Below are 72089 nucleotides of genomic sequence, written 5' to 3' on the forward strand. Positions count from 1 at the left end.
TGGCACTAGATGCACTTACAATCTCCCCCTTTTTGGTGATTGATGACAAACTATTTGAAGTTTTCAACGGGGAATATAATCTGTGAAATTGTAAAGGATAAGGAATTGTATTCATAAGTTGCAAGGGTTCCCCCTGAAGATGTGCATATAAGTAATTTGCTTTTGGAATGCAAATGCACATGGCAGGTTGTACTTGTGGAGATCCACTTCAACTTATGATGACAATCCACTATGCATGTGGAAGTATATGAAGATAATGACAATGCATAATGGAAAATGGACGTCTGCAGAATGATCTAAGTGCGGAATTTATCGTCGCACATGCGGAATTTATCATCGCAAAACAAAGTGGCAGATAAGTAGCAGACGACCATCGAGTATAAGTGTTGCAACTCAAAGAACTAAATGTAGCAAAACGAGAGTTGTAAGCACGAAGAAAAATATAAAGCACCCGCCCATATGGACCCGCTTGAAGACTATCAACCTCATATGCTTCTCCCCCTTTTGTTAGTAAGGACCAAAAAGGTTTGAAGACATAGAGTATCTACTCGTTCCCATGCGGAGTAGGTGAAGTAGGAGGGTCGTTGGTGGTGTTTGGTAGTGCTGAAGAGCTTGGAGCAGAGTTGACGCGTGCTGAAGGAGGTGGTGGTGAAGTAGCATCATCTTCATCCTCGATAACTCTGGCAGTCACTGTTGCAGCAGATGAAGAGAACTCAGAGTCTTCAAGGGATGGAGTTCCTAGCAGCACAGCTCTTCGAGGAGGTGTGGAGTCAAACTTGAATCGTCAGTGAAGCCATCCTCTTGGAGATCATCTTCAGAACACATCATCGTTAGCCCTTTCCATGTGCGGCGACAGGTTTCATGGGCAACGAAAGCATTCTTGGTGGCAAGATTGCGAATGCGATTAACTTCCACCAAGAGGCTTTTCATCTGACGCTTCAGCCAGTCATGATGCCTATCCTGTTTCTGATGAAGAGCCACAGGAAGCTCTCGGTCGTTGAGAACACGACTGCGCTTCTTGGGTCTTGGAGCAGTTGTACTATCAGTGGCTTCAGTAGACGCAGGGTGTGGTGCACGTGTAGTGCCAGCCAAAGGATACACCCGAGTGACTGCTTCAACTCCTTCAATGTTCTTTGAGAAACTCTGATGCTCTGCATTCTAAAGACTTAGAGGTTCCTTTGCAGGCTCAGGATAGATGGCTTCAGTAGAGATATCCACACCAGGCAGAAAAATCCTATGATTGCGAGAAGATGGCTGATATGAGATATCGGAGTGAAGTTTAATTAGCCGCATTACCCATGGGGCTTAGAACTTTAAGCCAAACAGATCAGATCCTGATGCAGCAAGTTGGCGGATGAATAAGTCATGTGCATTGAAGCATTTTCCATGAAGAATATAGAAGACCAAAGTCTTCATTGCACCCTCAAGCTTGGCATTTGGAGAGTGCCCTTTGATGGGCCAGAGAGTTCGCCTGATGATGTGATAGATGGTTCTTGGCAGATACTCAAGGTCTTCAACGAAGAACTCTGTTGGATAAGCAACATCTTGGGGCAATGGCTTCATCATGCTGAGCATCTGACTCATATCAGGTTCCGGCCTCTTAAAGATGCTCTCAATAGCTTCACTATGCAGCTGACAGCCATGCTCGTAGAGATCGCCAGGAGTGGGCAAACCAGTGAGCTCAATGATGTCAAATGCATTGGCTTCGTGATGAACGTTCCCGGTCATCCACTCCAGGACCCAAGTCTTCGGATCTCTGTTGTACCCGCGGATATGAAGTGTGGCATAGAATTGGAGCAGCAGCTCTTCATTCCAATGCTCTTGGTCAGTAACGAACGGCAGCGGTCCAACTTCCTTGAAGCAATCCAAAGCTTCTTCCAGACAGGGCAGACCAGCGATGGCTTCAATGTCAAGGCGCTTGTGTGGGAAAATGCGACCTTGGTTGTAAAGAATGCATGAGTAATAGCTTCGCTGAGGATAGCTCCAGAACCGATCAGATGATATCCTTTCCCTTGAGTAGGGGTTCCTGGAGCTATCGAAGAATGTGTTGTCTGCCCTGAAGCCATTGATATTGAAGGAGCCAGGTGCTGATGCAGGACCTGGGAACCTTGGCAATATTGGGATTGGCTTCTGTACCTGAGGCCTGTGCTCAACATGATAGTCGAACTGGGGACCGGCAGCAGACTCAGGAACATAAGTGACAGGATTAGTGGCTTCCCTATCTTCTTCTTCCGTTGGGGAGGGCTCCACATTAGCTTCATTGGTGGTTGTGGCAGCCGCAAGATTTTCATCCTCCACTTGACGAGCTGGAGGGTCGGTCACAAGCACGTTCTCCTTGAGAACTGCTTCTTGGTGGGACAGGGGAGTGGGAACTCGTGGGACTTCTTCTTCCGCGGCTGATGCAGCCGGATTGTCTTCAGCAGAGACTTGAGGCCTTGGACCTTTGCGAAGCCTGCGCAACGCGGGCGACGCCTGTGGGGTTGGAGTGGGCTGGGCCTCATAGTCTTCTTCCTCTTGTGGGTGATCTTCCCATGAAGCATCCTGTGCAATTGGCGTCAGTGGAGGACCAATGCTGATGAGTTCGCTGTTCTGAGGAAGGACTGCACCATCTTCTACATTGTCATAAGCCTCTGTGGAAGCAGGCTCATGGATAGTCAGTTGGCGTTCAGCTTCAGGATAGACCATAGAAATGGGTTCAACTATCAAGGGCTTTGTGGGAGCAGCCCGATCTTTCTTGGTCTTCCTCTTCTTCTTGGAGGGGGCAGTTGGAGAGGCTTCAGAATGTTTCCTCTTCCTGGCTTCAGCCTCAGCAGTCCTTGTCTTCTTGAGATCTGAAGCGGTTGACCGGCTTTTTGGCTTCAAGCCAGTCAGTCTAGTTGGGAAGACAATCGGAACTGCTTCCTGCCTTGGTGCTTCCGGTTCAGCCGTAGAAGGCTTTTTCTTCTTCTTTGCGGCCATCCTAGGGTCAATGCCAGGATGCCCAAGGGACTTGCGCTTCTCAGCCTCATTATAGGCTTGCACACATCTGTCAGCCAGAGTCTTCATGCGCTCACGCGAACCCTGAGCTTCTGCACGTTTCTTCAGAAAGGCTTCCTTGAGCTCGTGCATCATGATCTTGAAGTTCTTCACTTCTTGCACACTAAGCTTGGCCATATGCTTCTTGAACTGAGCCTTTTCATAGTCAATATTTTGCTTCAGTTCAACAATGCGCTGGGCAATAGCTAGCTCTGAAGCAATTGCGCCTTGGAAGGCGACACTGAGGCCAATGGGTAGCTGCAGATCTTCAAAGCTGATGTTTGGCGTGTCGAACCACTCGTCAATGAAGTTGTGTATGATGGTTACATCAAAGAGAGGCAGATCATTGAAGATTTCTGCTTCTTCTTTGCTCTTGATGAGTTGCTCAAGAGCGTCATCTGCAAGATCTTCATCACTTGATAGATCAACGTCGTCATTGCGCAGAATGGCAGCAGCAGTTAGCTCTTGGCCGGTGTGTGGCAGAGGCATCTTGGCCTTCTGGGGCTTGGAGATGCGAGATAAGTCTTCGGACTGCACACTGTCTTCAGGAGGTGCAGTTGCCAGTGGCTTTGCCCGTGCTATTTTTGGTGAAGGGGTAGGCTTTAAAGCTTTAGCCTTCTTCAGCTTCTTTGTCTTCAGCGCTGCAGGCGCTTCATCTGATTCAGCTGCAGCTGCAGGCTCATTCACTGCAGTCCCTTGAACTAATATGCGGGTGATGAGGCCTTCAAGGTTGTAGAATGGACCGATGACATTGGGTTCTGCATCACGTGTGCCATCTGCCCTTGGTGCTGAGGGACCAGGGTTGAAGTCTAACCCCAAAGTCTTCTTGTTCTGCTTCGCTGAGTTCTGGGCAAACTGGAAGTTGCGCTTGAACAGATTGTCGTCACGACACCATAGTAGTGACGATGGGTGTGCATCAGCAGGCTGTGGCCCACGGACCATGCAGGGATAGAAGCCATGTTCAATGGCTTCATCTCTGGACCTGGGCAGAAGATTCTTGTATATGATGTCTCCCCACGGTCTCTTGATGGCATTTTTCTCAGCATATTCCTGGGTTACAAATCGGTATTTGAACCATTGTTCTGCCCAATATCTTCGAATCCATTGGATTCGGGTCTTGCGCTGATTGTAATCCTCTTCAGGATCTGTCTTGTACATTTCTGAGAGTTCATCTGGCAGATCTCTGGATGTTCCGCCACGACGCTGTCTGCCACCCTTCCTTGCTGCTTTCTCTGAAGCCATAAACTTTAACTTGAAAGGCTTCAACACGTTCAAAGGCTTCAAAGGTTTTCTCTTGCTGGACCAACAGGAACTGGCTTCGGGAGAATTTATGTGATGCTGTAAGAATTCTGCAAATGAATGCAGACTATGAGAACCAAAGGATTCTCCCATGGACATGTACCTGTGACAGCATTAAGGTGCGAGGGAAGGGGAAGAGGTCATATGCATTCTCAGAAGATTTTGAAGATAAATCAGTTTAGAAGACATTGACCTCATCATGCGAAGACATTCACTCATAGATAAGGAGTTGGTTCCAGATTTGTACGAATCCGCAGATCAGTACAAGTGAGGAATCTATCTACTTTGTGAAGCACAAGTGAATATACTAGGCATGTTATGAGATGCAGTATGAGAGAGATCTAACTTGTGTGAATAGAAACTGCTTGTGGTAGAAAGTGACATATCCATAGGATCAACGGTGCTGTAAAAAGGAAGTTTTATTTACCACACTAAGAACTACTAGATGGAGTGGAAGATGAGGCCGAGCAGTTCGATCTTCCATGCCCTAACTTGGCGACGGAGGACACCTACGGCGACGGCGGAGAGGACGATGTCCGCGGTCGGCGTGAAGACGGCGTAGGAGAGGTTGCGGCAACGAAGCGCTTCGTCGCCGGCGTCGTCGAGGGCTAGCGGTGGCGCTAGGGTTCGTGTGAGAGTGGAAGAAGAGATAATGACCGCTGTGAAGTGTGTATTTATAGGTACATGGGCGGCACTGTGCTATTACACAGGTGCCCCTGGCGATTCACATCTGAGGAACACGTGGCCATTATGCGGAATTTTGGGGTTTGTTCCACGTCCCACGCACGCCTTGATTGTCGGGTGGTCGTTCCTACTTCTCCGGGTTTCATGTGGAGGAATGAGCATTGAAAACGGACTTAATGGTTGTCTCTATATCTTCTGTTGACAAGGACGCAGAGAAGACATTCGACAGTTTCAATAGAATGCATATGATTTGGAGAGATAGAATTTGAGATAGAAAGCATAGAGAGGTTAGGGTCCGATCACATTCACTTAGTTCAAAAGATTCAACAATGAAGACATAGCTATAAGTGAATGCTGTAGAGGACAGAACACTAATATATATATATATAATCAACATAGTGAAGATAATCATGAAGATATGTTGAGATCGAAGCCAAACCAAATGTGAAGACATTGCAAGGTAACGCCATGAGTAAAACACTTCAAAATAGAACATTTGGTGGTGGCGTTACCCACCGTATAGGAAGTATTAGACCTAGACACGGCACACAATTATCGCGGCGCTCCGAAGTCAAATTCCACATTAATGTATTCACACTTAGAATGTATGTCTTCATTGATTGAAGATATACTTTACCTCATGTGTTGCACATCTAAGTCATCAATATGCATAAGGGTTAGGATGTGTGCCTGATCACAGGACATTTGAGGATTCCAGGATATTTAGCTCACACTGTAATTTGCAAAATCTCTTCTCATCCAAGGGCTTGGTGAAGATATCTGCCAATTGCTCTTCAGTGTTGACGTGTATGATATCAATATCTTCCTTCACAACATGATCTCTGAGAAAGTGATGACGAATCTCAATGTGCTTTGTCTTCGAGTGCTGAACTGTGTTGTTGGCAATCTTGATGGCGCTTTCGTTGTCGCAGTAAAGTGGCACTTGTTTCAGATGAATGCCATAGTCCTTGAGTGTTTGCTTCATCCATAGAAGCTGACTGCAGCAAGATCCAGCAGCAATGTACTCAGATTCAGCAGTGGAGAGAGATACACAGTTCCGCTTCTTTGAAGACCAACATACAAGTGATCGTCCCAGAAAGTGACATGTGCCTGAAGTAGACTTGCGATCAACTTTGTCACCAGCATAATCAGCATCCGAGAATCCAACCAGATCAAACTCTGAGCCCTTTGGATACCATAATCCTAGAGTTGGGGTGTGACCCAAATATCGAAGAATTCGCTTCACAGCTAAGTGATGCGACTCTGGTGCCGCTTGAAATCGAGCACACATGCAAACACTAAGCATAATATCTGGCCTAGATGCACATAGATAAAGTAAAGAACCAATCATGGAGCGGTATACCTTTTGATCGAACTCTTTACCATTGTCGTCGGGACCCAGATGATGTTTGGCTGGCATAGGTGTTGTGAAGCCTTTGCAGTCTTGCATACCAAACTTCTTCAGGCAATCCTTGAGATACTTCTCTTGAGATATGAAGATGCCGTTGCGTTGTTGTCGTATTTGAAGACCGAGGAAGAACTTCAGCTCTCCCATCATGGACATTTGATATTGCTCTTGCATCATATATCCAAACTCTTCATTGTACTTCTGATTGGTGCAGCCGAAGATAATGTCATCAACATATATTTGGCACACAAACAGTTCACCATCATATGTCTTCGTGAAGAGAGTGGGGTCTAGGGAACCAGGTATGAAGCCTTTGCTCTTCAGGAAGTATTTGAGTGTGTCATACCAGGCCCGAGGGGCTTGTTTGAGGCCATACAGTGCCTTGTTGAGCTTGTATACCATGTCAGGATGTTTTGGATTTTCAAAGCCAGGCGGTTGTGCAACATACACTTCTTCTTCAATCTTGCCATTGAGAAAAGCACTCTTCACATCCATTTGATATAGAAGTATGTTGTGATGATTTGCATAGGCCAGCAGTATGCGTATGGCTTCAAGTCTAGCCACAGGAGCAAATGTTTCATCGAAGTCAATGCCTTCCACTTGAGTATATCCTTGAGCAACGAGACGAGCTTTGTTTCTGACAACTTGACCATGCTCATCTTGCTTGTTGCGGTATATCCATTTGGTGCCTATTATATTGTGCTTCCGTGGATCAGGACGCTTAACTAGTTCCCATACATTATTCAGCTCAAACTGTTGAAGCTCTTCATGCATAGCTTGAATCCATTCAGGTTCCATGAAGGCTTCTTCAACTTTCTTGGGTTCTGTTATTGAGACGAATGCGAAGTGCCCACAGAAATTTGCTAGCTGAGTTGCCCTTGAACGAGTGAGTGGACCGGGTGCATTGATGCTATCAATTATTCTTTCAATCTGCACTTCATTGGCAACACGAGGATGTACAGGGCGAAGACTTTGCTCTTGCTAATCATTGTCGTTGTTAGAAGGAATGTCTTCAGGCTGAGCATTGTCTTCATATTGATCAGGTGCTGAGATGATAAGTTCTTCTTCAGGATGAGCTTCAGAAGGTATAATTTCTCCAGTTCCCATTAGCTTGATTGATTCACTGGATGGAACTTCATCTAGCACATTTGGCAGTTGCTCTCTTTGTGAACCATTGGTCTCATCGAACCGCACATCCACTGTTTCAACCACTTTGTAATGAAAGAGATTGAAGACTCTGTAGGAGTGCGAATCCTTTCCATATCCAAGCATAAAACCCTCATGTGCTTTTGGTGCAAACTTTGAGGTGTGATGTGGGTCCTTGATCCAGCACCTTGCGCCAAATACTCTGAAGTAACTGACATTTGGCTTCTTGCCAGTAAGGAGCTCATAAGATGTCTTGTTCAGAAGCTTGTGAAGATAAATACGATTGATTGTATGGCATGCAGTATCAATGGCTTCAGGCCAGAATTTTCTTGGGGTCTTGTATTCATCTAGCATCGTTCTGGCCATCTCAATGAGTGTTCTGTTCTTGCGTTCGACGACGCCATTCTGCTGTGGCGTGTACGGGGCTGAGAATTCATGTGTGATGCCCAAGGTATCAAGATATGTATCAAGGCCAGTGTTCTTGAATTCAGTGCCATTGTCACTTCTGATGTGCTTTATCTTGGCGCCATAATTGTTCATAGCTCGATTGGCGAAGCGTCTGAAGACATCCTGCACTTCAGTCTTGTAAAGGATTATGTGCACCCAAGTGTATCTAGAGTAATCATCAACAATAACGAAGCCATAGAGGCATGCAGTAGTAGTAAGAGTTGAGTAATGAGTGGGACCGAAAAGATCCATGTGAAGCAGTTCGAAGGGTCGAGTAGTGGTCATGATTGTCTTCGAGGGATGTTTGGCCCTCGTCATCTTCCCTGCCTCACAGGCACCGCATAAGTGATCTTTCTTGAACTTGATGCCCTCGATGCCTATGACATGCTTCTTCTCTGCCAGGGTGTGGAGGTTCCTCATGCCAGCATGCCCAAGCCTCCGATGCCAGAGCCAGCATTCTGAAGCTTTTGCTAGAAGACATACGGCAAGCTGTGGTCCTGCTGAGAAATCTACCACATACAAATCATCTTTTCGATACCCTTCAAACACTAGAGACTTGTCAGATTCCATTAGTACAAGGCAACGATATTTTGCAAATATTACGATCATGTTCAAATCGCAAAGCATTGAGACAGACATTAAGTTGAAGCCAAGGGATTCAACAAGCATGACTTTATCCATGTGTTGATCCCTTGAGATTGCAACTCTACCTAGACCCAATACCTTACTTTTACCAGTGTCAGCAAATGTGATGTGGCTCTTGTCGGATGGACGTAAGGTTGAGTCCATAAGAAGACTTCTTTTGCCAGTCATGTGATTCATACACCCACTATCAATAATCCATTCTGAAGACGCTGGTGTCGTACCCTACAGTGCAGTTAGGGGGATAGGCTTCACCAAGAGCATTGTGAAGCAAAAACATTTGGCGAACCAATGGGTTGTGAAAGCTTAGATCCAGATTAGGACTAATAGGGAGAGTAGCAAGCGATTCAGGAACGAAGTACATAGTAAGACCATTCGGGCATTTGATCTTGCGCCCTACAAGATGTTTAAGGTCCCCAGCAATGGCGTCAGACGATTTTGGTTTTCTGCTAGAGACCTTTCCCTGCAAAAGAGAGTTAAGCTTTCTTAGCCACCCACATCTTCAAGGGTGGCTGAGAAGCAATAAGTCTAAGTGCAGCATCTGAGAATTTTGGCTTTGGAGCCCTAGCAAACAGTCTTGCAGGCGGACAATAGTACTCATAAGAATAGGCAGAATAGTTCTTGGTCTTATGAACATGGCGGTTTGATGAACCACTCTCATATTCATATGTCTGAGTATGGTTTCCCTGCAAAACATTTGCGTTGGTGCGACTTAGGTGAGTCCTCTGTCTGTATGAAGCCTTTGGACCGTATGAAGCCTTTGGTCTGAGGTTTGTCTTCTTCACGTGAGGTGTCATGATGACATTCACAGGAAGATTCTCCAGACACCTTTTCGGAACCCAGATATTCTGCATAGGCGGTCCATTCCTGCAGTTAGTACCAATGTACCTAGCAAACACTTCACCATTCTGATTCTTAAACAGTATATAGTTTGCATCAAAGGATTCATCAATGATAATGGGGTTAGCACAAGTGAAGCCAGATAGATTGGATGGGTCTGCTAAAGGTTCCTTTGCAGCAACGCACATGGTTTTGGGGTACTGCTCAGGTTTCCAACAAGAGCCATCAGCATTCATTTTCCTTACGAACCCAACACCCTCTTTCCTCGGGTTTCGGTTCAGTATCTGCTTTTTGAGGACATCACAAAGTGTCTGATGCCCTTTACAAGCAATGTCTTCAACCTAGCATTCTCATCAGCAATAGCAGTGGTATCCTCAGCAGAGGGGTTAGTTACCACATCAACAGTTGAAGATATTGCAACAGTAGTAGCAGTAGAACATTCAGCAACAGAAGTAGCATTGTCACGCTCAATGCATTTAATACATGGTGGTTCAAATCCTTCCTGAGCGGGACTGATCTGTTTAGCGCGAAGTGACTCGTTTTCCTTTTGAAGATCTTCATGAACCGCTCTCAATTTCTCAAGATCTTGCTTCCTTTGAAGATAATCATAGGAAAGCTTTTCGTGAGTTGTTGAGAGAGTTTCATGACGACTTTCAAGTTCCTGATACTTAACGTGAAGATTTTTGTGTCTTCAATTAAGGATTCAGATCGAGTCATTTCAGCACCTAACAGATCATCAATTCTGTCTAGCAGTTTTTGAATATGTTCCATAGCTTTCTGTTGTTCAGTTGCAATTTTAGCAAGTGTTTTGTAGCTGGGCTTTGAGTCACAATCAGAGTCATCATCACTAGATGTTTGATAGTGAGTAGTGCGTGTGTTTACCTTGGCACCGCGTGCCATGAAGCAGTAGGTAGAAGCGGAGTAGTCCTTGTCATTTGCATCGGTGTCGGTGACGAGGTCATTGTCTTCAGTATTGAAGATGGACTTGGCAACGTATGCTGTAGCCAGACTTGCGACGCCTGAATTGGACTCCTCCTCAGACTCCACCTCTGCCTCCTCAGAAGCGGACTCCTCCTCTGAATCCATTTCCTTGCCAACAAACGCACGTGCCTTGCCAGATGAGCTCTTCTTGTGTGATGAAGACTTTGAGGAAGACTTGGACGAAGACTTTGAGTATTTCTTCTTCTTCTTGTCGTCAGAGTCATATTCCTTGCTCTTCTTCTTCTTTTTGTTCTCATTGTCCCACTGTGGACACTCAGAGATGAAGTGGCCATGTTTCTTGCACTTGTGACATGTTTTCTTCTTGTAGTCGTGAGCAGAAGCTTCATCATTCCTTGAGCTTGATCGGGAAGACTTTCTGAAGCCTTTCTTCTTGGTGAATTTTTGGAACTTCTTGACAAGCATAGCAAGTTCCCTTCCAATGTCTTAAGGATCATCAGAACTGCTGTCAGATTCTTCTTTAGATGAGGAGACAGCTTTTGCCTTCAAGGCACGAGTTCGCCCATAGTTTGGACCGTAGATATCTCTTTTCTCAAAAAGCTGAAACTCATGTGTATTGAGCCTCTCAAGTATGTCAGACGGATCGAGTGTCTTGAAATCAGGACGTTCTTGAATCATCAGGGCTAGGATGTCAAATGAACTATCAAGTGATCTCAGTAGCGTCTTGACGACTTCATGTTTGGTGATCTCAGTAGCGCCGAGGGCTTGAAGCTCATTTATGATGTCAGTGAGTCGGTCAAATGTGTGCTGGACATTCTCATTGTCATTTCTCTTGAAGCGGTTGAAGAGGTTGCGAAGGACACTGATTCTCTGATCTCTCTGGGTTGAGATGCCTTCATTAACCTTGGAGAGCCAGTCCCAGACTAGCTTAGATGTCTTCAAGGCACTCACACGGCCATACTGTCCTTTGGTCATATGACCACAGATGATATTCTTGGCAGTAGAGTCCAGTTGAACGAATTTCTTGACATCAGCAGCAGTGACACCTTCTCCAGCCTTGGGAACGCCGTTCTCGACGACATACCATAGATCGACGTCAATGGCTTCAAGATGCATGCGCATCTTATTCTTCCAGTAGGGATATTCAGTTCAATCGAAGACGGGGCACGCAGCGGAGACTTTAATTATCCCTGCAGTCGACATAGCTAAAACTCTAGGTGGTTAAACCGAATCACACAGAACAAGGGAGCACCTTGCTCTGATACCAATTGAAAGTGCGTTATATCTACAACGGTTTGCTAGGAAAAGGTGGGTTAGAGGCTTGGCTTAACAATATGGGAGGCATGATAAGCAAGTGGTAGGTATCACAACATAGGCATAGCAAAAGAGTGAGCAACTAGCAAGCATAGATAGAAGTGATTTCGAGGGTATGGTCATCTTGCCTGAAATCCCGCAAGGAAGAAGAACGAGTCCATGAAGAAGACAAACATACATAGTCAAACGGATCCTCACAAACACGACGTTATCAAAACTAAACCGGAGAAGCAACACCGGAAAGAAGAAAAACACATAGTAAACAAACAACACATCAACATGGCATGATGCACAACCAAGTATGATGCATGTCCAGTTTTAATGAAGCATGGCATGGCAAAGTGCACAAACAAAACTACAAGTTAAGTGGAGCTCAATATGCAATGAGTTGCATATTGACGGAACACCACATTCAGGTTATTTATTTCGATCTCGTTTATGTACCCAACAATATTAAATGTTGATTAACATGGCAAGAGGTGAAGCAAAGTAAAACTACCTATCTAGTCAAGTTTAAATGAGGCTGGAAACAACGAACAACAATTCCGGAAAATCCTCATATGCATATATTAGGTTTGGGTACTTTTCTGCCCTAAAACATATTTTAGAGTTATTAAACATGCAAATTGAGGCAACCATGTTAAACTAGGCATTTTTCTACCCCATTTACATATAAAGTTTATTAAATTCCGAGTTACGGTTAAATAGTTATGAATTAAAGCATTTTAGCATGGCAATAGGCAAATTAAAGCAAACATCATTTTAAGCATTTTAAACATGCATGAAAGTTGCAAATTATTAAACTAGACAAAATTCTAAGCAAGTTTCATATATAAATCATTTTAATCCGATGCACGGTTTATGAGTTATTATATGCATGATCTAGAGGGACTTTTTTGTAAAACTGCCAAACACTGGAGAAATAAAAAATTCGACCCGAGGAAAAAACACTACATGGGCCGAATCCTGTTGGCCCAACAGGAAGAGGGGATCTGGAGAGGCTGCTCACATTGGGCCTTGGCCCAGCTGGTGGAGAGGGGAGGCCGGCAGGGCGCTGGCAGGCCGGCCCACTCGGGCACTGGATCGGTCATGCCCCCGCCGATCCCACTGGATCGAGGCCGGGACGAGCACGGTCAACGGAGGCGTTCTCCTCACTCGTTCATGAAGCAGAGGACGCAGGGGGACGGCGGCAAAGCAGCAGCAGAGGGCGGCGGAATCCGGCGAATCTGGGCGCGGGGATGGAGCTTCGGTGTACTTGGGCGGCGACGAGGTGCTGCAGTTATTCCTGGCGCTCCACGGGAAGTGAAAGTGGGTTATATCGACTAGAGGGGGGTGAATAGGCGATTTTTATGAAAGTCTTCAAAACGTGGAAGTTATGAAGACAAACGGTAGAAATAAACCTATTACCATGCAGCAGAAGGTAGACTACACTAGGCAAGCCATAGTCAAGTATTCAATAGAGTGAAAGCACAATGACTAATAGCAGCAATGTAGTAAGGATCAGGTAGGAAGATATTATGAAGCCTAACAGAACACGCAGTCACTCAGTGAAGACAAAAGATAGTGCAGGCATACAATGACTTCACAAGGAGTAACAGTAAGTTAAGGAAAGGGAAGATGAAACCAGTGACTCGTTGAAGACAATGATTTGTTGGACCAGTTCCAGTTGCTGTGCCAACTGTACGTCTAGTTGGGGCAGCTAGGTATTTAAACCTTAGGACACACAGTCCCGGACACCCAGTCCTGAACACGCAGCTCTGGACACCCAGTCCTCACCGTATTCCCCTTGAGCTAAGGTCACACAGACCTCGCCCAATCACTCTGGTAAGTCTTCAAGGTAGACTCCCAAACCTTCACAGACTTCGTTCACCGGCAATCCACAATGTCTCTTGGATGCTCAAAACGTGACGCCTAACCGGCTGGAGGATGCACAGTCCTCAAGTGTAATAAGTCTTCAGATCACACAGACAAGAAGACTTAAGTGATGCGCAATTCTCTTTGGCTCTGGGTGGTTAGGGCTTTATCCTCGCAAGGAATTCTCTCTCAAAGACTTTGAGGTGGGTTGCTCTCACACGACAAAAGCCGTTCTCTCAATCTAAGCAGCCAACCGTTTATGGTTGTGGGGGGTGGGCTATTTATAGCAACTTGGCAACCCGACCTGATTTGTCCGAAATGACCCTCGGTCACTAAGGAACTGACACGTGTTCCAACGGTCAGATTTCAAACTCACACGGCAACTTTACTTGGGCTACAAGCAAAGCTGACTTGTCCGACTCTGGACAAGATTCGCTCTCATAGTCTTCACTCGAAGACATAGGTTTTGGTTAGGCATCACTTCAGTCATTCTGACTGGTTCTCTTGGACCCCACTTAACAGTACGGTGGTTCCTATGACTCAACACAAAAGAAAAAGAACTACGAAAGATCTAAGTCTTCGAGCTCCATAGGCTTCATGTGGTGTCTTCTCTTATCATAGTCTTCAATGTGAATATCTTCATATACCACCTTTGACTTCAATGTCTTCATACATTTTTAGGGGTCATCTCTGGTAGGAAAACCGAATCAATGAGGGACTTCTACCTGTGTGATCCTGCAATTCTCATAAACACATTAGTCCCTCAACTAGGTTTGTCGTCAATACTCCAAAACCAACTAGGGGTGGCACTAGATGCACTTACAGGAAGACACAGCGAGGAACTTTGCGGAGGGGCACGCCGATGTGGGGCTTCAGCCGAGGGTGGAGCTGCTCCCGCGAGGCACAAGGAGGAGAAGCGGAGGAGGCCGAGGGCTCCTGGAGGTCTGCTAATGGGTCTCCAGCGACGAGCTGCCGGTGGTGGCGCGGGGTGGTTGAGGAGGCCGACTTGCTTGCTCCGGGATGAGACGGCCATGGCAGGCAAGCTCCTATTCTCCCTGAAGAAAGAGAGAGAGACCACTGGGTGAGGAAGAGAGAAGAAGCAGGGGAGGAAGGAAAAGAGAAGGAGAGGCAGGGTGCGGTGCGGGGACGGCCTAGTCCTGGTGCTCGTCTCCGGCGACGAGGAGAAGCACGAGGTGCTCGGGCGCGTCGAGCACACGATCGAGCAGGGAGGCGCTGCGGCTGGCTGATGGTTGGATGGATCGATGGATCGGGAAGGCAGGGGAGGCCCTGATTCGAGCGACGGGGAAAACAAGGTGGACAAGGGGATCAGGGAGAATCCCGATGTGGGATTTGGAAAGTGGCGGCGCGAGGGGGAAGGATGGGACAACCCTCCTTGATTTTAGGGTTAGACTAGTACATATATAGCATGTGGATATTTGGGTAGGGGCTACCTCGTCCCTCCGATCGTAATCGGGCGGTCGAGAAAAATATGTTAGGAAGTCCAAATGAGAAAACGGAGACGTTTTGTAGATGTTTGGGGATGATCCGGATCCAACGGTGACGACTGCCCGGGTCGGGTCCGGGGAAGTTTCGGACGCGCACGAGAGATCTATTCACAGTGCAAAGAGGGGTAGGCCGGGCCTAGGTGGACTATGGAGAGCGGGTTGGTCTGAGAGAAGAGGGGAAAGATGCAGCCCGACACGATTTCCGGAGACCGAAAACGTCCGACGTTAGACCGGCTATAATGCTGCTATAGTTTAACGGTTGGGCTATCGAACGAATTCCGAATTCGATGAAGCTTGGCAGGCGGTCTACCTACACTATAACAAGACCGCACGCCAACTTTCATCCCATTCCAAGAACCTTATCCGGCCACTTATAAAAATAATATTTCGGAGGTGCCGCGGGCGCGTGCAAGTGTGTCTGGGCTCAGAACGGATAACGGAAGGAACGAGGAGACCAGGACGGATGCAAGTTTTGAAAACATGATGATGCAATGCACATGATGACATGACAAGATGCAACACGCAAGCGAATGACATGGCAATGACAGCGAATAACTGGAGGACACCTGGCACATCGGTCTCGGGGCGTTACACTACGGCAGGCTGGTAGCGGGCTTCGTAGGCTTTGGGACGTGGAGGTGGTGATTAGGAACGACCACATGTACCTATGTAGTGGCTGGGAGCAGTTCGTTCGTGCCTATGACCTGAGGCATGGGTACTTCCTTGTCTTCAGGTACGACGGCGACACCATGCTCATCGTGAAGTTTCTCAACACGGCTATGTGCCGCATGCGCTACCAGGATAATGACGATGCCAGTACGCTCTGCCTCTTCTTCCTCTCCATTTGGCTTTGTCTCACACTGATTGTTAAAAAAACTTTGTTGCATTTGACCAGGCAATCGGAGCAGCATTAGCGACTCTGGCTACAGCAAAAGCAGCAGCGAGTATGGCTACAGTGAACGCAGCAGCGAGGATGATCCGGAATGGAGTGGGGAAGAAGAGGAGCAATGTGGGGATGAGGAGGTGCAGCCTATCCTGTCTGGCGATGACCTCGCGATGGTGGTGGCTGACAATGGCCAAGCGATGGTGGTGGCTGATGATGGCCAAGCGATGGTGGTGGCTGACGATGGTCAAGAGATGGTGGTGGCTGACGATGGGCAAGAGATGGTGTTGGCTAAGGATGACCTAGCGATGGTGCTGCCTGAAGATGGCCTCACAATGGTGGTGGTGCCTGACAATGACCTCGTGATGGTGGTGGCGCCGGTGATCCCATAGTCGGGCGACATGACCATGCCAATTGTGGTAGAAGTGTACATCCCTCTGCCCCGCCCCTCTAAGCACATCAGGCTGATGAAGGGGAAGGAGAAGAAGGAGGACTGAACTATGTCAGGTATGTCAGATCTACAAAATGATATATACTTAACTTTGTTTCCTCCAAAATGACCTAAGTTAGCTCTAATATGCTAAGTTATCTCTAATATGCTTAGTTACCTAGGTTTGCTCAATAATGACATACACTTGGCTTACTTATGAAAAAATGGCATAATTATCTTACTTAGATTTGAAATGGCATAAAAATCTTAGTAACCTCATATATGTCATATAGTTAGCTTATTTTCCTCGAAAATGACATAATAAGCCTAAGTAGCTCCAAAATGATCAATTTTACCTAAGTTAGCTCCAAAATGACCTAAGTTAGCCCTAAATTAGCTCTAAAATGCTAAATTAGCTCTAATGTGCTTAGTTACCTGGGTTGGCTCAACAAAGACCTATACTTAGCTTACTTCTGTCAAAAATGGCATAATATGCTTAGTTAACTCAAAGATGGCATAAGTTTACCTAGGTTAGCTCCCAAATGACCAAGTTTACCTAGCTTAGCTCCAATATGATCCATTTTACCTAGGTTAGCTCCAAAATGACCTATTTACCTAGCTTAGCTCGAAAATGACCTACACACTTAGCATTTTTACCTAGCTTGCTTAGAAGAGAAGACGATAAAGAAGAGGGGAGGAGAAAAAGAAAGAGAAGATAGATTCTTCTTCTTTTTCTTCTTCCTTTTATTCTTTTTCTTCTATCTAGTCTTCTTCTTGTTCTTCTTCTTCTAACTTTCATATTTCCCAATTTGCATATTTGCTTTAGATGAGGAAGCTAGCATTGATGGAGTGTACTCTTCTCCTTGTGCTGCCTTTTTGTTTATGGAAACTTGTTGGAAACTTCTTTTGGATATATATATATGTATATATGGATATGTTGTTGGAAACTTATTGTCGGTATGCTTGATGAAATTCTTTTGAAATGTATATATATTCCTGTGAAATTCTGTCAAATTGAATGAATTTAAGAAAAAATAGGGGCTATACAGGCACTTTGCCGTCAGCTGGCAGACGGCAAAGAGCTTTGCCATCAGCCAGGTGATGGCAAAGCTGCCACGTGGCAGCTACTTGTGCAACCTGGGGGGTCTATATGGTTTCTTTGTTGTCTGCCGCCAGACGGCAAAGAACTTTGCCTCTTTGCCGTCTGCTAGCAGACGACAAAGCGCATCGTTAACCCCCTAACGGCCATAAGCTGCCACGTGTGCCGTCCAGGCTCTTTGTCGTCTGCTGGCGGACAACAAAGACCATTTCATCTTTGCCGTCCGCCAGCAGATGGCAAAGAGCCCTTCGCCGTAGCCTATTCAGCCGGACCTGTTGCCGTCTGCTGGCTGACGGCAAAGGCCTTTGCCGTCCGCCAGGTATGCCTTTGTCGTCAGCCATGGCAGACGGCAAAGTGTCTGGTTCCTGTAGTGCCTCCTGATGAACAGGACCCCCATTTCGACCCTAGGAGGTCAAAGAGAAGTCTGTTTCCTTCGTTTTGCAATACGACACACCCATCCCGATCAATAGGACCCCGTTTTGATAGTAGGAGGTCGAAGAGAAGTCCATTTCCTTTGTTTTGTGGTACGCCAGACCCCTCCCGATGAACAGGATCCCGTTTCGACCATAGGCGGTCGAATAGAAGGCCGTTTCCTCCGTTCTGCGATATGACAGGCCTCGTTTCGGCTGTTCCGTCCAAGCCAGTTGGCTCCCGATGAACACGACGTAGTTTCTCTATTCCGACCCAGCCGGTTGGTTGTCGATGAGTAGTTACTTTTGTTCTTTAGGTCACGGGAGAAATCATGTTGCAAATAATCATGTGAACTTTGATATGTGTTTGATATTTTGTTAGTATGTATGTTGTGATTCCCTTAGTGGTGTCGTGTGAACGTCGACTCCATGATGCTACCTCTTGAGCACTGCGTTGGTTTTCCCTTGAATAGGAAAGGGTGATGCAACAAAGTAGCGTAAGTATTTCCCACAGTTTTTGAGAACCAAGGTATCAATCCAGTAGGAGACCACACGCAAGTCCCTCGTACCTACACAAACAAATAAGAACCTCGCAACCAATGCGATAAAGGGATTGTCAATCCCTTCACGGTCACTTACAAGAGTGAGATCTGATAGAGATAGTAAGATAAATATTTTTGGTATATTTATGATATAGGTAGGAAAATAAAGATTGCAAAATAAAATAGATGGGAAACTTATATGATAAATGATAGACCCAGGGGCCATAGGTTTCACTAGTGGCTTCTCTCAAGATAGCATAAGTATTACGGTGGGTGAACAAATTACTGTCGAGCAATTGATAGAAAAGTGCATAATTATGAGAATATCTAGGCATGATCATGTATATAGACATCACGTCAGCGACAAAGTAGACCGAAGCAATTCTGCATCTACTACTATTACTCCACACATCGACCGCTATCCAGCATGCATCTAGAGTATTAAGTTCATAAGAACAGAGTAATGCATTAGGCAAGATGACATGATGTAGAGGGATAAACTCCAGCAATATGATATAAACCCCATCTTTTTATCCTCGATGGCAACAATACAATACGTGCCTTGCTGCCCCTGCTGTCACTGGGAAAGGACACCGCAAGATTGAACCCAAAGCTAAGCACTTCTAGGCCAAACCAAACTGATAATTCGAGGAGACTTGCAAAGATAACCAATCATGCATAAAAGATTTCAGAGAAGAATCAAATATTGTTCATAGATAAACTTGATCATAAACCCACAATTCATCGGATCTCGACAAACACACCGCAAAAAGAGTTACACCAAATAGACCTCTAAGAAGATCGAGGAGAACATTGAATTGAGATCCAAAGAGAGAGAAGAAGCCATCTAGCTAATAACTATGGACCCGAAGGTCTGTGGTAAACTACTCACACATCATCGGAGAGGCTATGGTGTTGATGTAGAAGCCCTCTGTGATCGATTCCCCCTCCGGCGGAGCTCCGGAAAAGGCCCCAAGATGGGATGTCTTGGGTACATAAGGTTGCGGCGGTGGAAACAGGGTTTCGTGGGGTCCTAGATGTTTTTGGGGTATATGGATATATATAGGAGGAAGAAGTAGGTCGGTGGAGTTGCGAGGGGCTCACGAGGGTGGGGGGCGCGCCCAGGGGCAGGCGCGCATCCCTGCCTCGTGGCCACCTTGTTTCTTTCTTGACGTCTACTCCAAGTCCCCTGGATCACGTTTGTTCCAAAAATAACTCTCCCGAAGGTTTCATTCCGTTTGATATTCCTTTTCTGCGAAACACTGAAATATGCAAGAAAAACATCAATTTGCACTGGGCCTTGGGTTAGTAGGTTAGTCCCAAAAATAATATAAAAGTGTATAATAAATCCCATTAAACATCCAAAACAGATAATATAATAGCATGGAATAATAAAAAATTATAGATATGTTGGAGACGTATCACATGACACCTCACCATGTTTGGGCCTAAGAGAATGCATTGTGGAGTAGCAATTAGATGATAGGTTGCGAGAGTGACAGAAGCTTAAACCCAGTTTATGCGCTATTTCGTAAGGGACCGATTGGATCCAAAAGTTTAATGCTATGGTTAGAATTTATTCTTAATACTTTTCTCATAGTTGCGGATGCATGCGGGATGGTTAATCATAAGTAGGAGGTTTGTTCAAGTATGAACAACAGCTAAGCACCGGTCCACCCACATATCAAGTTATCAAAGTAGCGAACACAAATCGATCCAACATGGTGAAAGTGACTAGATGCAATTCCCATGTACCCTCAAGAATGCTTTGCTTATCATAAGAGACCATTTTGGCCTGTCCTTTTCCTCAAAAGGATTGGGCTACCTTGCTGCACTTTTGTTACTACTATCGTTACTTGCTTGTTACAAATTATCTTGCTATCAAACTACTCTGCTACTTACAATTTCAGCACTTGCAGACATTACCTTGTTGAAAACCACTTGTCATTTCCTTCTGCTCCTCGTTGGGTTCGACACTCTTACTTATCAAAAAGAGCTACAATTGATCCCCTATACTTGTGGGTCATCAGGGCTATTTTCTGCCGCTGTTGCCGGGGAGTGAAGCGCCTTTGGTAAGTGGAATTTGGTAAGGAAACATTTATATAGTGTGCTAAAATTTATTGTCACTTGTTACTATGGAAAACAATCCTCTGTGGGGTTTGTCCGTGGTATCTTCACCTTGACTGGAACCACAATTAGCTACCTCTTAACCTACTACACCTACTAAAAATATTGAATATGAAATTCCTTTGGGTATGATAGAACAACTACTAGCTAATCCTTATGCAGGAGGTGGAACCGAACATCCTGATATGCACTTGATATATGTAGAACAAATTTGTGGATTGTTCAAGCTTGTAGGTTTACCCGGAGATGAAGTTATGAAAAAGTTTTTCCCTTTATCTTTGAAGGGAAAAGAATTGGCATGGTATAGGCTATGCAATGATATTGGATCTTGAAATTGGAATCGTTTGAAATTGGAATTCCATCAAAAAAATTATCCTATGCATCTAGTTCATCGTGATCGGAATTATATATATAATTTTTGGCCTCATGAAGGAGAAAGTATCGCTCTGGCTTGGGGGAGGCTTAAGTCAGTGTTACATTTATGCCCCAATCATGATCTCTAAAGAGAAATTATTATCCAGAACTTTTATGCTCGGCTTTCTCGTAATGATCTAACCATGCTCGATACCTCTTGTGTTGGTTCTTTTATGAAGAAGACTATTGAATTCCGGTGGGATCTTTTGGAAAGAATTAAACACAACTCTGAAGATTGGGAACTTGATGAAGGTAAAGAGTCATGTATTAAACTTAAGTATGATTGTGTTAAATCTTTTATGGATACCGATGCTTTTCAAAAGTTTAGCACTAAATATGGACTTGACTCTGAGATAGTAGCCTCCTTTTGTGAATCATTTGCTACTCATGTTGATCTCCCTAAAGAGAAGTGGTTTGAATATCACCCACCTATTAAAGAAGAAATTAAAGAACATGTGTCGGTTAAAGAAGAAACTATACTTTTACAATGTTGACCCCGTTATTCCTTCTGCTTATATTGAGAAACCACCTTTCCCTATTAGGATAAATGAACATGTTAAAGTTTCAACTGTGGTCAACAAAAAGCTATATTATAAGACCTAAACCTGATGAAAAAATTAAATTAGAACCTAGTATTTTTATGGTTAAAGATCTCTTGGAAGAAGATGTAGATGGGCATGTTATTTACTTCTGTGAAGAAGCTACTAGAATTGCCAAACCTGATAAAAAGTATAAACATAGACCTGTTGTTGGCATGCCCGTTGTCTCAGTTAAAATAGGAGATCACTCTTGTCATGGTTTATGTGAAATAGGTGCTAGTGTGAGTGCTATTCCTTACACCTTATATCAAGAAATTATGAATGACATAGCACCCGCAGAGATAGAAGAAATATATGTTACTATTAAACTTGTAATAGAGACACTATATCACCAATTGGGATTGTAAGAGATGTTGAAGTCTTGTGTGGGGAAATAAAATACCCTACTGATTTTCTTGTTCTTGGTTCCCCACAAGATGATTTTTGTCCCATTATCTTTGGTAGACCTTTCTTGAACACCGTTAATGCTAAAATAGATTGTGAGAAGCAAACTATCGGTGTTAGTTTTGGTGATGAGTCTCATGAGTTTAATTTTTCCAAGTTTAGTAGAAAGCTTCATGAAAAAGAATTTCCAGTAAGGATTAACTAATTGGTCTTGCTTCTATTGTTGTGCCTCCTACTGATCCTTTAGAACAATATTTGCTAGACCATGAAAATGATTTACATATGCATGAAAGAAATGAAATAGGTAAGATTTTCTTTGAACAATGTCCTCTGCTTAAACACAATTTTCCTATTGAAACTCTAGGAGGTCCTCCCCCACCTAAAGGTGATCATGTGTTTGAATTAAAACAATTGCCAGACACTTTGAAATATGCTTATCTTGATGAAAGGAAGATATATCCTGTTATTATTAGTGCTAACCTTTCAGAACATGAAGAAAGATTATTCAAAGTTTTAAGGAAGCACTGAGCTGCTATTGGATATACTCTTGATGATTTAAAGGGTAATAGTCCCACTCTATGTCAGCACAAAATTAATATGGAACCTGATGCTAAACCCGTTGTTGATCACCAATGTCGGTTAAACCCTAAGATGAAAGAAGTGGTAAGAACGGAAATCTTAAAACTTCTAGAAGCAGGTATAATCTATCCTATAGCTGATAGTAGATGGGTAAGTCATGTTCATTATGTCCCTAAGAAAGGAGGTATAACTGTTGTTCCTAATGATAAGAATGAACTTATTCCACAAAGAATTGTTACAGGCTATAGAATGGTAATTGATTTTAGAAAATTAAACAAAGCAATTAGAAAAGATCATTACCTCCTGCCTTTTATTGATCAGATGCTTGAACGATTGTCTAAGCACGCACATTTTTTGCTTTCTTGATGGATATTCTGGTTTTTCACAAATACCTGTTTCTCAACCTGATCAAGAAAAGACCACTTTTACTTGTCCCTTTGGAACCTATGCTTATGGACGTATGCCTTCCGGTTTATGTAATGCACCTGCTACTTTTCAAAGATGTATGACTGCTATATTTTCTGACTTTTGTGAAAAGATTGTTGACGTATGCTATAAATGTGCCTTCTGGTTTATGTAATGTCCCCTAGACGTATGCTATAAATGTGCCTTCCGGTTTATGTAATGTCCCCTGTCCCCCGTTATCATCGATCCTTAGACGCACAGTTTGGGACCCCGTACCCGAGATATGCCGGTTTTGACACCGACACCCACTACCTATTGATGATAGTTTTCCTAATGAGCAGTTAGCTGCAATAAATGTTTCTCATAGTACTCCTTGGTATGCTGACTATGCTAATTACATTATTGCTAAATATTTACCAACTAGCTTTACATATCAACAAAAGAAAAAAATTCTTCTATGATTTAAGACATTACTTTTGGGATGACCCACATCTTTATAAAGAAGGAGTAGATGGTATTATTAGACGTTGTGTACCTGAGCATGAACAGCGACAAATCTTACGGAAATGTCACTCCGAAGCTTATGGAGGGCATCATGCTGGAGATAGAACTGCTCACAAGGTATTGCAATCTGGATTTATTGGCCTACTCTCTTCAAGGATGCCCGTAAGTTCGTCTTATCTTGTGATGAATGTCAAATAATAGGTAATATCGGTAAGCGTCAAGCAATGCCTATGAATTATTCACTTGCTGTTGAACCATTTGATGTTTGGGGATTTGATTACATGGGACCTTTTCCTTCCTCTAATGGGTATACACATCTTTTGGTTGTTGTTGATTATGTTACTAAATGGGTAGAAGCTATTCCAACCAGTAGTGCTGATCACAACACCTCTATTAAAATGCTTTAGGAAGTTATTTTCCCAAGGTTTGGAGTCCCTAGATATTTAATGACTGATGGTGGTTCACACTTTATTCATGGTGATTTCCATAAAATGCTTGCCAAGTATGATGTTAACAATAGAATTGCATCACCTTATCATCCTCAGTCTAGTGGTCAAGTTGAACTTAGCAATAGAGAAATAAAATTAATTTTGCAAAAGAATGTCAATAGGTCTAGGAAGAATTGGTCTAAGAATAAGATGATGCACTTTGGGCTTATAGAACAACATATAATAATCCTATGGGCTTATAAAATGGTTTATGGAAAAGCTTGTCATTTGCCTCTTGAGTTAGAACATAAAGCATACTAAGCAATCAAAGAGCTTAATTATGATTTCAAACTTGCATGTGAAAAGAGGTTATTTGATATTAGCTCATTAGATGAATGGAGAACCCAAGATTATGAAAATGCAAAATTATTCAAAGAAAAAGTTAAAAGATGGCATGACAAAAGAATTCAAAAGAGTGAGTTTAAAGTCGGAGAATATATTCTTTTGTACAACTATCGTTTCAGATTCTTTGCAGGAAAACTCCTCTCAAAATGGGAAGGCCCCTATGTTATCGTGGTGGTTTATCGGTTTGGAGCCATCAAAATAAATAATGTCGAAGGTATTAACCTGAAGGTTGTTAATGGGCAACGAATAAAACATTATATCTCAGGTACACCCATTAATGTTGAAAGTAATATTATCCAAACTATGACACCGGAAGAACACATAAAAGAGTCGTTCTGGAACACTCCAGAATCGTGAAAATAAGGAGGTACATGATACGGTAAGTAAACGGACTCCAAAAAATCTGCAAAAATATTTTTTGTCAGTTTTGGAATATTTAGAAAAATAGGAAAAATAAGAAACTACCGGGAAGCATACCCTGGTGGGTGGTGCCCACCTGGGACACCTTGCGAACTCTGTTTTTCTTCCGATTGCTTGTCCCGCAAGATAAAAAATCTATATATACTTCCCGAACATGTTAACCACCGTATCATGGAGAAATCTTTTGTTCTCTTTTCTTGCTGTTTTTGGTCAGATATGTCGAGCCAGGCATCATGTCTTCCTCACCTCCAACAACGGAGAAGAAGATGCAGAGGTATTTCAGGATGATCTAAGGAGAGAGGAAGCTGAAGAAGGTTCTATGGAGGAAGAGGAGGAAAATCCTTTTGGGGTTCACTCTCCTGCTTCTGAGAGAGGGACATTGGCTAGCATCTCCACTCATCTGAATCCTCATCAAGCTATGATACCGTCAAATAATCAAGAGAGCCTCAAAGTGCAATAAGAAACCCCACCAAGAAGTCCTTTACACAGGTTACATTGTAACAATTTTCGTAATTTGATTCATGACTATGGGTTCGAGAATACTCCTTGTAGGCATATACCGTCCAATTAGGACATATCTCGCCCAAGAGAAAACAGTGTAGGAATAAACCTTTGGGGCCCATAAAATAAACACATAATGGCAGAAGTGAAGAAAAACGGTGAGCTAATCCATTAAGCCCTTCAAGAGATCCAAGAGTTGAAGGATCTACTCATGGTTATATTGGAAACTACCACTTCATCACCACCACCTTCTTCTTCATCACCAAAGGAGAATTGAGTATTGGGTATGGGCACTCACCATGGCTTCCCCCAAGCTTGGGGGAGGTGCCCCGGTATCGTATCATCCCACTATATTTTTGTCTTTACTTATTTTAGTTCGATCCTTTCTTTTCAAGAGTTTTCTTAGTGATCTATCCTTGCAATCGTGTGCAAGATATATAATAATGTTTAGTTTGAGTTTTTGATTTCTTTACTTTCATGTTGCAAATAAAAGAAAAAAGATAAAGGAAATTAATAAAAGAAAGGAAATAAATCAAAAATATCATATACTAATCTTATGGTAGGTCATGAGACCACATAAGCAAAAGTATAAGTAGAAAATTTTATTAGAGATTGACAAACATAGCATTAGTCAATGATGCAACTCATGAAAGAATTAATAAGGGAAGAGAAGATTCACATATAAATATACTATCCTAGAAATCTTTTGTGATTGTGAGCCCTCATCAAAATATTATATGCCAAAATTGTTGACGTTGGACAAGGAAGACAACTTAATGACTTACGTTTGTTTATATTCACATAGGAGTCATATTTTCATGGATCCTTTAACATGTGGTGCTTGCCCATATCTTTGCTAGCCAAAAATTCCGCACTAAGTAGAGATACTACTTGTGCATCCAAAAACCCTTAAACCCAAATCTTATTTTCAAGTGTCCACCATACCTACCTAGGGATTGAGAAAGATCCCTCAAGTAAGTTGTCATCGGTGCAAAAAGGTAATAAAAATTGCTTCTAAAAGTGTGAGATCATTTAGTGTACAAGAAAATTGAGCGTTGCATGAACTGTTGGGGAACGTAGCAGAAATCAAAAAAATTCTGTGCATCACCAAGATCAATCTATGGAGTAATCTAGCAACGAGGGGAAGGGGAGTGCATCTACATACCCTTGTAGATCGCTAAGCGGAAGCGTTGCAAGAACGCGGATGAGGTAGTCGTACTCGTGGCGATTTAGATCGCGATCGATTCTGATCTAAGCGCCGAACAACGATGCCTCCGTGTTCAACACACGTGCAGCCCGGTGACGTCTCCCATGCCTTGATCCAGCAAGGAGAGAGGGAGAGGTTGGGGAAGACTCCGTCCAGCAGCAGCACGACGGCGTGGTGGTGGTGGAGGAGCGCGGTACTCCAGTAGGGCTTCGCCAAGCACTACGAGAGACGAGGAGGGAGAGAGGTAGGGCTGCGCCAAGAGGGAGATCAAATCATGTGTTGGGCAGCCCCCATACCTCAAGTATATATAGGGGGAGGGGAGGGGCTACGCCCCCACCTAGGGTTCCCTCCCTAGGGGTGGCGGCAGCCCCCAGATCCCATCTGGGAGGCGGCCAAGGGGGAGAGAGAGGGGGGCACACCTAGGGTGGGCCTTAGGGCCCATCTGCGCCTAGGGTTTGCCCCCTCTCCTCTTGAAGGCGCCTTGGGCCTTGGTGGGAGGCGCCCCAGCCCACATAGGGGCTGGTCCCTTCCCACTTATGGCCCACGCAAGCCTCCGGGGCTGGTGGCCCCTCCCGGTGGACCCCCGGACCCTTCCGGTGGTCCCGGTACATTACCGGTGATGCCCGGAACACTTCCGGTGGCCAAATCCTCACTTCCTATATATCAATCTTTACCTCCGGACCATTTCGGAACTCCTCGTGACGTCCGGGATCTCATCCGGGACTCCGAACAACATTCGGTGACCGCGTACATACTTTCCCTATAACCCTAGTGTCATCGAACCTTAAGTGTGTAGACCCTACGGGCTCGGGAGTCATGCAGACATGGCCGAGACAACTCTCCGGTCAATAACCAACAGCGGGATCTAGATACCCATGTTGGCTCCCACATGCTCCACGATGGTCTCATCGGATGAACCACGATGTCAAGGAGTATACAATTCCCTTTGTCTACCGGTATAGTACTTGCCCGAGATTCGATCGTCGGTATCCCGATACCTTGTTCAATCTCGTTACCGGCAAGTCTCTTTACTCGTTCCGTAACACATCATCCCGTGATCAACTCCTTGGTCACACTGTGCACATTATGATGATGTCCTACCAAGTGGGCCCAGAGATACCTCTCCATTACACGAAGTGACAAATCCCAGTCTCGATTCGTGCCAACCCAACAGACACTTTCGGAGATACCCGTAGTGCACCTTTATAGCCACCCAGTTACGTTGTGATGTTTGGTACACCCAAAGCATTCCTACGGTATCCGGGAGTTGCACAGTCTCATGGTCGAAGGAAATGATACTTGACATTAGAAAAGCTTTAGCATACGAACTACACGATCTTGTGCTAGGCTTAGGATTGGGTCTTGTTCATCACGTCATTCTCCTAATGATGTGATTCCGTTATCAATGACATCCAATGTCCATGGTCAGGAAACCGCAACCATCTATTGATCAACGAGCCAGTCAACTAGAGGCTCACTAGGGACATGGTGTTTGTCTATGTATCCACACATGTATCTGAGTTTCCTATCAATACAATTCTAGCATGGATAATAGACAATTATCATGAACAAGGAAATATAATAATAACCAATTTATTATTGCCTCTAGGGCATATTTCCAACAGTCTCCCACTTGCACTGGAGTCAATAATCTAGTTCACATGGACATGTGATTAACACTCACAGGTCACATCGCCATGTGACCCACATCCAAAGAGTTTACTAGAGTCAATAATCTAGTTCACATCACTATGTGATTAACACTCAATGAGTTCTGGGTTTGATCATGTTATGCTTGTGAGAGAGGTTGTAGTCAACGGGTCTGCAATATTCAGATCCCTATGTATTTCGCAAAACCTTATGTCATATCGTAGATGCTGCTACCACGTTCCACTTGGAGATATTCCAAATTGTTGCTCCATTATACGTATCCGGTATCTCTACTTAGAGCTATCTGGATAGGTGTTAAGCTTGCATCGACGTAACTCTTTACATCGAACTCTTTATCACCTCCATAACCGATAAATATTTCCTTATTCCTCTAAGGATAATTTTGACCGCTATCTCGTGATCCATTCCTAGATCACCTTTGTAACCTCTTGCCAGACATGTGGCAAGGCACACATCATGACAAAAGCATAGGGGACGACCTTCGTCCTTCCTCTTTCTTTTGTCATGGTCAATCTTTGAGTCTTACTCAACTTCACACCTTACAACTCAGGTAAGAATCCCTTCTTTGACTGATCTATTTTGAACTCCTTCAAATTCATGTCAAGGTGTGCGTTCTTTGAAAGTATCATCGGGCGTCTTGCTCTATCTCTATAGATCTTGATGCCCAATATGTAAGCAGCTTTATCCAGGTCTTCCTTTGAAAATCACTCTTCAAACAACCGTTTATGCTTTCCAGAAATTCTACATCATTTCGGATCAACAATATGTCATCCACATATACTTATCAGAAATGTTTGTAGTGCTCCCACTCACTTTCTTGTAAATACAAGTTTCTAGCAAACAATGTATAAACCTAACAGCTTTGATCACTCTATCAAAGCATATATTCCGACTCCGAGATGCTTGCTCTAGTCCATAGACGGATCGCTGGAGCTAGCATACCTTTTAGCATCCTTAGGATCGACAAAACCTTTGATTGTATCACATACAAAATTTTCTTATGAAAATTGGTAAGAAAACTTGTTTTTACATCCATCTGTCAGATTTCATAATCGAAAAATACAGCTCATGCTAACATGATTCCGACGGACTTAAACATCGCTACGGGTGAGAAAATCTCATCGTAGTCAACTCCTTGAACTTGTGAAAAGACTCTTTGCCACAAGTCGAGCTTCATAGACGGTAACATTACCGTCCACATCCGTCTTCTTAAAGATCCATTTATCTCAATGGCTTGCCGATCATCGGGCAAGTCCACCAAAGTCCATACTTTGTTCTGATACATGGATCCTATCTCGGATTTCATGGCTTCTAACCATTTGTTAGAATACAGGCCCACCATTGCTTCTCCATAGCTCGTTGGTTCATTGTTGTCTAACAACATGATATTTAAGACAGGATTACTGTACCACTCAGGAGTAGTACATATCCTTGTCAACTTATGAGGTTCGATAGAAACTTGATCAGAAGCTTCATGATCACTATCATTAACTTCCTCTTCAACAGACGTAGGCGCCACAGAAAACATCTTTCTGTGTTGCATCACTCTCTGGTTGAAGTAAAGGTTCGACAACCTCATCAAGTTATATCTTCCTCCCACTCAATTCTTTCGAGAGAAACTCCTTCTCGAGAAAGGACCCGTTCTTAGCGACAAACACTTTGCCCTCGGATCTGAGATAGAAGGTATACCCAACTATTACCTTTGGGTATCCTATGAAGATGTATCTGTCCGCTTTGGGTTCGAGCTTTTTCGGCTGAAGCCTTAAGCATCGCAGCACCAAATATTTAGAAACGACAACTTTGGTTTCTTGCCATACCAAAGTTCATACGACGTCGTCTCAACGGATTTAGATGGTGTCCTATCTAAAGTGAATGCAGCTGTCTCTAACGCATAACCTCAAAATGAAAATGGTAGATCGGTAAGAGACATCATAGATCGCACCATACCTCATAAGGTTCGATTACGACGTCCGGACACACCATTACCCTGTGGTGTTCCAGGTGTCTTCAACTGTGAAACAATTCCACAATGTCTTAAGTGATTGCCAAACTCATAACTCAGAAATTCTCATCGATCAGATCGTAGGAATGTGATCTTCTTGTTATGATGGTTCTTAAATTCACTCTGAAATCACTTGAACTTTTCAAACATTTTAGACTTGTGCTTCATTAAGTAAATATACCTATATCTACTCAAATCGTCAGTGAAGATGAGAAAATAGCGATATCCACCGCACGCTTCAATTCTCATTGGATCACACGCATCAGCATGTATGATTTCCAACAAGTCACTTGCCCGTTTCATTGTACCTGAAAACGGGGTCTTAGTCATCCTGCCCATGAGGCATGGCTCGCATGTGTCAAGCGATTCAAAATCAAGTGACTCCAAACATCCATCGACACGGAGTTTCTTCATGCATCTTACGCCAATATGACCTAAGCGGCAGCGCCACAAGAAAGTGGTACTATCATTATTAACTCTACATCTTTTGGCGTGAACATGTGTATTACCACGACCGAGATTCAATGAACCATTCACAGAGGGTGCATGACCATGAAAGGTATTATTCATGTAAACAGAATAACCATTATTCTCTAACTTAAGTGAATAACCGTATTGCAATGAACATGATCTAATCATATTCATGCTCAACGTAGACACCTGATAACATTTATCTAGGTTCAATACTAATCCCAAAGGCAGATGGAGCGTGCCATGGTGATCTCATCAACTTTGGAAACACTTCCAACACACATCATCACCTCGGCTTAGCCAGTCTCCGTTTAGCCCGTAGTTTTTGCTTCAAGTCACCAATAATAGCAACTGAATCGGTATCCAATAAGCAGGTGCTACCAGAAGTACTAGTAAGGTACACATTAATAACACATATATACTTTGTTGAAGTTGCCAGCCTTCTTATCTACCATGCATTTGGGGTAGTTCTGCTACCAGTGACCGTTCCCCTTACAATAGAAGCACTTAGTCTCGGGTTTGGGTTCAACCTTGGGTTCCTTCACTGGAGCGGCAACTGGTTTGCCATTCATGAAGTTTCCCTTCTAGCCCTTGCCCTTCTTGAAACCAGTGGTCTTGTTAAACCATCAACACATGATGCTCCTTCTTGATTTCTACCTTTTGCGGTCTTAAGCACCGCGAACAGCTCCAGGATCATCTCCATCCCTTGCATGTCATAGTTCATCACGAAGATCTAGTAGCTTAGTGATAGTGACTAGAGAACTCTATCAATCACTATCTTATCTGGAAGTTTAACTCCCACTTGATTCAAGTGATTGTAGCACCTAGACATTCCGAGCACATGCTCACTAGCTGAGCTATTCTCCTCCATTTTGTACGCAAAGAACTTGTCAGAGGTCTCATACCTCTCAACACGGGCATGAGCCTGAAATCCCAATTTCAACTCTTGGAACATCTCATATGTTCTATGGCGCTCAAAACATCGATGGAATCCCGATTCTAAGCCGTAAAGTACGGTGCACTTAACTATCAAGTAGTCATCAGGACGTATCTGTCAGATGTTCATAACATCCACATACGACGCTGGAGGGGTTGGCACACCGAGCGGTGCATCAAAGACATAAGCCTTCTGTGTAGCAGTGAGGACACTCCTCAGGCAACGTACCTAGTACGCATCATTGCTTACAATATCTTTCAACTTAATCTTTCTCTACGAACGTATTGAAACAGGGAGCTACAACGTGAGCCATTGATCTACAACCCTTTTTGCAAAGACAACTTAGACTATTGTTCATGATAAATAAGTTCATCTAATCAAATTATATAATGAACTCCCACTCAGATAGACATCCCTCTAGTCATCTAAGTGATACATGATCCGAGTCAACTAGGCCGTGTCCGATCATCATGTGAGACGGACCAGTCATCATCGGTGAACATCTTCATGTTGATCATATCTTCTATACGACTCATGTTCGACCTTTCGGTCTTCCATGTTCCGAGGCCATGTCTATACATGCTAGGCTCGTCAAGTCAACCTAAGTGTATTGCTTGTGTAAATCTGGCTTACACCCGTTGTATGCGAATGTTAGAACCTATCACATCCGATCATCACGTGGTGCTTCGGAACAACGGACCTTAGTAACGGTGCACAGTTAGGGGGAACACAATTCTTGAAATTATTGCGAGGGATCATCTTATTTAAGCTACCATCGTTCTAAGCAAATAAGATGTAAAAACATGATAAATATCACATGCAATCAAATAGTGACATGATATGGCCAATATCATTTTGCTCCTTTTTATCTCCATCTTCGGGGCGACATGATCATCATCGTCACCGGCATGACACCATGATCTCCATCATCATGATATCCATCATCGTGTCTTCATGAAGTTGTCTCGTCAACTATTACTTCTACTACTATGGCTAACACTTTAGCAATAAAGTAAAGTAATTACATGACGTTTATGTTGACATGCAGGTCATAAATAAATTAAGACAACTCCTATGGCTCCTGCCGGTTGTCATACTCATCGACATGAAAGTCGTGATTCCTATTACAAGAACATGATCAATCTCATACATCACATATATCATTCATCACATCCTTTTGGCCATATCACATCACACGGCATATGCTGCAAAAACAAGTTAGACGTCCTCTAATTGTTGTTGCAAATTTTTACGTGGCTGCTATAGGTTTCTTAGCAAGAACGTTTCTTACCTACGCCAAAACCACAACATGATATGCCAATTTCTATTTACCCTTCATAAGGACCCTTTTCATCGAATCCGATCCGACTAAAGTGGGAGAGACAGACACCCGCTAGCCACCTTATGCAACTAGTGCATGTCAATCGGTGGAACCTGTCTCACGTAAGAGTACGTGTAAGGTCGGTCCAGGCCGCTTCATCCCATGATGCCGCTGAATCAAGATAAGACTAGTAACGGCAAGTAAATTGACAAAATCAACGCCCACAACAACTTGTGTTGTACTCGTGCATAGAAACTACGCATAAACCTGGCTCTGATACCACTGTTGGGGAACGTAGCAGAAATCAAAAAAATTCTACGCATCACCAAGATCAATCTATGGAGTAATCTAGCAACGAGGGGAAGGGGAGTGCATCTATATACCCTTGTAGATCGCTAAGAGGAAGCATTGCAAGAATGCGGATGAAGTAGTCGTACTCATGGCAATTCAGATCGCAGTCGATTCCGATCTAAGCGTCGAACAACGGCGCCTCCGCGTTCAACACATGTGCAGCCCGGTGACGTCTCCCATGCCTTGATCCAGCAAGGAGAGAGGGAGAGGTTGGGGAAGACTCTGTCCAGCAGCAGCACGATGGCGTGGTGGTGGTGGAGGAGCGCGGTACTCCAGCAGGGTTTCGCCAAGCACTACAAGAGACGAGGAGGGAGAGAGGTAGGGCTGCGCCAAGAGGGAGATCAAATCATGTGTTGGGCAGCCCCCATACCTCAAGTATATATAGGGGGAGGGGAGGGGCTGCGCCCCCACCTATGGTTCCCTCCCTAGGGGTGGCAGAAGCCCCCAGATCCCATCTGGGAGGCAGCCAACGGGGAGAGAGAGGGGGGCGCACCTAGGGTGGGCCTTAGGGCCCATTTGCGCCTAGGGTTTGCCCCTCTCCTCTTGAGGGCGCATTGGGCCTTGGTGGGAGGCGCCCCAGCCCACATAGGGGCTGGTCCCTTCCCACTTACGGCCCACGCAAGCCACCGGGGCTGGTGGCCCCACCCGGTGGACCCCCGGACCCTTCTGGTGGTCCCGGTACATTACCGATGATGCCCAGAACACTTCCGGTGGCCAAATCCTCACTTCCTATATATCAATCTTTACCTCCGTACCATTCCGGAACTCCTCGTGACGTCCGGGATCTCATCCAGGACTCCGAACAACATTCGGTAACCGCATACATACTTTCCCTATAACCCTAGTGTCATCGAACCGTAAGTGTGTAGACCCTACGGGCTCGGGAGTCATGCAGACATGGCCGAGACAACTCTCCGGTCAATAACCAACAGCGGGATCTGGATACCCATGTTGGCTCCCACATGCTCCACGATGATCTCATCGGATGAACCATGATGTCAAGGAGTATACAATTCCCTTTGTCTACCGGTATAGTACTTGCCCGAGATTCGATCTTCGGTATCCCGCTACCTTGTTCAATCTCGTTACCGGCAAGTCTCTTTACTCGTTCTGTAACGCATCATCCCATGATCAACTCCTTGGTCACATTGTGCACATTATGATGATGTCCTACCGAGTGGGCCCAGAGATACCTCTCCGTTACACGGAGTGACAAATCCCAGTCTCGATTCGTGCCAACCCAACAGACACTTTCGGAGATACCCGTAGTGCACCTTTATAGCCACCCAGTTACGTTGTGATGTTTGGTACACCCAAAGCATTACTACGGTATGCGGGAGTTGCACAATCTCATGGTCTAAGGAAATGATACTTGACATTAAAAAAGCTTTAGCATACGAACTATACGATCTTGTGCTAGGCTTAGGATTGGGTCTTGTTCATCACATCATTATCCTAATGATGTGATCCCGTTATCAACGACATCCAATGTCCATGGTCAGGAAACCGCAACCATCTATTGATGAACGAGCCAGTCAACTAGAGGCTCACTTCACTAGGGACATGGTGTTTGTCTATGTATCCACACATGTATCTGAGTTTCCTATCAATACAATTCTAGCATGGATAATAGACAATTATCATGAACAAGGAAATATAATAATAACCAATTTATTATTGCCTCTAGGGCATATTTCCAACACGAACTTGTGATGGTGAAGAATAAAAGCGACAGACTACATAATAAAGGTTTCTATCACAAGGGGCAATGCAACATGACGTTCTTTTGCACTAAGGGGTTGAGAATACAAACAAATATCCTCTGCTTCCCTCTGTGAAGGGCCTATCTTTTACTTTTATGTATTTACTTTTATGAAAAGAGTCAAAGTTTTCCTTCTATTCCTTTTTTATTTTTCTCCTTTGGGAAGCATCATGTGATGAGGAAAGATCTAGGCACATATGTCCAATTGAATATCGATAGCATGAGTTATTATTGTTGACATCACCCTTGAGGTGAATACGTTGGGAGGTGAAACTACAAGCCCCTATCTTTCTATGTGTCCGGTTGAAACGTTTTGCTCATGTGTACGCGGTGAGTGTTAGAAATCATAGAAGACTATATGATGGTTGAGTATGTGGACTTGCCTAAAGGCTCCAATACGTGACCCTTCCTGAAAAGATGATGAATTGTAGTTGCAAAGTTGACTGAGAACATAGTTTGTTGGTTTTTAATAGAGTTTTTGCTATATACTTCAATAGTGTGATGAATTATCACTTATTCATGAGAAGTCTATGATAAAGTTTTATGTTTAAATTTTTTTGGTGTTATAATAATGAACATGATGCTTCTATGTCCGTATTTTGTTTTTATCGACACCTCCCTCTCTCTCTCTGTGTAAGCATGTGGACATGTTTTTTGATTTTGGTTTTAGCTTGAGGACAAGCGAGATCTAAGCTTGGGGGAGTTGATTAGTCCATTTTGCATCATGTTTTATTACTGTTATTTATGATGTTTTATCCATAATAATGCTTTTTGGAGTAATTCTAATGCCTTTATATCATAATATGCAAGGTACACACAAAGAGGGAGAATTCCGGCAGCTGGAAATCTGGACCAGGAAAAGCTACGTCAGGCCACCTATTATGCACAACTCCAAACAGGCTGAAACTTCACGGAGACTTTTTATCAAATATATGAAGAATATTGGAGCAAATAACTACCAGAGGGGGCCCACCAGGTGGGTACAACCCACCTGGGAGCGCCAGGGATCCCAGGCGCGCCCTGGTGGGTTGCGCTCACCTAGGCCCACCTCCGGTGCCCAACTTCTGGTATATAAGTCATTTTGACCCAGAAAAAAATAAAGAGAGGACTTTCGGGATAGAGCGCCACCGTCTTGAGGCAGAACTTGGGCAGGAGCACTTTTGCCCTCCAGCGGAGCGGTTCCGTCAGGGGAACTTCCCTCCCGGAGGTGGAAATCATCGTCATCATCATCACCAACAACTCTTCCTTCTTGGGGAGGGCAATCTCCATCAACATCTTCAATAGCACCATCTCCTCTCAAACCCTAGTTCATCTATTGTGTTCAATCTTGTTACCGGAACTACAGATTGGTGCTTGTGGGTGAATAGTAGTGTTGATTATATCTTGTAGTTGATTCCTACATGGTCTATTTGGTGGAACATTATATGTTCAGATACAATATGCTATTTAATACCCCTCTGATCTTGAGCATGATTATCGTTTGTGAGTAGTTAGTTTTGTTCTTGAGGTCACGGGAGAAATCATGTTGCAATTAATCATGTGAACTTGATATGTGTTCGATATTTTGATAGTATGTATGTTGTGATTCCCTCAGTAGTGTCATGTGAACGTCGACGACATGACACTTCACCATGTTGGGGCCTAAGGGAATGCATTGTGGAGTAGAAATTAGATGATGGGTTGCGAGAGTGATAGAAGCTTAAACCCTAGTTTATGCGATATTCCGTAAGGGACCGATTGGATCCAAAAGTTTAATGCTATGGTTAGAATTTATTCTTAATACTTTTCTCGTAGTTGCGAATGCTTGCGGGAGGGTTAATCATAGTAGGAAGTTTTTTCAAGTAAGAACAACACCTAAGCACTGGTCCCCCCACATATCAAATTATCAAAGTAGCGAACACAAATCGAACCAACATGGTGGAAGTGACTAGATGAAATTCCCGTGTACCCTCAAGAACGCTCTGCTTATCATAAGAGACGGTTTTGGTCTATCATTTGCCTCAAAAGGATTGGGATACCTTGCTACACTTTTGTTACTACTATCTTTACTTGCTCGTTACAAATTATCTTGCTATCAAACTACTCTGCTACTTACAATTGCAGACATTACCTTGCTGAAAACCACTTGTCATTTCCTTCTGCTCCTCGTTGGGTTCGACACTCTTACTTATCGAAAAGAGCTACAATTGATTCCCTATACTTGTGGGTCATTAGTAAGGAGGCACTTCCTTGCGTGCAAAGATATAGCTGGTGGGTCCCAGCTGTTAGGGTGAGAATCACATTTTTTGCCCATAATATGGACGCACTTCCTTGCGTGCGAAGATGTAGATAGTGGGTCCCAGCAGTCAGGGAGGAAACTTTTTTTTATGAAATACAGTGGCCCGTCTGGTGGGTCCCTGCTGTCAAGTGGGGGAATCATTAATTTGTGCGTAATATGGAGGCACTTCCTTGCTGCGGTCGTGGACCTAGCTGTCAGCCTCTCCACGTACAGTACTCTTCCGATGGAAGTCGTTCCTTGACCACATTGACCACGCCGCGCCGAGAGCACCAAGGTTGTGGACGTCGGCGAGGCCTAGGAAGGGGACAACATGGAGCCGGGGAAGACGCGGCAGTGGATGCCCACTGTCGGTGTCAAAACCGGCAGATCTCGGGTAGGGGCTCCCGAACTGTGCGTCTAAGGCGGATGGTAACAGGAGGCAGGGGACACGATGTTTACCCAGGCTCGGGCCCTCTTGATGGAGGTAATACCCTACGTCCTGCTTGATTGTTCTTGATGATATGAGTATTACAAGAGTTGATCTACCACGAGATCAAAGAGGCTAAACCCTAGAAGCTAGCCTATGGTATGATTGTCTGTCGTCCTACGGACTAAACCCTCCGGTTTATATAGACACCAGAGGGGGCTAGGGTTACAGAAGGTCGGTTACAAAGGAGGAGATATACATATTCGTATTGCCTAGCTTTCCTTCCACGCCAAGTAGAGTCCCATCCGGACACGGGACGAAGTCTACAATCTTGTATCTTCATAGTCCAACAGTCCGGCCAAAGGATATAGTCCGGCTATCCGGAGACCCCCTAATCTAGGACTCCCTCAGTAGCCCCTGAACCAGGCTTCAATGATGATGAGTCCAGCGCACAGTGTTCTCTTCGGCATTGCAAGGCGGGTTCCTCCTCCGAATACACCATGGAAGAGTTCGGATACAAGGATAGTGTCCGACATACCACTGTAGAGAGAATAATATTTCCACAAATCTAATCTGTTGACACGTTTTGACAACATGACATCACGCCATGGCCCGGTTATTATTCGAACCGTTTTTCTCAACCAGCTCCGCACATATCGCGAGGCGGTTTTCTTGACACGTATTGTCAAAGCAAAGATCGTGTTCCCCTTATCACGGGATTCTCATCAATACGGACGTGGGTAACCCAACCACGCCATCAATTACAGTGCCTGGGGAATAAGAAGTTTTGCCAGGTAAGTGGGGAGACACATCGCCTCTTCTGCCCTTATAAAGGGACAAAGATTTACCTTTTTCACCCACGCCTTCTTCCTCCTCGCTTATCCATTCCCAAACACTCAAGCTCTAGCGCCCAAGCTCGCGTTCTTCTTCTCAAAGCACTCCAAGCATGTCCGGAGCAGGAGGCAAGTGGATGGTCTCCTCCGTCATGGAGGAGAACATCAAAAAGTTACGGGAAGCCGGATACCTAGTTGCGGATATCGCGCACCGGTTGCCAAATGCGGGGCAGATCGTCCCAACGCCCGAACCCCATGAGAGGGTAGTTTTTCTTACCCATTTCGTCTACGGACTGGGATTTCCTCTCCACCCGTTTGTCTGCGGGCTCATGTTCTTCTATCGGCTGGATTTTCATGATCTGGCCCCCAATTTCATCCTCAACATCTCGGCATTTATCATCGTGTGTGAGGCCTTCCTCCGCATCAGGCCCCACTTCGGCCTATGGCTGAAAACCTTCAATGTCAAACCGAAGGTGGTGGGTGGCCAGCAAGCAGAGTGCGGAGGCGCCATGGTGGGAAAGATGCCTAATGTCACTTGGCTCGAGGACACCTATGTGGATACCATAAAGGGGTGGCAATCGGGGTGGTTCTACATCACCGAGCCGCGCAACTCCAACTGGGTGGCGGCCCTCAAATTTCGATCCGGAATCCCCACATGGCTCACCTCCTGGAAAAAGAAGGGCCTGTCCTGGGGTTCTTCGGTAGAGCTGACCGGACTCCAGACCTGCATCCAGAACATGACGAACAAGAAAATCAAGCTTGTCAACGTGGTCCAGGTTATGCTCTTCCACCGGATCCTTCCGTGTCAACGACGGGCATTTGTTTTGTGGGAGTTTGACTCGGCCAAGCACCAGACGCTGCGAGAGCTCTGTGACACGACGCACGAGGACGTCTAGAGGGTGCTGTTCAAGAGGGCCGAGATTCCTCCCTCCCTCACCGAGGACCGTAGACTCAGCGCAAAGCGCCGCGCCAATCCGGTAGGCTTTTATACCTCTCAGGGTATTTATTTGCCCCGGTTTAGTTATGTGCTGGATCTAAGCTTCCATGTCGTTAACAGGACTGGATAGAGACATCGGAGCAGCTTGATTGCCCAGCCCCCCTGCCCGAAGATCCTGCAGACGCTCTTCTAACGAAGATGCTGACTCCGGCACCTTACGAGGTTCCGGCAAAGAAGACCAAGAAGAAGGCCACGGGGACCCGAAAGGGTCTCCGGCGCAAGGTTGTATTGGACTCATCGTCCAATGACTCTGACGCGCACTCCTCCCACGAAAACGAGGAGGAGGAGGAGAAAAGTTCTCCCCCCCCCAGCCGGGGGAGACAAGAAAAGGAAGGCCGACCCATCCGGGGAGGCCGAAGGGTCCAAGAAGGGAAGGACCCTCCCTCCGGACTGTGCCACGACGACCGCCGACAGCGGCGACGAGTGGCTACCCAGGGACAAGCCCCTGGCGAAGTCGTAAGTGTCTGGACACCATAGTACTTCATGGTATGTTTTATTGCACTGCCTCTCCTCATGCCGAACATGATTATGCAGTCCGTCCCGAGCTCATCTCGACGTACCCTCGTCGAGCGGCTCTTTGGACTCGTCGGATATGAACATCGGTTCTCTTCCGACCACTTCCACCCCTCGCCCTACGGACAACGTCGAGGTGTTGTCTGAAAAGGTACCGAGCCAAGGGGAGGTGGTCCTGGGGGCGCCTTGCGGCGACTTCCCGGCCCCTGGTACCAAGGGAGCGAGGCTCCTACGGGCTTCGAGTTAGGGCCCCAGCCGGACACTGCGCTGGAACATTCGATGGTTCCGGACTCCGGCAGGCGGTCCCCCGTCCAGGGGGCCAACCATCCAACCAAAGGCACCGAACAACCTGCTGGAAGCGCTTCGCGGCGCTTCCATCAAAGAAGAGCACCGCACTATCATGAGTGCGGTGGTCGAGAAGGTTCAGTCCGCCAAAAACGGACTGACCGAAGCTTGCGCCAGCCTCCTAATAGGCTTTGAGGTAAGCGATCAAAATATAAGAAAATATTACCGCATAGATAGTAGCCCTTGATGCTCTGTTCGGCGTTCGTGAAGAAAAGACGAATAGAGGATCAAATGATGACTCAGGAGTCTAATTGGATTATGTCTATGTGTATGTGCAGGCTTCACTGCTGGCCGCTGCCGCACGTACTTCGGAGGTCTCTGCATTGAAGCGGGACCTGAAGCGGTCCGAGGACGAGCTCGGCCTTACCAAGAGGCAGCTCGAAGAGAGCAAAGGTAAGAAATACCCCTGTCTATATAGTTAAAAAGAAGTTCGGGTGTAAAGTAATAGGATCATCATGGATTTGTCAGGGGCCACGACCGAGGTGGCGACCCTGAGGAAGGCTTGTCCGAGGCCGAAGACAAAGCGGCCAAAGAACGCATTGAACGGGAGAAACAAGAAGCACGAGTAGGCGAGGTGCAGCAAGAGCTCGAGGCTCTCGCCAAAAAGCACGAGTCCTTGGAGATTGACTCTAAGACACGAGAGTCCGAGCTTGCACAGGCGCTTGAAAGCGTTCGGAGCACCAAGGTCGAAGCCCACAAGGCCCTCCAGGAGATTGACGCGGTGAAGAAGATAGCAGCGGGTAAGGCATTCATTATGCAAAGCAAGCACATGAAGGAGACTTTCCTATTTCTTACCCGAGTTCGGAGCTCTCCAGGAGCATTTGCAGATCTTCCCCGCAGTGTACTGGATGTCGCGTAGTTTTACCGGGCTGAGGAGGGGAGCTCAACGGAGAAGTTGTTCTGGTCTCAGTATACTGGGACCGAACACCCCGTGCCCTTGAGTGACCAGCTGAAGCAGTTGGTCGAACTTCACAAGGCGGCCGAACAGGCCATGAGGGGCCTTATAATCCGGATGTGGCCTGGCGAGCCCCTGTCCAGCAGCTACTTCGGTCTGGTGAGGCGGCTTGTGGAAGCCTGCCCACGGCTTGAAGTCATCAAGCGGTTCATCTGCATCGAGGGTGCACGCAGGGCTTTTGCCCGGGCGAAGGTGCACTGGGCGAAGCTGGACGCCGTGAAGCTGGTGAAGGAGGGGCCGTCGGAGGGCAAGGAGCATCGCTGCCCCGAGAATTACTACGAGAGTGTCCTGAAGGGTTCTCGCTTAGTGGCAGATGACTGTGCCAAGGATGTAATTTTTGAATGAACATGCCCATGTGATCCTGTAATATGAAACGAGTTCGTTTGCGCCATGTGACGCTTTCTTAATTTAAAATGTTACCTTCTGTGCGGCCATTTATAAAATATGAGAGTGGCCAGTCGTCGGCTTCTATCCCCATGTAACTAGTACTGGGGTGTTCGGGATAAACCCGAACACTCTTTACCCCAATTTTGGGTCCTTCAAGGGAGGTGTTCAGCGCAACGAACCAGGCAAACGGACTATAATGCGTTATCACTCTCACTTAGCCACAGAAGTCTATGATTTTAAATTTCTGGCGAAGCCCCTAGTATTCGGAGGGCCGAATTTGGGGCGCTATACACGCCTAAGCCGGACAAGGCCGACTCCTCGCCCGAAGCGGAAAAAGTCTTTAAGGACTTGAGACCTCTCGAACAGCGACCAGTCTCTCGCCTTATCATGAGAGTCAGTTTTTGGCTTTCTCTACTGAGGTGCTCATCCAGAAGAACCGGGACACAACCACAGTAGTTCTCCCAACGCTACCTTAGCCGATATAGCGGAACGTAAGGTACCAAATCATGGGAGCCGGGCGACTCAACATTTGACCAAAGACATGATTCGGAGCTGATGCATATAATGCTATAAGTTCGGGGTGCCGCACTATCGAAAGTGTTCGGACTTCTTGCGCCGTATTATGGGGTAAACGAGGACCCCTGGCGAACTGACCGTACCCGCACGTGCGGGTGCTGATTGTCGTAAATGGACATATAAGAGAAAGAGAAAAACTTAAATAATGCAATGACAGATTAATGATATGCATTGTTATTTAAATGATACGTCGAAGCGTACTTGGCACAAGTAGTGCAATAACCATAAAGTAGGACAACTCGAAATGTCCTATCTCAAGGCAAGCTATGCATAAATAGTGAAAAGCGGGTATATCAATTATTACTAGAGACCACCTGGCGGTTCCCGTGTTCATCTTAGCTTCTTGCCGCCATGGTTGTTGCTTCCGGAATCTGTCCGGCAATCGTACTTCCGGAAAGGGATTCCAGAGAGTTAGGCCCTGAAAGGGAAAAGGAATGTCAAAGGTATACAACCCCTAGTGTGGTTAAGCCACAATGCGGGGCGTGTCCTGATCGTGCCCCCGCCTATGTCCATGGTATTTTCAACGCATAGTTATGTACGCGCGGCACGGATTTCATTGCTTCACTGGGACTGGGACGGGGGCCAAATTGCTAGGCGAGCTCTGGTCATGCCAGGCGATCCTGTTGCAGCTTGTTCCAGACTTGCTTGAAGGTGTCCGGGGCCATGGCGCCGAATGGGTGGTCTGCCTGAACAGGTTGTTTTGTTCTTCTACTGCAAGGGCCACAGTGTGCTCTTCCGTACAGAGCGAGCATTCTGTGTTTACATTTACTGTTATGACCCCGCAAGGTCCTGGCATCTTGAGCTTGAGGTATGCGTAATGCGGCACTGCATTGAATTTTGCAAATGTTGTCCGTCCGAGCAGTGCATGATAGCCACTGCAAAATGGGACGATGTCGAAGATTAACTCTTCGCTTCGGAAGCTATCCGGTGATCCGAAGACCACTTCCAGTGTGATTGAGCCTGTGCAATGGGCCTCTACACCTGGGATGACGCCTTTAAAGGTGGTTTTTGCTGGGTTTGATCCTCGAGGGATCGATACCCATTTTTCACACTGTATCCTGATAAAGCAGGTTCAGGCTGCTGCCGCCGTCCATAAGGACCCGAGTGAGGTGAAATCCGTCAATGATGGGGTCTAGGACCAGTGCGGCGGATCCGCCATGACGGATGCTAGTGGGGTGGTCCCTGCGATCGAAGGTGATCGGACAAGTAGACCATGGGTTGAACTTTGGGGCGACGGGCTCCATCGCATAGACGTCCCTTAGTGCATGCTTCCGCTCCCTCTTGGGAATGTAGGTTGCATATATCATGTTCACCGTCTTCACTTGTGGGGGAAACCCCTTCTGTCCTCCTGTGTTCGGTGGCCGGGGCTCCTCCTCATCATCGCTATGCGGCCCCTTGTCCTTGTTCTCGGCATTTAATTTGCTGACCTGCTTGAACACCCAACATTCTCTGTTGGTGTGATTGGCTGGCTTGTCGGGGGTGCCGTGGATTTGACACAAGCGATCCAGTATGCGATCCAGACTGGATGGAGCCGGAGTATTTCTTTTAAATGGCTTTTTCCACGGACCAGATCTAGAGCCTCTGAATCCAGCATTGATTGTCGTATCTTCGGTGTTATCGCCGTTATTGCGGCGCTTTGGTCTATTATGACGCTGCCTACCGTTAACATCTTTGGTATCCGAGGTATCCGGATTCCTCGATGTGTTGTTGCTGCGAGCCAGCTAGATGTCCTCGCCCGCGCAAAAGCGGGTCATGAGTGTCGTGAGGGCTGCCATAGATTTTGGCTTCTCCTAGCCGAGGTGGCGGGCGAGCCACTCATCGCGGATGTTATGCTTGAATGCCGCTAGGGCCTCTGCGTCCGGATAGTCTACAATTTGATTTTTCTTAGTCAAGAACCATGTCCAGAATTGTCTGGCCGATTCCCCTGGCTGCTGGGTTATGTGGCTCAAGTCATCAGCATCCGGTGGCCGCACATAAGTGCCCAAGTTGTCAAGAAATGCGTCTTCCAGATCCTCCCAACTGCCGACGGAATCTACTGGCAAGCTATTCAGCCAATGTCGAGCTGGTCCTTTGAGTTTTAGTGGGAGGTACTTGATAGCATGTAGATCATCAGCACAAGCCATGTGGATGTGAAGGAGGAAATCCTCAATCCATACAGCTGGATCTGTTGTGCCATCGTATGATTCGATATTTACGGGTTTGAAACCCTCCGGGAATTCATGATTCATAACTTCATCAGTGAAGCATAGGGGGTGTGCGGCACCTCTGTGCCAGGCTATATCCCGACGTAGTTCGTATGAGTCTTGTCTGCTGTATTCGGCCCGGCCAGATTTACTCTTGGTGTATCCGACGCGACGGTCATCGTCCCGTGTGGGCGTACGTGCCCGTGTCCCGTATATTGACCTTGCGATTTTTGCCTTACTGTCCAAGGTGTCTCGTAAGTCCTCTGTGTTGCCCCAGGCCTTAGTATTTTTGACTGAGTGGCAACAGGGTGTGGTCTGAACTTTAGGCTGAAACGCCTCTCTGGCTCGGCCGCGTAGTGGCCGGTCAGCCGCATCGTACACTGGTGAATGAGGTTTTAATGCTTCCTCCTCGAGGAGAGGTAGCAACCTGCATTTTGGGTAACTCTTGGACGGGCGCTCGAGTTCATGCACCTCGGCCGCAAGGACTTCGGTCCACCTGTCTGCTAGCAAGTCTTGATCAGCTTGAAGCTGTTGCTGTTTTTTCTTTAGGCTATTTGCAGTGGCCATAAGCCGGTGCTTGAAGCGCTCTTGCTCGACGGGGTCCTCAGGCACGATAAACTCGTCGTCGCCGAGGCTCGCCTCGTCTTCGGAGAGAGGCATGTAATTGTCCTCCTCTGGTTCTCCATCTGCTACCTGCTCTGGAGGGCTAGCTTGTTCATCCTCAAGCACTACACCGTGCTGGAGGGGATTGTTGTTGTCTTTGGTGCTATCCGGAGTGTTATTATCTCCTGTGCCAGTATCACTGCTCTTACTGTGGTGGGACTTAGAGCGGCGCCGCTGACGTCGGCGCTTGGGTTGCTTCTTGGAGGGGTCATCCTCCGTTGTCTCGTTGCCATTGCCTTCTTTGGGGGTGTCCACCATGTATATATCATATGATGAGATGGCGGTCCAGCGCCCTGAGGGCGGTGGTTCCTGTTCGTCTCCGGCTTCGTCATCCATACCGTCGAAGTCTTCGGAGTCGAAGTCGAGCATGTCGGTTAAGTCGTCGACAGTGGCTACTAAGTGGGTGGTGGGTGGGCAGCGAATTTCTTTGTCGTCCGCATCCCATTCTAGCCGGACATAGTTCGGCCAAGGTTCTCCCGACAGGGAGAGAGACCTTAATGAGTTTAGCACATCTCCGAAAGGTGAGTGCTGAAAGATATCCGCGGAGGTGAACTCCGTGATCGGCGCCCAGTCGGACTCGATGGGCATGGATGTGAGCGGCTCGGAGTCCGTGGCTGGAGATGAATCCAGTGGTTCGACAACATGGCTCTCGTAAGGGGTGAAGTCAGTATCCGGCTCTATCACCACTGAGAGTGCGGCCTCCATGGCGGGGTCCATCCCTCCGCTCTCGGATGGCGCGACTTGCTCCGGATTGATGGACGGAGTAGTTGCGGATGCGATCTCCCGAACATTGTCCGACGACAGAGTTACGTCATGCTCATCGCGACTATGCGGCACGTCCGACATGGGCTCGAATCCGTCGAAGATCAAGTCTCCGCGGATGTCAGCCGTGTAGTTCAAGTTTCCAAATCTGACCAGATGGCCAGGGGTGTAGCTCTCGATCTGCTCCAGATGGCCAAGCGAATTGGCCCGCAGTGCGAAGCCGCCGAATACGAAGATCTGTCCGGGTAGGAAAGCCTCACCCTGGACTGCATCGCTAGCAATGATCGAAGGAGCCATCAAGCCTTATGGTGACGACACAGTGGAACTCTCAATGAAAGCACCAATGTCGGTGTCAAAACCGACGGATCTCGGGTAGGGGCTCCCGAACTGTGCGTCTAAGGCGGATGGTAATAGGAGGCAGGGGACACGATGTTTACCCAGGTTCGGGCCCTCTTGATGGAGGTAATACCCTACGTCCTGCTTGATTGTTCTTGATGATATGAGTATTATAAGAGTTGATCTACCACGAGATCAAAGAGGCTAAACCCTAGAAGCTAGCCTATGGTATGATTGTCTATCGTCCTATGGACTAAACCCTCCGGTTTATATAGACACCGGAGGGGGCTAGGGTTACACAAGGTCGGTTACAAAGGAGGAGATATACATATCTGTATTGCCTAGCTTGCCTTCCACACCAAGTAGAGTCCCATCCGGACACGGGACGAAGTCTTCAATCTCGTATCTTCATAGTCCAACAGTCTGCCCAAAGGATATAGTCCGGCTATCCGGCACCCGCTAATCAAGGACTCCCTCACCAACGCGGAGAGGAGTATGTCATGGGAAACGACGGCCACCTATGGGACCAACGGTCCCTTGCTGGTTCGGTAGGGGGTGTTGTGTTGCACAAAGAGCAGAAGAGCGTGGGGCAGCACGGCAGAGATCACACGGGTGATTTTACCTAGGTTCGGTCCACCGTGAGGTGTAAAACCCTACTCCTGCTTTGGTGGATTGATGGTGGAAGAAATGTGGTGGAGCGCAGTACACTTGCCCAGCAGGATTGCCTAGGGGCGGCAGTGAATATGCGCGTATGGATGTGTGGGGATTCAACCTTCTAACCCTTTCTACGGTTGCCATGGGCCTTCTTTTATAGGTTAAGGGGTCACCACAATGGCAAAGTCATCATTATGCACTGATAAGATAGCAAACGGTGCTATGATACCTAACGCTGCAGGCTGACAGGGTGCATTAAATGTGCCGCTCAACGTCACATCGTCGCTTGCTCGGCAAGCCTTGCCAGGCTATCTTGCCAGCTTCACACCTGATCGCTTGACACATCGCAGGATGGGTGTGGCTTGTAGGTTTCTCCTATAGAAAGAGGTCGCCATGTGGTGAATGGCTGCCACTTAGCCACTTTGCGGCTTGACACCACATCGATTGACGACGTGGGTCGTGGTGGAGTAGTTGGGCGAGGCAGTTTTGCCTCCGCGAGCCCCGGTAGGCCCTGCCGGCACGTCTAGGACCCTCTCTTTCGGGGGCAACCCTGCCCTCGCCGAGCTCACCTGCCCAGCAAGGGAGGCTTTCCTCCTGGTGGTGTCTTGCTTCTCTGGCTTGATCTTGGTCCTCTTAATCTGCATGTTGGTTCTTCGAAGATCTTGGTCTCTTGTGTACTGACTCAGGTTGGTGCCATAATCTTGTTCCTGTGCCTGCGCACAGTCTGGGCAACAGACCCAAGGTTTGTTGCACTGAAAGAAGCCCCCGGTCCTGCCCCAAACGCGTTGCCGAGCGTCATTGGGGTAGGGCTTAATAAGTGCGTAGGCAGGGGCATGGAAGAGGCCGATCTCTTGAGGTATTCTTTGCTTCTTCATTAATCTTGAGCCTTGGCAAATTTCTGATTTCTCCGCGCGTCGTGTAAAGTCAATAGTGGTGGGGCCGCCCTTGTAATGGCCCGTGAATGACTTTAATGCATGGGGTAGAAACTACCAATTCACTCTTCCCACCACGCCCTTATCCTTAGCCAGGTATGCCGCATGCATCATGCGGGGTAGGTAACGGAGGCGCGTGGCGCAGGAGAGCGTCAAGGCGAGGATCCGGTCTTCTTGAATTGGTGGAGGAGGACGGTGATCGCTCGTTGAGGGAACGAGCCCTCTCCCCGACCTGCCTATAAAAGGAGGGGCACGGGGAGGGCAGAGTCATTCATCTATGTGCTTCTTCTCCACCATCTTCTACTCCCTGCAGGTTATGTCGAAGGGGAGAGCCTCGGCCAGGCCCCAGGCTCCATTCTGAGGTTGGTGACATCGAACGCTTGTGCTAATGATTGGGGAGTGAGCCTGGTCCAAGCCTAGAGAAGACGCAGTGGACAAGCCGCCCATGGCGTTGGAGATATCAAGCTTTCCCATTGTGGGGAAAAGCTTGCTTCTTCTGCCATGGTTGGTAGCCCGCCAGGTGAGCAGCTTTTGGCCCCGAGCCTCCACTGCTCGCGGTCCCAGTGGTTAGGTCCTTGGTGCCTTCGGGGCTTGCCCAGGAGGCACGCTGGGGATCGTTGGTAATTCCAGCACTTCCCCTTCCAGAAGTCTTGGGGCTAACATCGACGGGAGGCACGCCTCCCTGCCTGCCAAGGTGGGGAGCGATGCACCTTGAGCCCCCTGGCCGTCTTGGATGCTCGTCGTCCTTCCGAGGAAGCCGTCGGGCTAGAGTCCTGGCACTTCTCGGCAGCAACAATGGTGAGGAGAAAATGAGGGAAGACGAAGAAGGCGGGTGGCGGGGGGTTAGGTCAGAGTACGATGGCGTGGATGCCTTCACCTTAGACCGGCAACCTGCCGCCTTGTCTTTCCGCTCCTCCCCTCCTCCCCGGCACCATCATCACCAGCCTCTTGGGGTGATAGTCGGGGAGGGATGTTCTCTTGGCGCCTTCACCTCTTCTCCAGCTGTCTTCTGGCTGAGCTTTGGTGGGTGACTCCACCGGTGCTTAAGCCAAGGCTTCTTGATGGCTCTGGAGGTGGTGACCAGAGGGGCGCCGCTCCGCCCTCCGTGACCCTCCTTCGCGGCCTCGCCACTCCCGATCTTGTTAGGTTGCGCCCGGCGGGTCGTGGCCGGACTAGGATGGGCTCCTGCTTGGGTGCCTTTCTCGTCTTTTCCGCCTTCCACCGTAATGCCTGGCAGGAGGGAAAACAAAAAGAGGAGATTACGGGGCACTTATCATTTTCCAATCTTAAACTTGTCGGCACTTGCCAAATTTTAATTCAAATAATGTAATCTCTCGAGTCCATGTTTGTGTTCTGTAAGATTCACACTTGTAATATCATCATATTAATGAAAAAGATGATCCTTGTCGGGAACTCGTGCATGTATATGTCCATGCAGAGGCGGGATGCCCCTTTAACTTCAAATAAATGAGTCTTCCCCAGTAGGTACCTTGTCGGTACCCTTCTTATCTTGCCGGAGGACCGAGCCTACCGGGCAAAATTTAGAGGGACTAGCCCCCCGCCAACCTCTTTTCACCAAAGGCCACTCCGACCATCCTGACCGAAGCAACGTTCGAGTCAAGGATGGGAGCACCTAAGTTTCAAAGAGTGGCGAGGTTTTCTTATGCACAAGTTTTCAGCTTACAGAACACTTTATGGACAAGAGGTAGGACTTATCTGTTTGGCTTGCTCGGGATCGCAGTGCTGGTCCATCTTCCCAACTCTTTGTAGAAGCCATGTCCACGGCAGGAACCTGTAACTTCATGCAGATGGGAATGATGCAAAATGCGATCCTATCTACATGCATATGCAAATGCTTATGAAATGCTTATGCAATGCTCTTTGAATGCTCATGCATGCATGCAACTTGGTTGGGGCCCCCCCAGCACTTTGTTTATTTCTCTGGTGCTCAGGGTCATCGCCTCGCTTTGTACAAGGGGTTACATGCAACTGAGGAAAGGCATGTACAAAAGGGTGGCTACCGGGCAGGGCCCGACAGCCGCGCCTTATGAGTAGAACTTGCGGAGATGCTCAGTATTCCATGAGTTTTGCAATTTAATGCCATCTCCGGTCTCTATAAAGATTGCGCCAGGTCTAGTGACTCGTACTACCCGGTAAGGGCCTTCCCAGTTCGGCTGACTGGACGCGCCTAAGGACGAGGTCGCCTTCCTCAAAACACCGGGCATGAACCCTGCGGCTATGATAGCGACGCAGGGCTTGCTGATAGCAAGGTGGTGCTCGATTACCTCCCTGGGAACACCAGGGATATCAGATGGTTGCTAGGCAAACACATCGACATTCACCCACAGGAAGGCAACAAGCGCGCTTTCCAATTTGTCATCGAGGGTGGCACTGATAGTGAAAGTACCATCAATGCCAGCCAGCCCTGCCGGGACCTTCTTCACTTGGGGTGCAGCGACCTTGGATCTTTTGTTGTTAGAACTCTCTGGCAAGTCATCAACAGGCGCAGCGTACTCCGAAGAGATACGGTTCCCGGATTCCTTGCCAGCGTCCTGGCTACCCTTCTTCCTTCCTCTGTCCTCCTTGGCGGGAACCGCTGCTGCCGCTGCCTCTGCCGTGACAGCGTCCCGGTACATCTTGTCCTTACAAATGAATGCATCCTTCTCGTCTGATGGGATGGAAATGACTCCTATCAGCCCAGGCATCTTCAAGGTGTTGTAGGCATAGTGGGATGCCACCATGCATTTAGCCAGGATTGGGTGTCCAAGGATCCCATTTTATGGCAAAGGGAGGTCAACCACATCAAAAACAATCTTCTCGGTCTGATAGTTCAGCTCTCCCCTAAACGTCACCGGCAGCATGATCTTTCCCTTAGGATAACTCCTATCGGGATTAACTCCTTGAAACGTGTCGGTGGCCTTCAATTCTTCCTCTGCTATCTGAAGTTTGCTGATGACTGCCGGGGAAATCAGATTCAACCTGGCCCCGCCGTCCACCAACATTTTTGTGACCTTCAGGTTGCAAATTGTTGGAGAGCCAACAATGGCAAATATCCTACCGCAGTGGTACGGTCAGGATGATCCTCTTCATCAAAGATGGTGGGCGTGCGTGACCATTTGAGCGACTTTCGGGCTCCTGGCGCTAGTTCCACGGGATTGACCTCACTGTTTGAGTTGGCGGTGAGAGGCATGCAGAGATGCACCCCCGTCAATGCACAGGGCGTCAGTAGCCTTCCGAAACTCCTGCTCACTGGTTTCCTCTTCATCCCCTCCATCACTCTCATCATCACAGGCTTCCTTCTCTCTATCTCTGGCGGGTTTTCCTTTGTTCCAGAAGGGCTTGCCGGGGCGATTTGCTTCACCGCCTCGGCCCTTACCGCCAGCGACATTCTGACCCTTTTCCATGTCACACTTCTCGTATTCTGCTCTGTGCCTCTTGGCGAGATGCTCAACCTGATAACACTCTTGAAGGTCGTGGCCCTTGGTCGAATGGATCTTGTAGTACAGCCCATCGCCCTTCCTTGGCAGCCGCGGCCGCCTAGCAGTTAGCGCACACTGCAGCTTCTTTGCCGGGGACTTCAGCCTTAGCCTTCTTACTGGTACTAGGCATACCCGATCCTTCAACAGTCATCACTACCTTATCCTTGTGCTTCTTACTGTTCTTCTTGCCCTTCTTCTGACTGGTGGATTCATCATCATCCTCTAAATCGACGTTGACGCAATCCTCCTCTCCGGGCAACCTCCTTCCCTCCTCCATCCAAGCACACTTGTCTACCAAGGTGTAAAGCTCCTTCACAGTCTTGGGCAACCGCACGTTCATCTTGGAACGGATCCTGCGGTTCCGCACATTGGACTAGAAGGCAGCTATTACCGCTGCTGGATGGATATTTGGGATGTTCCTATGGACCTTGCTGAATCTCTGCAAATACTTCGCGGGGTCTCACCTTCATTCTGTTGGAGAAGCTGCAAGTCGTTGGGCCTGCCTGGCTCTTGAGGGCCGCAGGTGAAGGCGCCAATGAACTCATGGCACAGATCAACTCACGATAAAATGGAGTTCTCCGGTAGGTGCATTAGCCACGACCTCATGTTGGACATGAGAGCCAAAGGGAAGTAGTTGGCAAACACCTTCTCATCTCTTCCCCCGGCAGCCTGAACAGTGATGGTGTAGATGCTCAGAAACTCTGTCGGGTTCAGTCTTTCGTCGTACTTCTCGGGTATCTCTGGCTTGAACGTGCGAACGGATGGCCAACGGACTTGCCGCAGCTCATGAGTAAAGTCAGGGCACCAAACCTCGAAAGGTAGGTACCCGCCAATACCGAGCACAGGCTCGTTGATGTCGGGGCCATCACTCCCATCGGTCCGGCGGTGGTCGTCGCGGCGTCGCTCAACGACGATGCGCGCGTCTCCCCTCCGCCCATCCTCTGGGGCTCGCCATTGGCCTGGACACGCTCGACGGTCGGAAGAGGCCATCGAGACATTGTCAGGTCCTTGATTCTTCTATGCTCATGTTGGCTGTCGCGGCGGGGACTGCACGGTGGGGGTGGCCCCTTCCGTTGGGCCAGCAGCTTGAGCCGTTGCCGTTGCTTGGGGATGCCGTGGTGGGCCAGCTTGCTGCGAGCCCCTAGCCTTGGCGAAATCGAGCAGACTTTGGATGGTAGCACACCATTCGTCCATCTGCTCCGCCGATGGCGGAAACCTTAGCAGGAGTTGAGCCAGTGCCATGGCCTCTGTAGCTATACTTGGCATGGGTGACGATGACGTGGGTCGTACCGTCCCTCGGTTCCTGATGGTGCTAGCGGCGATAGTACCATGCCTCCGTTGTTGCGGGTAGGCCACCTGGGCGGCTTGGTGGCGTGGCGATGGTGCTTGAGGGCCAACGGCTCCGTCGGACGCAGCGACTGGGTCGAGCCGCCCTAGGGGAGGTGCTCGCGCTGCGGCCGCCCCCATGGCGGGGACGGTCGAAGGGCTGCGATTCGCCACAGACCGAGCGCCATTACTGCGGTTGTGCCCGTCGGTGAGAGGAAGGGGGATAGATGGAGTAACCCCTTCACCCGTACCTAGCGGAGCATGGACGTCGAGGTGTTGCTGATTCTGCTCTCCTCCGGTGTCTCCCGCTCCGGTTCCGGCCGCGGGGAAGTGGCGACGGTGCCGCCTGCTCTGACCATGCCCCCAACAGCGTTCGCGTCCTCACGCGCCTCCATACCTCCCGCAGCATTGGCAGCTGCGGGCGGTGGAGCCTTCGAGGTGGACGGATGAGCCGAAGCACCGGACTTCTTCTTGGGCACCATGGTTGATGGCGCCATCAAAGATGAAGACAGTGATTAAGATGACGCGTTGCGGACGCTTTCAGGTTCGCTCAAGTGATCCCCCAACCTGGCGCGCCAAAGATGTCATGGGAAACCACGGCCACCTATGGGACCAACAATCCCTTGCTGGTTCGGCAGGGGGGATGTCACATTGCACAAAGAGCAGAAGACCGTGAGGCAGCACGGCAGAGATCAAACGGCAGATTTTACCCAGGTTCGGGTCGCCGTGAGATGTAAAACCCTACTCCTGCTTTGGTGGATTGATGGTGGAAGAAATGTGGTGGAGCGTAGTACACTTGCCCGGCAGGATTTCTAGGGGCGGCAGTGAATACGTGCGTATGGATGTGTGGGGATTCAACCTTCTAACCCTTTCAACGGTTGCCACGGGCCTCCTTTTATAGGTTAAGGGGTCACCACAATGGCAAAGTAGATATTATGCACTAATGAGATACAAACAGTGTTATCACACCTAAATCTGCAGGCTGACAGGGTGCATTAAATGCGTCGCTCAATTTCACATTGTCGCTTGCCCGGCAAGCCTTGGCGGGCTATCTTGCCATCTTCACACCTGCTCGCTTGACATGTCGCAGGATGGGTGTCTCTTGTAGGCTTCTCCTATAGAAAGAGGCCGCCATGTGGGCTGCCACTTAGCCACTTTGCGGCTTGACACCGCATCGATTGACGACGTGGTTCATGGTGGAGTAGTTGGGCAAGGCGGTTTTACCTCCGCGATTCCCGGCAGGACCTGCCGGGACGTTGAGGACCCTCTATTCCAGGGGCGACCCAGCCCTCGCCGAGCTCATCTGCCCGGCAAGGGAGGCTTTCCTCCTGGTGGTGTCTTTCTTCTCTGGCTTGATCTTGGTCCTCTTGATCCGCATGTTGGTTCTTCAAAGATCTTGGTCTCTTGTATCCTGACTCGGGTTGGTGCCATAATCTTGTTCCCGTGCCTACACACAGTCTGGGCAACAGACCCAGGGTTTGTTGCACCGATAGAGTATGAGGGTTGACTGGTTCGGCTGCGGTGTGAGGTTTCCATCGCCGCAGAATAACAGGGGTTGTGCTGAGTAGAGGGATGGCCTTGCCAAAGGTTGGAGTAGGGTGGGCGGTGAGGCCTGCGCGGCAGCAGAGCCGGCCACGGGAGGCAGGAGCAGGCAGCACGACCGACACTGGTTTGGACGGCTAGAGCAAGAAGACCATTGGTTGAGGAAGCACTTCGGCCGTTGAATGGACATCGTACGGTCACTGGAGCTAGAATCGTTCATATTGACTAAGTTGACAAAGCCCTTTGTCCGCGTCAACTTAGTGCCCGTTCGGAGCCCCTCCGCTCACAACTCTGCCATGGAGCGGAGCGGCTACAGTTCAAATTTCCAGAGAGGTGGAATAGGTGCTCCACCAGATTCGTGGAGCTGGTGGAATACCAAATAGGCCCTTAGTAGGCCCATAAGTCAGCCTCCCACTATGGTGGGTCCCAGCTAGCAGGGGGAGTATTCATTTTTTGTGCGTAATAAGGAGGCACTTCCTTGCATGGGAAGATATACCTGGTGGGTCTGAGCTGTCAGCGAGAGGAATGTTTTTTCGCGAAATATAGAGGCCTTCCGGTGGGTCCCAGCTGTCAGGTGGAGGAATCATTATTTTGCGTGTATAAGGAGGCACTTCCTTGCATGCGGCCATGAACCCAGCTGTCAGCCTCTCCACGTACAGTCCTCTTCCGATGGATGTCATTTGTTGACCACGTTGACCACGCCGTCGAGACCACCAAGGCGGTGGACGACGGCGAGGCCCCAAACTGGAACGACCCGGAGAATCCCCACTGTTTTCGCGTAATAAGTGTAACACCCAGTGTCAGGCTACAGTAATCACCTGTTAATGGTGCCATGTCATCTTGTTACTGTTTCTAATCTTCACTTGATCCAAATCACCATTCAGTTTCAAATCCAATTTAAAGTCAAAAATTCAAATTTGCCAAACATGAAAACTAAAATATTCAAAGTGTGGCAAATAATCTCTGGTCAATTATCATGTTGGAACCAACCTCTTTTGGATTCCAAAATGCCCCTGGAAATTTATTTAGTGGTCCAACATCATATTAATTGGCATTTTCAATTTCTGAAAAAATGCTTGAACAATTCCGTTGGCTCTAAAACTTTTGTGCAACACCACAATTGAGTGCATGAATTATGTGCCAAGTTTCAATCTTGGGAACATCCATTTTTGTGCTCTAGCTAATTGCAAAACAAAAGAGGAATATAAGAAAAGGGAAAGGACTAAAACAAATCAAAAAAAAGCAACCCCCCCCTCCTCGTTGGGCCTCGGTCCAGTTGACCCAGGCGGCTCAATCGGCCCACCCCTCCTGCCCCCTGGCCTTTTAAGCCACCCCACTCCCCGAACCCTAACTCCTCCCGATCCCCACACCCCCACTCGCTCCCCGCACGCCTCTCTCCCCTTTTCCCCGCCTGGATCGGGGCAGAGGCTCCGACCCCTTCGCCACGCCGCCGCCGCCCGGCGCCTCCGGCCACCCCCTCGCCGGTGCCCGCCTCCCATCTCCTCCCGCACGGCGCCCGCTCCCCCTCGACCTGTACTGGACCGGGGGCTCGATCCCGCGGCGCCCCGAGCCCCGACGCCGCGCCATCACCATGACGCATCGCCAGCACCGCCCCGACGTCGCCGCTGGTCGTCGCGGGACCTCGTCATCGGATCACCGCAGCCGTCCCCGACTCCTCCTCGCCAGAACGCCTCCTCCCCGACCCGGCCTCCCCACGCCTCTCGCCGCCCTCGCTTCCCTCCATCGCCGGTGAGGCCCCTGGCCTCCTCTCCCCTTCTCTCCGCCCCCCACGCTCGCCGGCATCGCCCTGTGCAGCCGGCCTGCATCGTCCTCCCGCTCCACCGCATCTGCCTCCTGGCCTCCTCCCAGCGCCACGCTGCCCCCTGCCCTACAGCCCCGCTCGCCGCCGCCGCCTGGCCCCAACCGAGCCAGCTCCGGCCGGCCATGTCCGTTCGGCCGCGCCTCGTCGTGGCCTCGGTCGGCCGCCCACGGGCGCCCGCGCCGGGCAGGCCCGTCTCCGCCCACACGCGCATGCGGTTCTGGCCGTCCCTCACCCCGCAGGCGCCACCCACTGCCGCTGTCAGGCACAGCTTCGGCCGGCCGACCTTGCCGCGGCCCCGCCTGCTGGCCACGCCCTGATCCAGCGCCTGCACCCGCTAGGGCCTGTGTGCCACTGCACGTGGGGCCCGCCCCCAGAATGTTTAAGAAAATTAAACGAAACGAAAATGTATTTTTTAAAATAATAATAATTAAAATTAATTTAATTAATCGATTAACCTAATTAATCATGTTAATTAACCTGTTAACTAATTAATTAGTTAAACTAATCCTGTTAGTTAAATAGGCAGGCAATGACAGGGGGGCCCACCCCCTGTTGACCAGTCAAACGTTGACTGGTCAACTGGGACCCCCTGGCTCACCTGTCAGCCCGGGATACACTTCTGTGTACCCTGTGCTGGGTGCATCTAGCATTTTAGCTTTTAATTTCGAATTAATAATAATTTGAGAATATTGCTTAAATCTTTGAAAAATCACAGAAAATAATCCGTAACTCGGATGAAAAAGTTTTATACATGAAAGTTTCTCAGAACGACGAGACGAATCCGAATACGCCCTCCGTTCGTCTATCACACGTCTCTAGCATAGCAAACATCGAACTTTTCCCCTCCGGTTCAACTGTCTGACAGACGTCCGGAACCGGGAAAACTTCCCGGATGTTATCCTCCTTCGCCGGTATCGCCTAGCGCTGCGTTAGAACACCTCTAGCACCGCTTATTGTCTTGTTATGCTTATGCTTGCGTGTGTTTACTGTTTCTTCCCCCCTCTTCTTCTCTGGTAGACCTTGAGACCGTTGCAGATGCCCCTGTGATCGACTACGTCGACGACGACCCCTCCTTGCCAGAGCAACCAGGCAAGCCCCCCCCCTTTGATCATCCCGATATCGCCCATTCCATTCTCTCATGCTTGCATTAGATTTTGCCACCGTTATTGTTTGCTCCTATTCTGATGCATAGCCTGCTTTTGTATCTGCTATTGTACCTTACCTGCTTATCCTAAACTGCTTAGTATAGGTTGGTTAGAGATCCATCAGTGACCCCCACCTTGTCCTTGTTGCCCCTGCTTCATCATCGAAGACCCGTTCAACGGGATCGAAGACCAGGCCCCGGCACCGCACATCACTTCCCCTTAGTTGCTCGACACTATTGGGTACTATCCAGTACCAAGGGTGAGACCTCATCAGTACTTCTGATGTTAACCCTGTAGTGTAGCTATTCGGTCGTGGTCATCGAGGGTGATTTCCTCTTTAACCACTTCTGATACGACTCTATCGTGCGACCCCTCAAGTGTGGACCTCGAGGGTGAATCCTCTTACGTTCACCTTGATGATTACATCGAGTGGAATTCACTGGGGGTGATTCCTCGGGTTTTTCCCCTTAATGTTTAGACACACCGTTACTATGGTTACTATGACTTTACAACTGAACCATGTTACTAAAGACGGGTAGGCCCTGAGGGGTACCCGCGCGAGCTTAATAGCGAGTGATGTGGAGTCGGGTTGACCTGGAAGGTGCCCGCGAGATACTTACGAGGTGTCGGAGTAATGGACGGGTAGGCTAACCCAGGCCCAGAACCTTTCAAGACATTGAGGCAGACTGCGCCCCTTGAGACCCCAGGATGAAGAGCTGCCTTCTGAGAGTCGGCGGTGAGGTGGCCGACTGCCCACTCGCGGCCGAGTCCCAGGGACGTGTTCAGGATGAGCCGACTCCTGACTGGCGACTTCCAGAGAAGCCGGCCTTGGGGAGTCGGCCCGCGACGCCAACAACCCCATGCCCTCATAAAGAGGGACGGGACGGGGAGTGGCCATAGTAAGGTCCACTCCCACCCCTTTTCCAAGGGCAGGCGTGGCTACAGTACGCCGTACCCGCAGAGATCTCCGTGCGGCACGACACTATTGCCATGCCGGCCCTGACGTCAGCCCCAGAGGGTGGAGTCCTGTGCCCACGACAGCCTGCCGGTACGACCCAGGGATGATGGGTTCCACCAGTCGGCGGTCGTACGAAAGACGGTGAGAGAGCCACCAGTCGGCCCGGATGGGAGTCGGCCACCAGGAGTCGGCTGGCCCCTCCCACGGGCCCCACGCACCATTAATCAGACACGACAGGTAGTGGCCACAGTGATCGCCCGCCAGACGGCGGAGCTGTCGCCACGACCTCATGACTGAGCCTGTGTCATTAGAGGCATGGCTACAAAATTCTGCAGCCGGCAAGACCCGTCCACGGCGGACGCGGCCTGTCGGCTCCGTACCGAGTCAGTCGGCGGGGCCCACCAGTCGGCGGGCCCCAGGAGTCGGCGGATAAGACGGCGGCCAGAGAGACTGATGGCTGGGCCCGCGCCCAGCCAGATTACCATTGTACCCCTTGGGGGTAGGCCTATATAAACCCCCAGGGCATCCATGAAAAGGGTTGGAATCCATTAGCACTAGACCAGATCGTATAGGAAGGAGAGAGCTAGCCTTGCCTTCTCCTACCTCCAGGAAACAGCTCGAGGAGCAACCGTGTAAACACTTTGCCATAGTGATCATGCGGAGACCCCGTAGAGCAGCAGTAGGGGTATTATCTCCCCGGAGAGCCCCGAAGTTGGGTAAGATTCGCCGGCATGCATGCCTTCGCCTTATCCCGTTTCCAGGCACCGGCGATGTTCTACTCGCCCCCACCATGATAAGCCATCCTTTGGCATATGTCGCACCCAACCCCCAACATTTGGCGCCCACCGTGGGGCCTGGTGCATCGTCGTCCGGAGACCTGCTCTGGACGGGAACCCTTTTCCTCCCTAGCGAGCGCAGCTAGCCCGACACGCCAGACGGAGTTTGCGCTGACGCGCTGCACGACGCTGAGATCGCCTGCGCAGCCAGCTGCCTTGTTGATCTTGTTGGCGAGGTTGCCTCTCCGACGAACCTGCATCCAACGCAGGCACGGGCAGCCCCGAGAGCCACCTCGCGGGCCTCCTCGACCAACTCCATGTCGCCGGCGAGCCTACCGTTGACTTGGAGTCTGTAGGCTCCACCGACCCGATGCTGGTCGACTCCGACACCGCGTCGCTCGACGCGTTCCCCACCAACGTGGTGGTCTACGACGAGCCTCTCCCTCGCGCGGAGAGCGACGGAAGCACCGTCACTGAGGTGCTCGTTATCGGTCATGACGAGCCTCTCGGCAGAGGAGCGCATGACCCACTTGGCGCGGCGCTGCAAGACCTGATTGCGCCCATTCTGGAAGATGATGACGCGGAGACGTTGGAGGCGCGCCGCCTTCAGCTCGTCGAAGGCGCGAAGAAGCTGGCTAGCATGAGACGCTTGTCAGAAGCCTACCAGCGTGAGATGGATCGCGTTGTGGGTGGCTCGCCAGCCCCAGCTGGGCCCAGCCACCTTGGCGCGGTCCAGCAGCGCGGCGTGGCCATCGCCAACCTGTTCGGGGCAAATCGCCCTGTGTACGCCACGCCTGCAGAGAACATTCGAGCCACCCAGGCGGCGGCGGACGAGCTGGACAACTTCGAGAGCGAAGAGCACCGCCTGATGACGGAGCGAGTCTAGCGGCTCCTCGACACGGCTGCCGCGCAGAACGAGGCCGGCTGCCGCACGGAGGCGCCGCAGCGATAAAACAACGACCCGCCTCCACGCCGAGATCAAGGCACGACGTCTCGGACGCCGACTGGCGGCGCCCGAGGAAGGAAAGACAAGGATCCGGCTATCAGCCACAGTCAGACCCACATTACCATAGAGCGCGACCAAGACGGCCGCCCGAGAGCAGTGGAACGACGGGATGACTGTCTGCCTCCTCCTCCTCGCAAGGAAAGGCAAGTCTCCCGGCCGCCTATTGACCATCTGACTCTCGGCGACCACCTTGGCCGCCGAGAGGGAGTCGGAGAAAACGACGCCCGCCACCGGATCGACCGACTTCACCGATCCCTGGCGCTAGAGGAAGAAGACGAGTTGGGTCCACCTTGTTTCAGGCCCCGCATTCGAGACGAGCCCTTTCCCAAAGGGTTCACGCTCCCAAGAGACACGCCCAAGTACACCGGCTCCGTGAAGCCGGAGGACTGGCTGGTTGACTACTCCACGGCCGTCAACATAGCGAACGGCAACAAGCGTGTCGCCGTAAAATACGTTCCGCTCATGCTCCAGGGCACGGCCCGGACATGGCTGAACAGCCTGAAGACCCGCAGCATCAACAGCTGGGTCGACTTCACCGATGCATTCGTCCGCAACTTCACAAGCACGTACAAGCTTCCTCCCAAGCCTCGCCAGCTTTCCTTGTGGATGCAAGGCCCCAACGAGTCGACTTGCGACTACCTCACGCGTTGGGCCGAGCTTCGGAACTCCTGCGAGGGCGTGCACGAGGTGCAGGCTATTGAGTACTTGACCGCCGGGTGCAGAGAAAGGCACCCTCCTCAAGCACAAGCTCCTCTGCGACGAGCCAGAAACCCTCGACGAGCTGCTGATCATAGCAGACAAGTATGCCACGGCCGACTCCTCCAAGAAGGCGGAGATTCAAGTTAGCGCGACTGGCTAAGTGGCCCCTCAGGCTCCAAGAACTCCGGCAGGAGACGCCAGTCGGCGGCAACAGCAGAACGACCACAAGCGCAAGGCCCCGCAGCCGGCTTCCAGCAGCCGGCAGGTGGCGACAGTTGAAGACCAGCAGCCGGATGGGCAGCCTCCACCCAAGCGACAGAGAGGTGGCAAGCCCAACTGGTTGCCGGCTTTCTCATATGAGCAGACTCTGGATGGTCCTTGCAAGTTCCATAGCGGCGCGAAGCCGTCGAATCACACCACCCGGAGGTGCCACTGGCTCACCAGGATCGCCAAAGGAGATGGCCTCCTACCTCCCCCGCCTGCTGGGCAGCAGCCTCCGCCTCCGCCCCAGCAGCCGGCTGTCAGGCCAGTCGGCGCAGTACAAGACGAGAACCCTGAAGAGCACGGAGCCTACGTGATATTTACCAGCGTGGCTGATGATCGACGCAGCAGGCGGCTGTAGCGACAAGAGGTGAATGCAGTAGCATCAGAGACACCAGAGTTCATGCACTGGTCCGAGAAGCCTATCAGCTGGAGCAGAGCTGATCACCCAGAGGTGATGCCGAGTCCGGGCTCTTATGCCTTGGTCTTGGATGCCACCTTTGCCACAGATAGACGAGCTGCTCGTTTCTCGCGAGTTCTGATAGACGGAGGCAGCAGCATCAACATCCTGTACAAGGACACCATGGAGAAGTTAGGAATCAAGCAAAGACAGCTTCAGAACAGCCGGACTGTGTTCCACGGCATTGTTCCTGGTCTTTCCTTCTCACCAATCGGCAAGATCCTGATGGACGTCCTCTTTGGAGACAAAGATCACTTCCACCGAGAGTTAGATTGGTTTGAGGTGGTGGACCTCGAGAGCCCATACCACGCATTACTTGGCTGACCCGCCCTGGCCAAGTTCATGGCGGTCCCCCACTACGCCTACCTCAAAATGAAGATGCCTAGTTCCAGGGGGATTCTGACCGTAGCCGGCGACTACCGGAAGTCGTCTGCCTGTGCGGCTGAGAGTAGTCGGCTGGCCGAGTCCCTGGTGATCGCGGCCGAGAAGCGGCTCCTTGACCGGGTTGTGGCAATGGCCGGCAAGCAGCTAGAGGTGTCACCTAACCCAAAGGAGTCGGAGGCTGAGGGTTCGTTCAAGCCGGCCAAAGAGACAAAGATACCCTTGGATCCGGAGCACCTAGAGAGGTACGCTGTCATAGGCGCAAACCTCGACAGCAAATAGGAAGGCGAGCTTGTCGATTTCCTCCGTGAGAATCGGGACATCTTCGCATGGTCCCCCAAAGACATGCCAGGTGTACCGACGGACTTCGCTGAGCACAAGTTACATGTCCGATCTGATGCAAAGCCGGTCAGGTAGCCCTTGCGCCGCCTATCAAAAGAAAAGAGAAGAGTTGTCGGAGAAGAGATAGCCCGACTCCTAGCAGCCGGCTTCATTATGGAAGTATTCTTTCCAGAGTGGCTAGCCAACCCAGTCCTGGTACTGAAGAAGAACAAGCAGTGGCGAATGTGTATTGACTACACAAGCCTCAACAAGCCTTGCCCCAAGGACCCGTTTGCTTTACCAAGAATTGATCAGGTGATAGACTCCACAGCCGGATGCGAGCTGCTGAGCTTTTTGGATGCATATTCAGGATATCACCGGATCAAGCTGAACCCGACTGACAGACTGAAGACCGCCTTCATCACGCCGTTTGGAGCCTTCTGCTACCTCACCATGACGTTCGGCTTGAGGAATGCCGGCGCCACCTTTCAGCGTTGCATGCAGAAGTGCCTCCTCAAGCAGCTCGGTAGAAACGCCCACGTCTACGTGGACGATGTGGTGGTGAAGACGGAGAAGCGTGGAACACTGCTGGAAGACCTCAAGGAGACCTTTGAGAACCTGCGCCGATTCCAGATCAAGCTCAACCCTGAGAAGTGTGTCTTCGGAGTACCAACCGGCCAACTCCTTGGCTTCCTGGTCTCTGAACGCGGCATAGAGTGCAACCCTGTAAAGATCAAGGCCATTGAGAGGATGGAGGTACCCAGCCGACTGCTGGACGTACCAGCTGGTATAAGGGGTGAACTTCCTGGTCTCTGAACGCGGCATAGAGTGCAACCCTGTAAAGATCAAGGCCATTGAGAGGATGGAGGTACCCAGCCGACTGCTGGACGTGCAAAAGTTCACCGGCTGCTTGGCGTCCATCAGCCGATTCATCAGTCGGTTGGGCGAGAAAGCTCTCCCCTTATACCAGCTCATGAAGAAGACCACTTTTTTCGAGTGGAACCACAAGGCGGATGAAGATTTTCTCCAGTTGAAGAAGATGCTGACTACTCCACCCGTTCTGGCGGCTCCGACTCCTAAGGAACCTATGCTCCTGTACATCGCCGCCGCCAGCCGGGTAGTTAGCACAGTCATTGTAGTGGAACGCAAGGAGGAAGGCAAGGCACTACCTGTCCAGAGATCGGTATATTACCTGAGCGAAGTGTTGTCGACCTCCAAGCAGAACTACCCCCACTACCAGATGTGCTATGGCGTGCACTTTGCCGCCAAGAAATTGAAGCCTTACTTTCAAGAGCATCCAATCACCGTGGTCTGCACGGCCCCACTTGCCGAGATCATCGGAAGCCGAGATGCTTCTGGCCGAGTGGCCAAATGGGCCATACAGCTGGCTCCCTACACCATCCACTACCAGCCCCGCACCGCCATCAAGTCACAAGCACTGCCGACTTCCTCGTCGACTGGGCCGAGACCCAGTACCTACCTCCAGCGCCCGACTCCACCCATTGGCGGATGCATTTCGACGGCTCCAAGATGCGCACCGGCTTGGGAGCCGGCATTGTCCTCACTTCTCCTAAAGGCGACAAGCTCAAATACGCACTACAAATCCATTTTGCCGCCTCCAACAACATCGCCGAGTACGAGGCGCTCATTCACCGGCTCCGGCTTGCCAAAGAACTTGGCATTCGCCAGATCCTGTGTTATGGCGACTCGGACTTAGTGGTCCAGCAGTCGTCTGGCGACTGGGACGCCAAAGATGCAAACATGGCGAGTTACCATTTCCTCGTGCAGCAACTCAGTGGATATTTCGAGGGGTGCGAGTTCCTCCATGTGCCAAGAAACGACAACGACCAAGCAGATGCCTTGGCACGAATCGGTTCTACCCGCCAAGCAATACCATCCGGCATCGCCCTTCAACGCCTCCTCAAGCCGTCTATCAAGCCTTCACCAGAATCAGATTCCATCTTTGTGCCGGCTCCCCCCGAAGAAGTCGGATCTGACTCCATAGCCGTGGCAGACGGTACGGGGATTTTTGCAGATGGCTCCAAAGCCGCCACAATCGAGGCCGACCCAGGGACCGCAGAACCCGGCCCGGGGACTGCGGCGGCCGGCCCGAAGACTCCAGAACTCGGCCCAAGGGCTGCGCCAGTCGGCCCAGGGACTTCATTAATCCAGCAAGCGGTTGTTGACTCCAGCCCGCCACCTCCCAGCCCAACCGCCCTCGTCCAAGTCGCAGTTCTGGCAGTCTAAGAAATAGCAGCACCCTCATGGGCCCAGCCCATCCTCAAATTCCTGGTGAGCAAAGAGCTGCCGACTGATGAGACCTTAGCTCGGCAAGTACAACACCGAGCGGCAGCCTACACCATAGTCAACAGAGAGCTGGTCAGGCGCAGCGTCACTGGTGTCTACCAGCGCTGCGTAGAGCCAGAGCAAGGCCAGGCAATTCTCAAAGACATCCATCAAGGCAAGTGCGGCCACCATGCGGCTTCAAGAGCACTCGTCGCCAAAGCTTTTCGACACAGTTTCTTTTGGCCAACGGCCTTAGAAGAGGCCAAGGAATTGGTCCAAAAATGCAAAGGGTGCCAGAAGTTCCGCTCCAAGCCGCATCAGCCGGCTTCTGCACTCAAGACCATCCCCATTGCCTGGCCTTTCGCAGTTTGGGGCCTAGACATGGTGGGACCATTTAAGACGGTGCGAGGTGGCTTAACTCACTTACTTGTCGCGGTGGATTCACCAAGTGGACAGGAGCAAAGCCAATCAAGAAACTGAATGGTCCGACTGTCGTGACTTTCATCTCCGACATCACAATTCGGTACGGCATACCACACAGCATCATCACCGACAACGGCACAAATTTTGCCAAAGGCGCCTTGGCCCGTTTCTGTGCGACACAGGGCATCCGACTGGACCTAGCGTCCGTCACCCATCCACAGTCAAACGGCCAGGTGGAGCGAGCAAACGGCCGCATCTTGTCCGGCATCAAGCCCCGACTGATCGAGCCTCTAGAGCGCTCGGCTGTCTGCTGGCTCGACGAGTTGCCGGCCGTCCTCTGGAGTCTGCGCACGACTCCAAACAAGTCAACCGGCTTCACGCCTTTCTTCCTTGTCTACGGTGCTAAAGCCGTCATCCCAACGGACATAGAGTTCGATTCCCCACGGGTCACCATGTACACCGAGGAAGAAGCATAAGAAGCACGACAAGACGGCGTCGACTTGCTGGAAGAGGGCCAGCTGTTGGCACTCAGCCGGTCCAGCATCTACCAGCAGAGCTTGCGTAGATACTACAACAGGAAGGTCAGGCCGAGATCTTTCCAGGAGGGCGACCTCCTGCTCCGACTAATCCAGCAAACAGCCCACCAGCACAAGCTGTCGGCGCCTTGGGAAGGCCCCTTCATCATCAGCAAAGTGCTGGGCAACGACTCCTACTACCTGATCGACGCTCAGAAGCCCCGGGCATGCAAGAGGGACGACTCCGGCAAAGAGACAGAGCGGCCATGGAATGCAAATCTCCTCCGAAAATTTTATAGTTAAACGCAGTATGTATCACGCTACCTTTTGTATTAAAAGTACCAAGACTTTGGGCCCCCCGAGAAGAGCTCGGGGACTGCCCTCTTTTATCTGTATGATAAGAAATATGCCTTCGAGTATATTACTCTTTGTTATGCCGCTTGGCACCGGGTTCGACTAGTCAGCCTGGGGACTTGTCGTCCTGCGCTATGAAATGCTTCCTGCAGCCGGACAAGTAGTGTGTGGCGTCTAAGCCGTCTCCTGCCAGAAGCCGCAGCTCGCAGAGCGACTATCTGGTGGGCAGGAGTAAGGAAGAATGGGTGTCCACATGAAAAATGGCTAAGGACTCAAATCATAAATATAGCTTAAGGCCGGCTTCCAGCCTTTTTTCGCAAACCAACTCTTGAATAGTCGGCTTGCCGCCTTCTATCCGACTTGTTAAACAACTCTAAAAACGGCTAAGTACTTGCCTTCCCAAAGTGACCAAGAATTTGATCCAGCAGCAGTCCGCAGAGCGGCTGTCCGACTGACAAAGATGGCAACTGAGGGAAGATGGCAAAGGAAAAAGCCAAAAGAGCAATGAGCAAGGAAAGATAGAAGTCGGATGAATATTTACATAACAAAGGCCCTTGGCCGAATCTTTGAGTAGAATTTCAAAATACACCCCGCGGGTGGAATTGTGTGAATTAACAAGTTCTACAAAAACTATTAGAACAAATAAAACAAAGACAAGGTGGCAGCCTTGGGGGCGGTAGACGGGTTTGGAGGATCGGAGGAGACGGCGGTGTTGGATGTTGGGGCAGTCGGTTGGGCGGTCTCGGCTTGATCACCTCCGGTGGCAGTCGGCTCGGGCGGGCACGACTCGTTGCTGGAGGCGCGGTCGAGCTGAGGCTGACCGTCCGCTCCGTCTTCCGGTGCCTCCGTCTCGCTTCCGTCCTCTGCCTCGTCTTCCTCCTCGACGCTGGAGCCGATCACCTCTGCCGAGTCCTCGCCGTAGTCGGGGTTCAGCCCAAACCACTCCGGCGGTACCTCCCCGCCGTCTTCAGCCTGCTCGGGGACAAAGATGCTGGTATCGGTGTAATCGGCGACCGACGCCGCACGCTTGACAAGGGCGTCTTCCGCGGCTGCCAGCTCCGGCTAGGCCTCTGACCGGAGTGTGGCCAGCCGGTCTAGGTCCAGCCCCGGATACCACGCCTTGATGAATTCCAAGGCTCGGCGCGCTCCGGCCCGGGCCGAGGAACCCTTCCAGGCCTTAAGACAGCCAGCCGCGACCTCTAGCCAGTCGGCAGTCTGACTGGGGGTGCGCGGAGCCTGCACGTCTGGCCATAGGGCGGCGATCGCTTGGGCCCCGACACATTGAAGCCGGCGCAGCATCTGGTGGGCCGGCCGCAGGCGGGCCCCAATGCTCAGAATATGCTCGTCAAGGGTCCAAGGGGCATCAGCAGTGATCTCCACGCCATCCGCCCTCCGCTCCTCACGATCGGCCTCGATAGCTTGAATGGCGGCCTACGAGTGGCCGGGGAAGAAGCCTGCCAAGACGGAAAGAATGAAGAACAAGTCAAAAAACCAGGAGTCGGCTTGACCTATAGTCAGCGGCTCGAAGAAGGAAAGCAAAGAAGCTCACCGTCGATGAGGTCCTCGATCTCGTGGAAGACGGAGGCCAGCATTGCCTCCTTGTCAGTCTAGGAGGAGCGCTTGCTCGCGAACTCGGCCAGGAGGGCGGCCTCCGCCTCTTCCGCCTCCTGCTGCATCTTCTTAAGCAGCTCCTTCTGCTCTGCCAATTGTGCGGCCAGCAGATCGCCCTCTGCGGCGAGTTTGCTGCACTCCTCCCCCTTGGCGCGCAACGCGGAGTTGGCTTCGCTCAGCTGCTATTGAAGAGTGGCGTTGGCCTCTAAAGAAAAAGAAGAAAGAAGGTGTTAAGTCATCAACGAAGAAGGTTGCCGGGGAGATCCGGCCCGACTGCTCAGCAGTCGGCCTGAATCTCAGGGACTACAACCCGCGGGTGCGCCAGTGCACCCCCGCAAAGAAGAAAAAAGACTCACTCCGGCTCTCCGACAAGTCGGCGGTCCGCTTGCCCAGCTCTTCAATGTTGCGGTTGAAGGCAGTGACACGAAGGTTGTGATAGTCCTGCAACAAGTATTTCAGACAAAGGTTAGTACCCGGAACTCACCAATTGGAGTTTCGGGCCGCCTGCTTAGCAGTCGGCCCAAAACTCGGGGGCTACACCCAGTGGGTGCGCTGGCGCGCCCCCACAGAGAGGAACAAGAAAACAGGGACAAAGGAGAAAGCATACCCGGATGGCTGCCCGCGACGCCAGGTGCGCCTTGGTGCAGTTCTGGATGGCGTCGCTATCAGCTCGCAGCTTCGTCTGGACATCCAAAAGCGCCTGGTTCAGCGGGCTCGTGCCGCCTCCTCGCACCCACCCAATGGGCGCGACGCTCGTCGCTTCGGCGTCTGGAATCGTCGAGCTGGCAGTGCCGGTCCCCAAGGGGCGTGGTGCCGAAGTCTCCTTCTTAAGACGGTGGTGCGTTGGCGAGCCAACTTGAAGGAGTAGCCTTGCCACGGCCTCGTCTTCAGTCGGCGGCAAGGGCGGACCCGCCGGCTGTTTGCCTTGCGTGCTCCTAGACGGCGGCGGGGGCGGCTATGGCGGCGCGACCGCGTCCGGCATGGGGGTGTCGCCGCTGCCTCTCTCCATGATCGGGAACTCGCCGCCGGCTTCCCCTGACTGCCCCGTGAACTTCGGGGGCGGCGGCGCAGAGTTCAGAGGGGTGACGAACACCGCCGACCGCCGGGGCGCGACTTCCTTAGCCGGCCGCTTTGACGCAGCGGCGGCCTCGGCCGCCTCCAGCTTCTTCAGGGCAGAGGCCTCCGCCTTCTCAGCCTCCGCTTTCTCCCGGCGGGCGGCCTCGTCCTCCTCGCGCTTCTCCTGCGCGTTCCGCTCCGTCGCCTCCCGAAGGTCGGCGGCGGGTTCAATCCGCCGAGTGGTGGCAGACGTCTCCACCGACCCCATAACGGAGGCGGCGGCAACCCTCTCAAGAGTGAGGGGAGCCCTGAGGCGAGAAAAGCATATGAAAAACTCAAACAAGATCAACAAAGAGAAAATAAAGATAAGGGACGGAGGCGCTTACGCAGAGACCAGCGGTGGCTTCTTCACTTCCTTGCGGAAGCGGTTGGCTTTCGCGGCCGCCTCTTCCCGCTTGGTCGCGGCGGCCGCTCCCTTGAACTTCTTCGACCGGCCACCAAGCGTACTCGGCCCGGCCCGGCGCTTCTTCGCACCGCCTTGAGCGTCCAAGCCGGCAGAGGAACTCGCGCTTGGCTGGCCGGCCTTTGGCTGGCAACGCGGGGCGACTTCTGCCTCGGCCTCATCATCAGGCCAGTCGGCGAAAGTGGCCGAAGGCCTGGAGCCGCCTGCTTCTCCTCCTCCTCCCTCGGCGTCAGCTTCCATGGCCGCCGCCCCCAAGTCAGGATCGTCGACGTCGCTCTCCGCCCGATCGGGGACAAACTGACAAGCCGGCCCCGCAGTGCCGGCCGAAGGAGGGACGAGAGGGTTCTGATTCAAAACAAAAACGGTCAGACTTGACAAGTCGGACTCCGCAACAAAAGAAACAGAAGAAGGAAGACGACTTACAATAGGCGGGGGGTTGGCACGCGAATACGGCTCCTTGCCGAACCACCAGTCCACCGAGAGATCGCAGTTCGCGATGTAGTTCACCGTGTTCGCCACCTCCGCATGAGGCATGTCCTTGGAGCACATCCGACTCGGGTCCCGATGACCGCTCATCTGGCAGATCAGGTGAGGTCGGCCTTGGAGTGGGAGGACTCGGCGCGCCACGAAGGCGGCCAGCAAGTCGGCCCCGGTCAAGCCCTCCGACTGCGTCAGCACTCGGAGTCGCGCGACGGCGGCGGCACCAGCGGGAGACAGCGTCTTGGCTCGGTGTGACCAGCTGGGGAGCCTTCTAGCCGGCTTGCCGGCTTCGTAAGCTGGCAGGTTAACCCAGTCACCTTCTGGGGCGATGTTCTTCACATAAAAATAGGACCGCTGCCACATCTTCACCGACTTAATCAGTGCGATGGTGGGAAACGGATTGTCGTCCACTGATCTCCGCATCGCGATGAATGCACCGCACTAGGCCGGCACGCCGGTGACATGTGTGCCGAGCTTGGACAGGAAGAACTCACCCCAGAGCTCGATGGTGGGGAGAATGCCGAGGAAGCATTCGCACAGGGTGGCGAAGGCAGCCAGCAGCACCATCGTGTTCGGAGTAAGGTGGTGCGGCTGGAGCCCGTGGAACTCCAAGAAGGAGCGGAAGAAGCCACTCACCGGCAGACTCAGGCCGCGCATAAGGTGCGAGCGGAATATGACCCGCTCGCCCTCCTCCGGCACTGGCGATATTTCTCCTTCCGGCGCGAGGCGGACCCGCACTAAGTCCCTGCCGGGCAGCCGCCGTGTCTGGCGGAGGATCTCAATGTCGTCGTCGTCAACCTCGGAGCCATCCCACACTCCGGAGCGTACAGCAGGAGGCGCGGCGGCGGAGGAAGAGCTCATTGCTGCGGGCGCGGCGTGGTTCGGAGCAGCAGCGGCAAGAGGAAGAAGAAGCAAGGAGGAGCGAAAGGGAGTGGGGAGAATGGGCGTGCGTGCTTCGCCGCGCCCCTCCCCCCGCCTACTTGTAGGCTTGTGGGCTGAGAAGCCGAGGGGGCGGTCGTGGGATTAACTGCGCCCGGGAACCCACAACCCCCACGATTTACCACACGAATTTACCACGTGCAATAACCGCGCGGGAACCCCAACCGTCCGCGCGGCCACAACGGGTCCGTTCGCATGCCGAGGCACGGTAGTGGCGGGCCCCGCCTGTAGGCCTGTCCCGTCGCGCGCGTGGGTGAGCAGACTAGCTCAGCCACGTGGCGCCTCGCGACGAGTCCACCATGGGCGGCAACCCGAAAGCTTATTAGGCACGCCGCCTGAACTCCGCCGCGATGTTCAAACTTTTTTAGGGGCAAGTCGGCCTTGAGGAAGTCCGACTCCAACCAGTCGGCTTGACAGAGGACGGCTAGCGAGGCCCAGATCCAACCACCGGAGAGAAGAAACTGTTGAGGCTCCTCGACAAGTCGCCCTCGGAGCCTCACCAGCTTCGGGGACTACTGTCGGAGTAATGGGCCACAGGTAGGCTAACCCAGGCCTAGAACCTTTCAAGACATTGAGGCAGACTGCGCCCCTCGAGACCCCAGGACAAAGAGCTGCCTTCTCAGAGTTGGCGGCGAGGCGGCCGACTGCCCACTCGTGGCCGAGTCCTAGGGACGACTTCAGGATGAGCCGACTCCTGACTGGCGACTTCCAGAGAAGCCGGCCTTGGGGAGTCGGCCCACGACGCCAACAACCCCCATGCCCTCGTAAAGAGGGACGGGACGGGGAGTGGCCATAGTAAGGTCCACTCCCACCCCTTTTCCAAGGGCAGGCGTGGCTACAGTACGCCGTACCCACAGAGATCTCCGCGCGGCGCGACACTATTGCCATGTCGGCCCTGACGTCAGCCCCAGAGGGTAGAGTCCTGTGCCCATGACAGCCTGCCGGTACGACCCAGGGATGATGGGTCCCACCAGTCGGCGGGCGTACGAAAGACGGAGAGAGCGCCACCAGTCGGCCCGGATGGGAGTCGGCCACCAGGAGTCGGCCGGCCCCTCCCACGGGCCCCACGCACCATTAATCAGATATGACAGGTAGTGGCCACAGTGATCGCCCGCCAGACGGCGGAGCTGTCACCACGACCTCATGACCGAGCCTGCGTCATTAGAGGCACGGCTACAGTAATCTGCAGCCCGCAAGACCCGCCTGCGGCGGACGCGGCCTGTCGGCTCCGTACCGAGCCAGTCAGCGGGGCCGACCAGTCGGCGGGCCCCAGGAGTCGACGGATAAGATGGCGGCCAGAGAGACTGACAGCTGGGCCCGCGCCTAGCCGTATTACCATTGTACCCCTGGGGGGTAGGCCTATATAAACCCCCCAGGGCATCCATGCAAAGGGTTGGAATCCATTAACACTAGACCAGATCGTATAGGAAGGAGAGAGCTAGCCTTGCCTTCTCCTACCTCCAGGAAACAGCTGGGGAGCAACCGTGTAAACACTTTGCCATAGTGATCATGCGGAGACCCCGTAGAGCAGCAGTAGGGGTATTATCTCCCCGGAGAGCCCCGAAGCTGGGTAAGATTCGCCGGCGTGCATGCCTTTGCCTTATCCCGTTTCCAGGCACCGGCGACGTTCTACTCGCCCCCACCATGATAAGCCATCCTTTGGCATATGTCGCACCCAACCCCCGACACGAGGCATGGCCGGGCATTCTTAGCCCTTGTCGCAAGTACTCGAGACGGGGCGACGGGGTCACATCGATCGTGAGTCTCTGCTCCTTACCGCGTGTTCCTAATCCACTACGATTTGGATATTTGATCTGAGGGGCCTCTGGCCTGATAGCACTAACCATCACGTGGGCATAGTATGGGCGTTCTGCGTCGTATACATCAGCCGAAGCTTAATAGACGTCAGCGACTGAGCGGCGCGCGCCGGGTTGGAATGGTAAGCACCTACCTTGCTGAAGGAGGTAGCTAGGTCTGCTCACCGGCCGCGTACGCAACGTGTAGGAGTTCCCGGGGAAATG

This window comes from Triticum urartu, chromosome 7A (genome assembly GCF_056163025.1).
Source record: "Triticum urartu cultivar PI428250 chromosome 7A, HENAU_Tu73, whole genome shotgun sequence".
Lineage (NCBI taxonomy): Eukaryota > Viridiplantae > Streptophyta > Magnoliopsida > Poales > Poaceae > Triticum > Triticum urartu.